Raw genomic sequence first — 60362 nt, forward strand, 5'->3', positions numbered from 1 at the left:
CCGACAGTCGTCTCAAACAGATATTTCCTGAAGTTTTCGTTGTCTCCTTCCGAAAAAACAGAACTCTAAAAGATATCCTTCTTCACAAAAATAAATTACATCCCACCCCAAAATGGTTGTCGTCCATACAATAAAGCCCGTTGCCAAATCTGCAAATTCATAAAAACCACTGACTCATTTTCCGACAAGCACAATCAAAGAAATTTTAAAATATATAAAAAATCACTTGTGAAACAAAACACATCATTTATCTTATACAATGTAAAAAAATGTAATCATCAGTATGTAGGACATACACAAACAACTCTAAGAGAACGTTTTAACGATCATAAATCTTCTATTAACACCGAGTGTTTGGGTGTTTTTTTTTGTAGCAAAACCACATTGGGCTATCTACTGAGTCCACCGAGGGGAATCGGACCGCTTATTTTAGCGTTGTAAATCCGTAAACTTACCACTGTACCAGTGGGGAATATTAACACCGAAAAATATCTTCCTGTCACTCAACACTTCAACCAACACGGTCATTCCATTAACGATGTTACTCTCACTGGCATTGAAACAGGATTCAAAATTAAAGCAGATAGAGAAATAAAAGAAGCTTATTGAATTGCCAAGCTAAACACTCTTCAATCTTTTGGAATTAATCTAGATCCAGGAATAAGTGATCTCCAGTTATTAGTTTCATCTCTGTAAGAAAAATAAAAATAACTTTATTCTTTACTTATTTTTTCATGAAATATCAAAGCTGATTAAAAAAAAAAAGATTAGTATAACATATCTTTTCCAATCACTCGCCAGGAGTTATCTTTATTTTATTTTGCTTAAACACTTCAGCATTTTTTTAAATACGCATACATTTAGCCATTTCAAAATTAAAATACTACTAACACCTTTTCACACACACTCCCGCCATCAGCGACATTGCACCGGAAATGAGACGGTCATAACAATACACCGATAAATATGGAATTTCCGGAAAACCAAATGACCCCCATGATGTCACTAAACATTCCCTGTATCAGGGGTGGACAACCTCATGGCCACATGTGGCCAGTCGATAGCACAATTGTAGTCAGCTCGAGTTCAGGAATCAATTTTTTCCATCATTTATTTTCTTTATCGCAAACATGGTAATCAGCAACTGCACTGCCTCACGTCATCGCTAATTTTGCGCTCTTTATCACTGCCCCAGACTTTTCCCATTTTGTAACGTCAGTCTGGTTTAGATGTTTATTATCGACTGCGCGTTGTTTTACATGCGCTTGCAAACATTTTTATTGTGAAACTTTCAAGTGTTCAAATATATTTTGTTTTTAATCCCATAATATCGATAAGTGGTTAATTCGAAAATGAAAGAATGTAGATAATGGTGAACACTCAGAAAATAAAGACAATTTAATTGATTCTGACGTTACTGCCGAAAATAGAATGGTGCGTGACTGGAAAAACGTGAAACGATAATTTAATGGAATTTGGGAGTTGAAATTTGTAGTGATTGAAGCAAATAATAAGTCATTGTTTATTTTGTATAACAAAGTTTTTAGGAATAATAAAGTATACATTCTTAAGCAACACTTCAGCAATTTTCATAATAAATTTGATATAAAATTTCCAGTTGATAGCAAAAATCGTATGAATGAAATTAGTTGTCTGAAAGCACAACTTTGTGAACAAAAGGGAGGCCTAAAAATATTTTTATCATCGATAGAACTAGTTACGTTAGCTATCTATAAAGTAGCTTGAATTCTAGCTAAAAAAAAAAAAATCATTTTCTGATGCTGAACTAGTAAAAGAAATATTGATTGTGATCATTGAAACTCTGTTGGAGAATTATAATTCAAAAATAAAAGATGATGTTCTTCAAAAGGTAAATAATTTGCAATTAAGTCGGATAACAATTGTCCGCAGAATGCTAAAATTAGCGAAAGACAGAAAATCAGTTGTTTGAACAACCAAAAGACTGTTTGCATTTTTCTTTAGTACTAGATGAGTCAACATATGTTAGTGACACTGCACAGTTGATATTTTGAGTTCAATACGTAACTTCAGATATTCAAGTGAGGGAAGAAATGTTTGGCCTTTGTAGATTACGAGGTCGAACATGTGGAAAAAACATCTTTGAAAAATTTCTTGAAATGTCAAAATAATTCAATCTGGATTAAAGAAAAACTGGTTTCTGTCACAACAGACGGTGCTTCCGTCATGACTGGAGTGAAATTAGTATTTGTTTCTCTTTTGAAGCAGCATTTAACTGAAAATAATGTTAAGTCCACGCTGCCATCTTTCTATTGTAATTTGCATTAGGAAAATTTATGTGCTCAGATGTCTAAATGTGATGAACTGAAAAGTTTGATGGGCATTGTTGTAAAAATTGTGAATTATATTAGAAGCGGAAGCTCTCTCATCCATCGATAGTTTGTTGAGTTTTTGAAGAAAAGCAGTGGCTGTACTTTTGATGATTTTACTGATTTTGCAAATGTAAGATGGTTAAGTAGAGAAATAGTCTTGGAACGATTTACTTCCTTATTTCCTCAAATAAAAGAGTATCTTTTTGAGAAGGTAACATTGAAAATTTCCCTGAAATTGAAACTTTGTCATGCAGTGTGATTTGCAAACCTGTGAGACATGATGGCTCACTTGAATAATTTGAATACGAAGATTCAGGGAAGAGGTAAAATAATAAATGAGCAATCACAATTTATTAATGAATTTCAATTAAAGCTAAACCTCCTTGCATAATAACTATAAATGAATGATTTGACACATTTTGCAAAGTTGAATAGTTTTCTAGAAAATAATGACTATGATTTCTCTGATGCTACAGATGATCTCTATGTAAATTGGATCAAAAATCTATCTCAAAAATTTGAATCACGTTACTGCGAATTTAAAAGAATTTGAAATTGATATTTGAGTTTTTGCATGATCCATTTCAATTTCAGTAAGGAAATTACATCTTTTTTGTCTTTGAATAAGTGTGGATTTGCAGACGAAATGCTTACCCTGCAAAGTGTAGAACACACGAAAGGTAAACAATAATGTTTTATCAGAGATGTGGCTCACTATTCTAATAGACGAGTCTTCAAAATTTAAAGATAGCAATTTCAAAATTATTTTTCATGTTTGGATCCACATGAGTGTGTGAGTCAACATTTTCAACGCTAGATTTTCTCAAGTCTAGATACAGATCTCGGCTTACTAACATAAATTTAGAGGCAGGGCTAAGATGGTCATTGAGTATAGATATTAAACCAAATATTACGAAACTTGTTGATGAAAACCCCATCAACTTTCACACTGAAGGCTAGTTGAAATGCAATTATTTTGATTAAACTGACGTCTTTCAATTTTTTTTTAATAGTGTGGCCAACGTTGTTTTCATTAGCCACAGTTGTGGCCACTATGAAAAATAAATTGCCCGCCCCTGCTCTACATATATCACTGGTTCAACCACACTACCACTCTCAGAGTGCCCCTGAAGAAAAAGGTCCACCTTTTGAAAGCTCTCACGTTATAGGGTTTCTATTTCATTTTTATCAAGCCTTCTTGAACCTACGTGTTTTCAGAACATAATGAATTAACTTCCATACCATAGCGTTCTTACAAAGTTAGGCCCAAAGACGTGTTAACTTCTTTCGTCACAAGCCTACGTTCTTTACTCTTCCTTCTAGAATTTACTGTAACGTTCTGTACATTTATTTTAGGCCTTCTCCTAATCTCGTTTCCAGAAAAGTTTGAAGTGTAAAATGTTACGTCATAACAAACTACCACAAAACACGTATCGGACAACATATACAAGAATAAACGGAATAGTAAAATGCAACTCATACAGTAAGAAATATTTTAATGATAATAGTATAATTATGTCTGCGTAACAGTAGATTTTTTCTATTGAAAAGGACGCAAAACCATAAGTTATACTTTGCGTATTAATCTCATTTTAATTTAAGTATTTGCTATTTTTCTTATTTCATTACACCAAAGAATAATGAGTAATAAGTACACAAAGAATTCGTTGCACGAAAATTTTCTAAATATTTGAAGAAGTGTGATTCATTATGATCTGATGAAAGAAATGTTTGTGCCAGAAATATCAGTAACGAAGCTATATGTTGCTTGCAAGAAAACTGTTTCATACTTTTCTTATTTTTAATTACATGTAACTATATATGACATTAAATGTATCATTGCTAGTTGTTTTTTATTCATTCGTATGATGATTAATTATCTCCCTAAAGCCTTTGTTCTTTCATGTAAAACTTTTGATACAAAAGATAAGCAAACCGTGGCCGTTTAGAGTGAGGAACTTTCAGTAACGTCTAAATTTAGAACGTTTGAGATATATAACGCGTTCGAAGACTAACTAGTCACAAATACATGTGTTACAGAGGGAAGACGACAGATATTTTTTACACGCGTACATGGCTTCGGGGGGTAAGGAAAGTCCTCCTCTAACTCGAACAATTCGGACATCTTTTACAAAGGTAAGATTAATCCTGTAATGAGATAATCTTTTGATGTGAACTATAATATTTGTTCATGTCTTTCCTTATAGCCTTGTAGCTTCTCCTATTATTCATGAAGGTATATATAAAAAAACGAAATTATAAAATACATTTAATTTTAATGCAAGTTGTTGTCAATTAATGTTTAGAATTTTACTGCTGTTTTATAGCACTCATGTTTGAAATAAAAATGCTTCATGACAATAAATGTTTGAAGCACGAACTTGTAATAGGAAATTTATAAAGCTGAATTTTCTTCACATTTGTTATCGAGTAAATTTTAATAATCAACTGGTTATTTTTATTGTTGACAACTAAAGTGACTTGAAGTTAATAAATAGCTTTAAAATGTGTTAAGAAATAGCTTAAAAGATAATCTCGCACTAGTCATATATATAACGGAAAAAACATATTATGAAAATATAAACATGTATGCGTTTTTATTCATGTTTAGATAAAATAATATGAAGATAAATATATAAATTTGGCATGGCACCATAGAAACCGCTATTAGCTCTGGTGTTAACTATAGTGAACATTATTTCAGTTATTATGTATAGCAAACTTGTTTAATATACAAAAAAACAACTGATTATCCACTGTAATAATTAAAATATTTTATATGAACTGGAATAGAAGTGGCCTCAACTTGTTTAAAATAATGTGATTTTCAGGATCGAAAATTAGATTGCATATAGAAACATGCAATTATTACTCCAAATTAGAATTTCATGACATTTGATCTTTAATATAAATGTCTGAATGAATGATATATATATATATTAGAAAAGGATCGCATTTATACTTGCATTCGAAGTATTACTTTCTGAGCCATAATTCAGAAAACACTTATCAAACTGACGGTTACATTAGAAGATCCTCAAATACAAATATACTTGTTCTCCAGATGGGGGTTAGACCCCATCTAATTTCATATTGATATGATTCTTGAAAAGAGTATGTTGTTCTTTTCAGTACTGTCATATTTATGTATTTTTACTGCACGTTTAATATTTATTATGTATAAAAAATAAAAGCACAGTTTTCTATCCCTTGTTACAAGCGAGTTTCTTTTTCACCCCTTCAACGGACGGGCACTCCAGTTGGTATACAATAAAATAAAATAAAAAATATAATTTTAAGTGATTGCTTCATGCACAAATTAATGAAATTTGAATTTCTGTGGAATTACTTTTACAAACATAATATGATTGTAATAAATTTATTAACAAAATAAACTGTATACAGTGTTAATGTTTTTTTTATTTCACCGTGTTGTTCATCACAAGTTTTATTTTATGTTGCTTGAAGGGTGATCTGTGATTTCATGAACGTATATTATTTGTCATCTCTGTCACACTGATCTTGCTAGAAGCTACGATGTGACGCCTTTGCACGATATCATAGCTTTACGGATAAAAAAAATGCTTGATAAAAACATCAAATTAAAAATGTAATGTATTATTCATAGTTAAGTACTCTTGTTATGTCAACTTATCTTGTTACAGTTTGTTATTAAATTTGACTACATAGTGAAGGATTTAACGAACTGAATTAATTCGCAAAGCCTATGTTGGATTTTCTTTACAAAAGTTTAGAATCAAACATTGAACTCTAATAATGGGAAAGAATAATATCAGCGTTAAAATAAATTGGTTGTTTTTTACTAATCTCGATAATTGAGGTCATGCTTGTAACCTTTTTTAAATAATTTTGAAATACGGCTGGTACTAATTTAAATATAAATACCTCTAAGAATTTATAATTTGATAAGAAAGATGAAACACAAAAGCAAAACACTAACATTTTAATACTGATTGATCTATTCTTAGAAAATAACTACAACGCATGAAAGTTAAAAAGTTAAAATTAGATGCAATTTAAAGGGAAAAAATAAAAATTTATTCTTTCTACAGAGAATTAAAACGGTTCGGGGTTATTATTTAAAAACGTTTGACTTGTTCCTCGAAATTTTATTTGCATGAGCAAATTTACCTCATGAATAATTTCCTTAGTTTCAAGTATTGTGTGTAGTTACTAAGGTTATGGAAACCCACATATACACAATTATAAACCCTCTATTTATGGATTTTTAAATGGCTAGATTATTAATAAATTCCGATATATATACTTCTTATACTAAAAACCCGCTGGTGGTATTTTGAATAAATTAATTTCACGTTTCTTATAATTGTGTGAACAACATTTCAAACCTTTGATAGTTCACAGTGTGATAAAATGAATTCCAAATTTCGTAAGAGAAAGACTTTGCACGTGGTACGCAAGATTTTTTAATATAGGTATTTTAATATAGTGCTTAATTTTGTTCTTTGGGTGACCTCGTGTTATAATATTTCATTTGTTTGACGATAGCATCTTGGTAGGGGTTTCAGCTGAGACAATGTAGATCAAAGTAAAGATCTATTCGTTCATTCGTTTGTTCATGTTGTGTGTGCTACATTCATGAATAACGCCGCTGAGTTTTATAAATTAATCATTCACGAAATGCACAGTTCAGCATGTTTATCTTTTTGTTGTTGTTACTGTTGGTGATTAATGATGTTCGGAAGCAATAAAACAATTTTAAAAATTTCAACAAGCCAGACAAGAGATCACAGATAATACTCCATACAGGAAGCAGTTTTGTGTATTAGTGTATATGTACGTGTCTGCGTCTACTTGCAAATGTCTGAGCTACCGTCGTTTTGACCATCCACTTCCCTAGCTTCCTTACGATATATTCAGGCGCCTCTTCCCGACTGGTTACAGAAAATAGACGTCGAAGTAAGTCTACTGCATGATGTCTAAATGATGGAATCCGAAAAAAGATAGCAACGCCCACTAATGATGTCAACGAAACATATATAATTAAAAAAGTTTCAAATTACAAGTTTTAAATTATAACTTATATAAACGCTAGTTTATGTCACGTCACGCTTGATTTCTCAAAAAAGGATGAGTCACAAAAGCCCACACGATTTTTCAATAAAAATTCTATAAATACGTCACAAATTAATTTAATAAATTATTTTAATTTTGCTTGGCTCACAAAGGAATTTACCGACGTTTAACTGTATCGACTGCACTTTTCTGCCTCTTTGTTGGTTGCTTTTGATTATTTATTTCAATTATCGGTGAATGTGAGGTTAGGGTATGCTGTGGGATGGGGGTGTACTTTCTCTGTTATTTTTGATCGCTATACAGTAGTAATCACATAAAAATAAGAATGAAAATCTACATTGTGTTAAAACGACAATAAATTATTTCAATAACAGTATTAGTTCTATAATAGCTATAGAAAGACTAATTATTATGCTGGTATACTTAACCCTAATGTCAATTTTTTTTTTTGCGTTTTAACTTTTGTTGGAGATAATATTCGTCTTGTGACAAGTCATGGTGTGATCAGGAAATTAAAGAGAACCTTCGGCAATGATTTAACAACACGTTATAAAAATATATTTTAAAATTTAAAAAGTACACTTTTAAATAAAATAGCAGTGATTCCCAACCAGTGGAGTATGTGACGAGCAGTTATGGACTGTAAAGGGCTGGATCAACTGCCATTCCCATAAACTAACGAATCAAAAACTATATAGGTGGAATTCTGCTATTATGCAAAATAAGTAAGCTGGCCTTGAGGTGCTGAAAGTTGAGACACAAGGTCAAGTATATTACACACAATTTTGAGATAAACTTATAATTTCTGCGTCGCATTGAATTTGGAAAGGTAGGAAAATGCAATTCTTAATTACAAGAAAAGAACATTTTCAAAAAAGGATGCCAATGTATGAATGGCTAATACCAATCCTTCAAAAACAATACAAAGATAGTATGGATGACATTTGTATCACCCGTACCTAATAGCACAGACACATGGTGTAGTAGAATGTTAACATAGAAGAATAGGATAAATTACATTCACTTGTGATTGAATAGTTATATACATTGCATATATTAAATATTTCCTGTGCTATTATGTAGAAATGATGCAAATGTCATCCCTACAATCTTGTTTGCATTGTTTTTGAAGGATTGGTAATACTCCCCCCCTACCATTACACCCTCTTTTCCTTGTTATTTTAATACAGCGTTTCAATGGACATAGGAAGGTTACATGTACAACCAAGTTTTAAATACAGTAAGGTTCCAACTGTAATATTTATTGCTTATCTACTTTTGGCTAGTAATTCATGTTACACCTTGTAATTATGCTTTCTAAAAAAACACAAAATGTCTGTGAGAAAGCTACTTTCAAAGGGTAATAATAGCATCGTTTACACTACAATTATATTTGTTTGTTTTCTAATTATCACTAATTATTAATAATACATATAAAAGCTGATACTCCGTTTGAAACTATGTCACCTCAGTAAAATTGTCTGACACTATTATTGTGGTTATAAGTTTCACGTAATAAAAAAGAAACAGAAGACAGAACAACAAGAAATTAAAACTTTTTGCTATAATATTTACATACATTCTTAAAAGGGTGACTCAAATATTACATCGATATTGTTGTAAAAGAAAACAACTGCATAGTACTGTGAAGTTCTGATGACCTGTTTAAAGCTAAATTTAAAATACTATTTCGATTTAATAGTCCTAACCATCTGTGTTACTGTCAACCTTATGTATTGTATGCGCTTTTATGTGTTGTATTTACATAAAATACGGACAAGATAAACATTACAGACGCCCATAATATGAATAAATAATGCAATAAATGGTTTGGTTTGTTCAGAATTTCGTGCAAAGCTACACGAGGGCTATCTTCGCTAGCCGTCCCTAATTTAGCAGTATCAGACTAGAGGGAAGGCAGCTAGTCATAACCACTACCACCAACTCTTGGGTTACTCTTTTGCCAACAAATAGTGGGATTGACTGTAACAATATAACGCCCCCACGACTGAAATGGCGAGCATGTTTAGTCTGACTGGGATTCGAACCCGCGACCCATGGATTACGACTGGAGTACCTTAACCACCTGGCCATACTGGGCCCAGCAATAAACGACACTCAAGTGCTGCAATACAGCATTGCTGTCGTTGAACCTGAAGAAAATTAGACAAATATGAAACTTGAAAGCGAATACAGACTTGCAAAATAATACTTGTAAATTATCGTGCTTCAGATAGTTAGGTTTGTTGTTTTTGTGTCAGATCAGGGTTTTCTGGAGATAAAACAAAAGTGATATCTTAAAGTTAATTAAAAATATTGACACAACAATTAAAGAAAATTGGTTAGACTATTAATAAGTGAAGTCAAGAAAGCTGAAAGAAATTGCTGTAAATCCAAGTTTTCACACTCTCGGAAATCATCAATGACAAAAAACAATCACAACAGAAGAAATCGAAAGGGGTGTGTGTTTTTTTATAACAAAACCACATTGGGCTATCTACTGAGCCCAGTGCGAGGAATCGAACCGCTGATTTTAGCGTTGTAAATCCAGAGACTTACCGCTTTACTAGCGAAAGGAAAAAAGCGAATTAAGTGTTTGTTAATTGAATGAAGAGATAAAGTTAAACTTAATTTAGAGGTAAAAGTTTTTAAAGTCTATTTATAAAACTTAGGTACATATATAAAGTCAAATTAAAAATGAACGATTTCAATTCTTACAAGACTGATGTTGATACTATGTATTCTTAGAATTTGAACGCAGAATTTGATTGGCTATAACGAATGATGGAAGGCACGTAGCAGTTTGTAAGTTAGATTAAATAAAATTTACAAGTCTTCTAAGATATTTTATTTTGAATTTTGTTATCTCAAATAAAAATTTTATTCCATTTTTTTATATATGAACTTTGTGATCAATTAGAAAAATATAATGGGAAATCATAATTAAGACATATCATTCACCTACTTGTTTTTTGTTTTGATTTGTTTGTTTGTTTTATTTTTGAACTTGGGTCTGGCACGGCCTAGCGCGTTAAGGCGTGCACTTCGTAATCTGAGGGTCGCGCCAAACATGCTCGCCCTCCCAACCGTGGGGGCGTTATTATGTTCAGTCAATCCCCTAGTTGGGAGTAGCCCATTAGTTGGCGGTGGGTGGTGAAATTCAAAATTTGTTTGTTTTGGAATTTCGCACAAAGCTACTCGAGGGCTATCCGTGCTAGCCGTCCCTAATTTAGCAGTGTAAGACTAGAGAGAAGGCAACTAGTCATCACCACCCACCGTCAACTCTTGGGCTACTCTTTTACTAATGAATAGTGAGATTTACCGTCACATTATAACGCCCCCACAGCTGAAAGGATGAGCATGTTTTTTCGACGGGGATGCAAACCCGCGACCCTCAGATTACGAGTCGCACGCCTTAACCCACTTGGCCATGCCGGGCCTATTCACCTAAAAGGTATTTTGCCATTATAATGGATTTACTGTTACACATTTATTTTAATACCTACGTTTGTTTTAGTGTAATATTTTGTTGCACGTGATGTATATTGTTGGATATGTATTATATAAATTTGTAGATGATTCTCGAGAGCAAGAATCAACAATATGTGGTTTACGAAAATACTGGCGTGTCTTTGAACATTGTTGAACATTCGAGAATAACGCGTGATTGAAATAAAGCTAGCCGAGAATAGTGATAGATTGTTATACTATAAGCCTCGGAAGTTATAATTGTGATTAACAGAAAACTACAGAACTGGACCAGGTAGATTTCAAACATTATAAACCGTTCAATTTCAGAAAATTAATTTCGGATGTTAGTATGTTTGTGAGAACATAAGATACATATTTTCCCCTGTGAAGAGTAAACTTGTAAACTGGTTTAGGCCAAATAAGAATATAGCTAGCTAGCGTTCCCGTCAAGTGAAGTATATCTGTCTATCAACATAAAAGTAATTCGTGCCTCGTGGACCTGGACTGTCGATAAAATATTAAGTTCCAGACTAGATAGAAGACTGAATATTGTTTGTGAGTTTGTAAATTTTTTGTATATAAATAATTATCGCTATTAACTATTTGTAATCGTTATTATATATAACGTACATAACATAGTAAATCGGAGACTAGTCCTAGATAAATTAAAATAACTAACACCATCTAAACCTTAAAATCAGTAAATTTATTAATTATGGACCTGTTCAAATCAGTTGTTTCTGCATTGATAACATTGCCAATGTATTGAGTCGGCTCTGTGGCATTGTGTTTCGAGTAATTTTTTGATTCAACTGAGTGGCGAGAAACTTTTTTATTCGTCTGTGGTCATAAGCGCAGTTATTTAACATACTCTGAGAATATGTCCTTTAAATTATTTTTATAAACAGCTTAATGCTGTAGCATCACGGATTGAATAAAATTCTGGCTTCCCATAAATAAAGAGTTCAGAATGTTTGAAAGAGAAAGTATTTTATTTTTTTAATAGATCAACTTGCAGTAGCTTGGTACTCACGGGATGTTTTGAAAAGTGTTCATTTACATGAACGATAATTACGTCATACACTTCTTGCACCATTCTTTAATTCCTTTTCATTTCAGCTCTTCTTCACCTGAGCACGTAAGTCTCAGGATTTAGCTTTGAGCTTGGAGCATCAGTAATAATGGTGCAGATGAACTCAGTCGTCACTCTGTCAACAGCATTCACATTCTTGTTTTCGTAGTTGGTTGTATAACACTTCAACGATGTTCGTGATCAATACTAATTGTGTGAATTATTAACATTCTATCACGTTGCTGTCCCTCTTAGAAGTAGCCTAATCACCATGGCTTTGAAAACTTCAGTTATTTTTCGAAATGCTGGGAAGCCAAACAAGTTGCTCTTCAGAAATATGAGATATAATTTGCTCCATTATTTGATTCAGTTGGGGCGAACAGCAGTGAGTGTAATCTGTATTTGGATCTCAGTACTTGACTTTCCCTTGCACCTCACCTGTTTTATTGTGCATCTCAATGACGTCATCATAACTTTGAGCATTCAATTTTGCTTTGACATACTGTTCTGGGAAATATGATAATCATTTCAACAACTTTTCCGCCTTTCAATATAATGACATACTAATACAAGCTGACACCTTATTAATATGTCTGTGGATATCATCAGCTTGTATTTTCACATATTGAATGCCTTTTAACCACTGGATAATGATTTTCCTTGTCACCTCAAACATATGGTCCTGTAGTCCATTTTGTATTTTTTTGATGTGGTCTTGAATACAGAAGATGCTTCCACATGCCTCTTTATCACACTAGCTGCAGAATAAACAAAATCATCTAGTCATAAAAATTCACCGGGATTCAAAGTTTATTCTATTTCATTATAACCACCTAATACAAATTTAAAACTTTAAAAGTGCGATACATAAAGTAAATTATTTTTCAAAGGATGTATTAATTCTTGTCAATATCAGCATTATATTTCTTAGTCGCGTATAACCCGTCAAAAATGAAGGTGGTTGTACTACCCCTTTCTGCCTTTTTGTAGATGAAAGTTGATTTCACAAAGTTTGTTTATTTAATTTAGGCATGAAATGTGAGGTCGAGACAGTCAAACGTCGGTAAATTCCTTTGTGAGCCAATCAAAATTAAGTTCATTCGTGAAATGAATTCGAGCTGTATTCATACACTAATTATTAGTAAAAATTAGATTAAGAACTTCTAATATACAGAGTCCCGGCATGGCCAGGTGGGTTAAGGCGTGCGACTCGTAATCTGAGTGTCGCGGGTTCGCATCTCCCTCGCACCAAACATGCTCGCCTTTTAGCTGTGGGGACGTTATAATGTAGCAGTCAATCTCACTATTCGTTGGTAAAAGAGTAGCCCAAGAGTTGGCGGTGGGTGGTGATGACTAGCTGTCTTCCCTCTAGTCTTACACTGCTAAATTAGGGACGGCTAGCGCAGATAGCCCCCGAGTAGCTTTGCGCGAAATTAAAAAAACAAAACAAACAAAACAATCTAATATACAGAAAAGCCAATGCGTTTAGTAATATTACGTTCCAACAATGACTTTTATGTCATGCCACTCAGCGATAAAACTATAATCTGATATTTATCACAACGGCATGTCTGCGAAATCGCATCGCTTGAAATCTGTTTTCGATACCCATGGTCGGAAGAGCACAGACAGGCCATTGTATATAGCTTTGTGTTGTGTGCGGACAACAAAATAGGAAAAAAAATATTTGTTGATTTCTTAATTTAATCTCTGTTGATTAAAGAGGTTTGTTTTTATTAAAAATGTTGGGGATATAACAGAAAATAGCTTAGTTGAGAAACGATTTAAACTTTAAATTTAATCGATGTTTTTATTTTTATGTTAAATTTTATGCACTTGGCTCTAAGCTTGGTAATTCCACACTGCGTCTTTACTCTAGGGTTATTATACCAACATTTATTGCACTTATAAGTTTCACGATGCATACATACAATTTCAAGGCTTCCTTGGACACCGTCATTAAAATCTATTCGGTAAATGCATTTTGTTTTTTATGACTCCTTCTATTTGAAAAATCAGGCTTTATATGGGTTAGATTCATACAGCATTCATCTAATTGTGCAGTGGTATCTTTAAAGCACCGCAGTTTTATTCCTTTTTTTTTTTCTGGAAGGGGCATTAAATCAGTTAAACCTTTTTTGTTTTGTTTCTTTGTCTAGGACACTTTACTTTTAAATAACAAATATTGAGAACAAAACGTGACTTTATTTTTTTAAGCTGCTACAAAGTCTTTTATTCTTTTCATGTCATGTTCTTACAAACTTTTGGGTATATTTCTTTCCATTGTATTTTGAGGATTACTTAAGTATTAAGTCAGCCTGATAAAATCCAAAATTGCTTACATCAAATTTCTCTAAGTAACTAATTTAATTACAAGAACGGTTTCATGAACACCTGATCAACAGTATTTGTCTTGATAAGTAGTTAAATGAGCTAAATGGAGGATAAGACATTGTTAGTTCGTGTATCTGGGAATTTCATTGGCTACTTCTGTCAGACTACTCTTGGGTAGATATGTAAACCACAACAGATCTTATTGTTTATTGGTGCTAAACATCTGTGTCAGAAAACTATGAAACTAACTGTGCATATGCTTGAAGATTAGTGGAAATAACTTCTCAACTGTACAATACATTTTAGCACTGCAACTGCTTCATTTTCATGTGTGGTATAATTAGCTCTTTCTAGCAAGCAAGTAACTGGGTCTGTATCGAACAGGGGCCTGGCATGGCCTAGCGCGTTAAGGCGTGCACTTCGTAATCTGAGGTCACGGGTTCGCGCCCGAGTCGCGCCAAACATGCTCGCCCTCCAAGCCGTGGGGGCATTATAATGTGACGGTCAATCCCACTTTTCGTTGGTAAAAGAGTAGCCCAAGGGTTGGTGGTGGGTGGTGATGACTAGCTGCCTTCCCTCTAGTCTTACACTGCTAAATTAGGAACGGCTAGCACAGATAGCCCTCGAGTAGCTTTGTGCGAAATTCCAAAACAAACAAACAAACTGTATCGAACAATAATAATAATTTTATTCAGATGGTTGGAATCCCCAAACCCACCATGTATGACTTGTTAATGGTTTTGGAGCTCTCTTTAGTGACTGTAACCTTCACTTTACAGATAAGGTTATTCTTTTTTTTTGGCTTAGAGTATAGTTTTGAAGTCCATTGCTGTCCTACATGTGCTAATGCATGAGGTTTTCCACTTTTATTACAGTACTGAAGGTTTTTTTTGTCCTTTAGTCTTGCATTATTTAATAATCCCTTCAAACAATTTTCCTTCCTTGGAAAGGATAGTTGTGATATTTCATATATACAAGGTAATTTTTTCTCTCTTAAGTTACCAAAGTTTTAAATAAAATGTGCACTTAAGCATGCAAGTAATTAGTCATGAAATGAGTTGGCCTTATTCTTGTGCCAGTTAAATATTGCTTGAGAACATTGGGATTGCTAAGTACTTTCTTAGCTGGCATTCCTAAAAAATTACATTATATGTGTGCTAATGAATTTTATAGTTTTATCACTCATATGATAACGTAAATTACTTAAGCCTGTACTCTCTCTTTTGTTTTTAATCAGAGTGCTTAGTAACATGGGTAACAATGCATTATGAGAGAATTATCATTCTAAATGTTGTGCAAATAACAAGCTATATGAGCTGTCAATCTTGTAATAAATAGCTAGGGAGGCTGTCCAGCATCTCTTCAACTGCATTAGTACAGTGTTAGTTTTCATGTTTCATTTTTGTACAACTAAAGTATATTGCTTCCATATCATACTTTGTCCAATCTTTTTCTATAATCCAGCCAATCTGAATTCAAATACAATCAATAAACATGTTTATTAAACCCTTTACTGTGTTGTTTTAACCAAGTTATTGCATTCCATAGGGTAGACTAGTAAGAGGGAAATGTTGGTGCCATGGCCACAGGTTTTATTAACACAGATTTTCTGAATTTATCATTTATATTTTCTTTTGTTTCCTGCTACATTTGCTGGGTCCAAGATAAAACTTTGCAAAAAATTTTGAGTGGTATATTCTATGCAAATAACTTATGAGTCCAAGTAGAATTTGGTATCTAAAAGGAAATTATGATCCAGAATGTCTAAAGGTCTGGGGAAATCATTTGGAGAACAGCTTTTTTTCAACACATGCAAAGCACAAAATCTAATCTCTGCATGGCATCAGGCTCAGGAAGAAGTAGAACCACATCTCAGACATCCCAGGAACAACTAAAAATTTAGACCTCGCTTGAGACCAACTCATCATACAGTAAGGTGAAGTATAAGTTGCAAGTTGAGAAACACAATATTGATGCATGTTACCTGTGGCACATGTGTGAGTAACTATGATTGTCAAATTATATGCTATATTGTTGGTATAAACCACAGAATAGTGGTTCTTGTGCTATGTTGCAAATAGTGGTATTTCAAAACATTAAGACAGAAGATGGTTTGGACTTTACATGATGCCAGAATCACTGGTAACCAGGATATTTCAGGTACTTGTACCATCAGTAAAAAAATGTTTTATGAGGAACTGTGGAGAGAGGGGCCAAACAATGTTCAGTATGTGCTGCCTAGAGGGGGGAATAGGATAAATTCAATTAAGAATGTGAAGTTCTTATTTGCACATAATAACTCTGTACCTTTCCCAAAATATTATGAAGGTAATCAGTATGTGTTGGTTGTTAATTATGTCATCAAACAGCTATAACTTATCCAGAGGTAAGCATAAATTGGAAAACCTGAAGAAATTCACACGAATCAAGCAACTAGTTTGAAGAATCATTTTAATCATATTAGCTACTTTGCTTATCAGACTACTCTTAAGTGGATATGTATGTACTTTAAATTAAGTTCCTGTGCTAGTTAATTGTTTTTGTGCCATTGTACTTGTTTATTGTATATCACAGGGTATGTTAGTAAGGGAGGAAATTTGATTCCATGACCACACAGCTATGAAATGCATAGTAACAGAGCAATAGTGGACTTGTTGTTCATCAAACTTGTTGATATTTTAAAAAAAATACAGATTAATGGAGATGCAATGTATGACACACTTCCTAGATGTTTCACATTGCCTACAATAATATGTGGAATGGTTGAAAAAATGAACTTCTTACTCATGAAGTTTTGAATTAACATTTAGATAAAACCATAATAAAACAAAAAAAGATGTTACAACAAGACAGTGAATGAACATTATCTAAGCTTAGAGACTGGGTGTGGCTTTAATACACACTACTAGAGTGGAAGCATCTCCATTCTGGTTGAACTTGTGCTCATCTGGCAGAACTATATCTGTCAAACTAAGTTACAGCAATTACATGTGACTTACAGTAAATGAGCCAAGTTTGAGCTTAGAAAGTGGGTGTGGAAGCATCACCATTCTGATTGACTAGTGCTCGCCTGAGAGAACTGTATCTAACAAACTAAGTTACAGCAATTACATGGCATTCAAAAACATTTTGAGCATGTGAATAAACAACAGCTATATTTTGCTGGTGAAGCTCTCTAGCAAAACCAAAGGTTAAGCAGGTTGATTTATCAGAGAGCAATGAGGACACTGTGTTGTGAAAATTTGACTCAGCTAATAAGAGCAAGATACAGACAGTACATATCTGACCTTCTATCAGATGTTAGATGAGAAAACTCCTGTAGAGAAGTAGCTTGGTTACTCTTAGGCCAGCCAAGACACCAAGTCTTATTCTTTACCATTATTATGTGGATTAGCTACTTGGAAAGCAGTTAGGATGGTTGATTGATTAAGGAGTCAATGATTGAAAGGAAATGGAACTCCTTTTCTAAAATATATAAAGTGGTGGTTCATGATAAGGTGCCAACTTGACACCATGTGATATCCATCAGACTGTACTGCAGTCAGAATAATTGGTGACATCAATGGGTGAAATGACATTGTAGCCTTTAATTTTCAATCTGTCTAGTAGATTTGGTGTGATGTGATTAATCCTTGATTTTTCTAATAACCTATGGTGTCATTTCTATAGTGCGTTCAATGTTATACTCAATGGAAGAACTTAGTCTGGGATAGCTGATGTTATCAGATTTATGGAGTAGGACATAACAGTGCAAGTGATATGAAATGCTTGCTAGAAATTATAATACGTTTGTAAGCTGAAAGGGTATTGCAATCCTTGTTTTCTAACAGTGAATATCAACAGAGGTTGGTGTGAGAAACTATCTGAAGAATCTTGTGTATATGCTAATATAATTTTATGTTGTATTTACACAAAATAACATATATTTTGGAATAAAGAGTCTCTACATGACTTATAAATGTGCAGTGAAGGAGTTGTGCTCTTAAACAGTCCAAGTGGTTGTGGGAAATTCCTTTTTTAACTGGTTCTTCCCTGTATTTGTTTTTTTCTGAAATGTCATTTGATAATTTCACCCTTCATAAATACTTCAACTCAATCCATTTAAAATATCTTTTGCATTACCTTCAACTAGAGACAACAGGCAAAACTGCATTCCTAGAAATAGCAGGTAAAACTATATTCTCTAAAACCCCAAAATCTTTACTGCCTTTGGTCATAGCATGAACATCATTATTACATTACATTTTCCATTAGACACAGTATATTTTCCAATTATTATGCTAGGTCAGTTACTACAACTCATTTCAAGATCAAATCCTCTCATGTACCATTTTTTCAAAACTATTATCCCATTATTTATTGGCATGATTTTTCTGTAATTGATTCCCTAAATTGTAAAAGATTCATGGTATCACCATCGTGCATTTAATAATAGAGGTTTATAGTGTTATATACATTTACTGTCATTACACTTATTAAATGCTCTAATAGTTCATAACATCTCACCTCTGAACATTTTGGTAACTCTTGGATTACCTTCTGAAACTATATGTAGTAGCAATGGTAATATAATCTTATGTTCATAAGATTATATACTCATTTTTATTTGTGAATTTACAAAATAGATACTCAATCTCAAAATTAAACTGATTTAAGACTTTTTAACTAAAAATTTGTTTAGTGAGCATTAAATCTCAAGTTGTTACTGGCACAGCTCATACTTTACTCATATTACTTGAAAAGCCAAATAAATTTTGGGACTGCTGATTGTGAACAACATTCAACAAACTGAAGATTGAGTTGTTTACTACTTCTGGATTGGCATACTCAACCAACTTTGGAAGATAACCTCATTTTGAACACACATGCCACTGATTTTGCAGTGAGCAATTTTGTCCCAAGTGCAACACAGAAAATATCATATGATTTCTTATTATATAAAGGTAATAAAAGCTGCAGAAAAACAGATATTGTACAGTTTTCCATGAGGTTGCTTTATGTAATTTCCAGTATTAGCTATATAGGCAAATGTTTACACTTCAGAGAGATCATGCCACATTGAAATGGCTAGCAAATTTTAACGAAGACCACATGTTTCTAAATAATGTTAACTTTAAGAAAAGGGAAGCACAAAGTAGGAAAGACAACCCACAAAAAATACACCAGAATGTAAAATCAAGGTGTGACATACACAAGTGATTATGAAGAACTACTGTGGTCTAACATTCAGTTGAAAGATGCTCAGGCAAAATATATAAGTTGAAAAACCAATTACTTAAATGATCAAGAATAGTGTAGAAAGATGCCCATGATAAACAGTTGGACTTTATAGCTTGAAGACAAAGATGTATTGGGCAGTGAGATTTATTATAACTTGTTATATCAGAAATGAGAAGACACTAGTGAACAAAAGGAGTGACAACTGTTGGTACTTCCACATTTTCTTCACTCTGAAGTATTCTGTCATCTCCAGAACCTTCCAATGACTGGACACTGAACAATGGAGTAACTGGAATGAATAAAAAAATGCTTATATTTAGTTTGGCACCAGAGATCTGTAGAAAATTTGTGTAAATTATGTGGACTATGCTGGAGCATACAAGTGCAAAACAAAAACAACACAGAAAAATACAGTAGTATTGTGTTGGGGAACCACATAAAAAACTTGTTGTCAATAAGCTTGATCCTCTACTACAGAGTAACAGTGAAAACAAATACACCATGATTATGATGGACTGTTTTACCAAATAGCCAGAAGCAGATACTGTTCCTAACCAGAAAGCAGAAACTGTATAAAGGCAATTCGTTGATGAATTTGTTTCAAGACTTAAGATACACATGGAACTTCATTCAGATCAGGGACAGAATTTTGAGTCACCATGTTTAAAGAAAAGTATCAGATTATTGGAATAAAGAATACAAGAATAACAGTCCTTCATTCATCTTCTGTCCACATGGTAGAAAGATATAACTGCACACTGCTAATTACATGGATGACCATAAGAAAACATGAATTCAAGATCTTCTATTATTACTAACGAGTTAGTGTACAACAGTGCATGAAGTTATAGGCAACACATCATCATCTTTGATGTTTGGAAGAGAATTTCACATGCTATTGGACTTCTGTTCTCACCTCTGAAAGATAGTTGCTAATAAGAATATTACTCAAAATATACAGATAGACTAAGAGAAACTATTTAGATCATACATGACTTTAACTGGAAAAGACTTAAACCAGCTAGTGTTAACATAAGTTATTATGCTAATGCTGATAAAACTGGATTTTTTTAATGTGATGTCATGTGGTTGTACAATCTCAGCCACAAAAAAGAATGAAGTTCAAAGTTAAGCAGGTGTTGGGAAGAGCTATCTGGTGCACTGAAGAGAATAAATGAATTTGATGAATAATTGGAAGCATGTCAGTGAGACAAAGCCAACTGAGTGATTATAGAATTTGTTAGTGGAAAGTAAACCTATGAGAAGTCCAGGGTTCCTGTCAAGACAACTTTCAAAGGAATAACAAAGGATATTAGTACAAGTGGATTTATGGACCACCTACATAGGAAGACCTTACCAGCAATAGGATGACTAGTGATGACAAAAGACAAGAGACCATCCAATTTATTTAACACAAGAGATAACCACTGAGAAAACTTGGTGAATAGACAGTATAGTGTTTTATTTTTATATTGGGATTTTCAAGGGGCAGTGGAAACTATATTTTTAATATTTTAAGTATTAATGGACGAATAATGTTATGATGAAAGAAAGTACATAAAAGTAGACTTGAAATATCTCAATGGCATCTAAAAAATCCAGTAAGTTCGACAAATATCTACATACGAAATTTTCGTTTAAATACGAGAATCAGCAAATATTGAATCAGTTAGTCATGAAATAAAAAAATTAAGTTTATTCTTTTAACTTTGGTCGTAGTATCATCAGTGAGGTTTCTATTTGAAAGTCATTTGTAAAGCTGAGCCTACGAGATATGGCTCGGCATGGCCAAGCGTGTTAAGGCGTTTGACTCGTAATCTGAGGGTCACGAGTTTGAATCCCGGTCGCACCAAACATGCTCGCCCTTTCAGCCGTAGGGGTGTTACAAAGTCTCGGTCAATCCAACTATTCGTTGGTAAAAGAGTAGCCCAAGAGTTGGCGATGGGTGGTGATGACTAGCTGCCTTCCCTCTAATCTTACACTGCAAAATTAGGGACGGCTAGCGCAGATAGCCCTCGAGTAGCTTTGCGCGAAATTCAAAACAAACAAACCTACGAGATACAACAGTGAAGGCAGTTTGTACAAATGTTAAGGAAAAAATAAACTTATTTTTGTTATGTGGACATACTTCAAATTATTTTCACAAAATAATATTACACAACCAGCCCAAGAAAAGAACATTACAACGGCACATAAGAGAAAGATTAAAGGATTTGAAACTAAATCCATAAACTAAGCAAGTTGCGCAAAATTACTGAAAAAAAATATTTATTTTAAATATATTGTGTATAATAATATTTAATGAAACAAAGCATAAAACTTGTTTGTTCGTTCAGATATTCGAAGAAGCTAAATAAGGGCTAGCTGCCACAGCTATTCCTATCATTTTGAACTTGTAGACTAAGAGAAAGGAAGCCAGACAACACCTTTTTCGAACTCTTGGATTACTCTAATCTAATAGTGGGATTTCACCTTCATACTTTAGCACTCACAATCTCAATGTGCATAATACGATTTTGCAGCAACTGTGTTAGAAGTTATTTATTAGTATTATTAATTATGGTTGTTTTGTTCACGTAAGCGGAAACTTGGAGTCCATGTTTAAGCGTCATATGTTGAAGATGCATACATAAATCATTTTTCCGTGTTTATCTTCACAATTATCATTTTGTAAAGAGAGTGATTGTCTGATATGCAGAATGAATTGGCCTTTAATATTTAATTGTTATTGTTTTCTCTCAGATATCCCATGAGTCTGTGCGGAATGTGGCTTCTCCAGAGCGATCGTTCTCGAATATGGCAGCAGACAACAAGAATGTTGAACGGATGGGTGGCATGTCAAAAAATATTTCGAGTTTCAGTTTTGAAGCATCCGAACGGCCAGAAAATGTGTCACGCTTGAATGATAGGCTAGTTGGGATGTTAGATCATATAGAAAAAAGAGTTGAACTTTTAAGAGAACATGCAACAGCAATGGAGCAAGAACGTGAAGCCTTGCTTACAATGATCTCAACTGTAAAGACAAATAAAGATTTACAACTGATTAGTGAAGGCAAGTGCAAATGTTTTTAAATCTAAGATAAACCGCAGACATCGATAAGTGTTTATAAATTACAACTTAACATAACCCCTGCTTTTGTTTGTTTGATTATAACGTACAGTGTTACAGTGATTTTTGCATAATATTTACTTATTTCATGCTTATTAATTATTATTAGTAGCATGCATTTGATTTTGAGCTTAGGAAAATATAATTCATACCATGAAGGATTCAGGCTCCAAGAGAGCAAGTGCAGTTTGATAAAGAAAAGACATTTGTTAATGGGTAATGTCTAACATATTGGAATAATTTCATTCCTATTAAAATTATAGTTATCTGAACTATAGTGTTTGCAGATGTACGTAATAACAAAATATGTCCATTATGGCCAAATAAGTTATCTATAAAAATAAACGTATAATATGAGTCAAAATACAAAGCCAATGAATTTCATACTACTGGCTTTTTGTGTAATTAACATGTTACACATACTCCAGAAATGCTTGTGTTCCATTTTTTGTTCTTAATGCTATTTTTAAGTTCTACTTAGTGGATAACTTTTTGTATATGAATTTTATTTCAACATGACAAATTGTAACATAGAGTATCATAACATCTTACGTTATTTCATAATAATTTTGTAATTTCTGTCTCTTTGCTTGCTTTCTTTAGTTTCTTAAAAGTGTTTTTTCTTAATTATAAAGCTGCATTGGTATATCTTGTTATTCTTTTATATTCCCCTTTTTACCAAGAGATTTTGCAGATTGAAATGAGTTCTATATATTGTTCTGTTCTAAACCCTTTCAGAATAAACTATTTTTAAGTCCTGTTGTTTGCTGTATATGTTAGTAGTATAACACATCTAGCTCATATTCAGGATTTTTAGTCTTTTTCAATAATGGTAATGAAAACTTTAGATAATTAAAAACAAGAGGGAATCCTCAATAACTGCAGCTGTTATTAATCTCAAATTAGTCAAGAGATGGAGCTACAAGGTGAAAGTTTATACTTCAAGAAACAAATTTAAAGCCATTTAATGAGCTTCTATGCTATGGCTAAAAAAACATTAATGTGGTAACCAGGCTTCTTAAATTATATCTTGATTACATGTTTGTTAGTTACTAGTTCACATGTAAATTGATGTAAAACTTCACTTAAAGACTTCTTTGTTACAGCTCAGAATATTGAAAAAATAACAAAACTGTTATGCCATTTATTTTTTATCACTGTTCTGATGGTTGTTGTAATATTTTTTCTTCAATAAACAGAAATATTAATGTTAAACTAGGTGGTATGCCTGCTTAGCAGTAATGAAAGTTTAGAAATTTAATAACCATGAAACCATGTAAAGGACTACAGGACTGGTGTGTTATTATTTTCCTGTTGTTTCTCATACAATGTCTTCTCCTCTGCTTTTTTTGCCACACAACACACCTTTCTGCCATCTCTTTCTTATTATTGACCCTGTAGAAATATAAAAATATATAAGTAGTAGCAACTTGATCATATGACTTGTTTGTTTGGCCTGTGCATAAAGCATCTCAAGCCTTGCCAAGCAAATTTCTGTATATTAGTATATGAGCAGTGAGAATAATTTACTTAGTTTGGTCAAAATGTAAGTCACGAACAAAATAAACAGTTACTTTAAATATGTTTTCCTTGAAATAAGTATGTTGTGAAAGATATTTAAAGATAATAAAACAATTTATATATTGCATTGCTCATTCTTAGAAATGCTTTTGTCTTGCTATTGATTAAAAACAAAAGAAAAAAAACACCTTTGCCTTTCATATTACTATTTTCAACCTGCTGATTTGATCTTGGAAGCAAGTCAGTACTCCAGATATTTTTTGTTTTTCTTTATGGGTTTTGAATGTGCACTTAGAATGAATGTTACTAGGAGTTTGAAAAATTTACTTGGTTATCTTTAATGTTTTTGCTAGCATCAAATGGATAAATCTGGTAGCTTAGTAGCAATGGGCTTTTCCTAAATCCTTATTGGAGACCTCTTACATTTTCCAAAGCTTCTAGCCTTTTTATATTGTGCGCTATGTGTTTTACAAAGTTACCAGAGATTAACCTTGGAAAGTTATGTTGTATGAGTTTGTAATATGAAATGTTTTGATACGTTGTAAATATAGTGTTAAAAAAAAAGATACATTGCATGTATGTATATATATATATATACACACACACACACAATAAAGTTTCAGCTAGGAAACTACACATTGTATTTTTTTTCTCTTGTTATTATTCTGTGTTTTTATTTATTAGGAGAACGGGAAGAAATTCAAGTAACAGCTGAGAGACTATTAGGTCGTGCTTTAACTGTGGAAGTAAATGTTAAAACTCTAAGAAATGAGGCCCAGAATAAAGCTCTTGATAAAGTGAATAAATATATTGAAGATTTATTTGATAAAATACGAATAGACTTAAGCAGTGGAAGGCGAATGTGTGAGGCATATCTGAATGCTTGCCTGCCAGAACCACGAGGGCCTATTGACCAAAGATTCCAGACTGTAACAATAGAATGTACTGCTGATGACCAAAAGAAGACACGTAGAAGGCTTGAATCACTCCTTTCATCAGTTATTGAAGCAGAAGAAAGTTTGCATCACTAACTAGGTATTAATATGTACTTATACAAAAATTCTATATAGAAGAAAATTAGAATAAACAATTCAGTTTATGTATTAAAAAGAAACATGAAATATTATCAGAAGTTGATTTAAAAAAGCTTTTAACATCTTGCTACTTAACTATCATAATTTTTAACAATTATATTTTGATTTAAAAGTAACTTGTAGGTACACAGTCTGACTAATTATTTTTTTATAACCACAACTTAAAATATTCTTGCCATATTTTATCATTTTTTAAGTATTTTTCTCATGGTTTAAATGAAAAGAAATTGATAAAATGTTTGATTAGTGTGGTTCTAAAACTGAACTGTGAGTATACACAGTAAATTCAAAATAAAAATAAATTGTTGATATAGTAAAAACACCTATATTCTGTATATGTATTTTTTTAAAGATATGTTTGAGATGAATATCAGAAGAGACATCACTAGTGTGTGATGTTGAACTAGAATAGACTTTCTGTATTTGATGAAGACTTGTATCAAGTTTGAATCACCAAATTTGTTTTGTTGGCTTCAGTACTAATCATCTAATTAATATAAAATTCACCTAGGAAGTGCTTCTCAATTAAGTCACCAAATTGAATGCATTTTTTTCAGCAGTGCAGTTTGCAAGAAGTTTACAATTTATTTTTAATTTAAAATATTTTGCCTGAGACATATTTAGCAATGCTATGGTATAATTTTTTTTTTTAATTAAAGATCAGTACATATGTAAATTAAGAAGAAAAATTGATTATATGGCTATAGTTCTCTGTTTATTAGGGAAAAAAGCTTTATTTGGTGGGTTGTAATGGCATACAAGTGTACTCTTAGAATTGAATACAAATTTTTGTGGGTGGAGGAATTAATCATGAATTTATGACTTGTGATTACTGCTATTAGAATAAATACATGCAGTAAAATACAAGATACTTACCATCACAGTATTACTGTACATGTACATCAGAGCTGTTATTACTGTTTGTGTCCATTTTGAAACTTGAAATCTGAAAAGTATACATATATATTTGTGCAAGATTTGTATCTTTTCATTAAGCTTATAGAAAGAAAAAATAATAATAACAATAAGGTAAATAAGTATATTTTGTGCATTTGTAAAATGTACTAAATTGGTCTAACCATATGCAATCAGTTTTATTTTTAAATAAAAATAAATTTGTTAAATTAGTAAAAATGCTTATATTCTCCCTAATTCAGAGGATTAATGAATAGATTGTTTTTATCTTTCTTACTGCTTGAACAAGCATTCCTAATTCAAGCTTGTCATCTTCAATCAATTTTCTAATGTTATTGAGCCAAGATATGCTTACCTCTCCATTTCCTTCCTTTTATCATTCAAAACCTATGCTAACCTTTCTTCAGATCTGTATACTCAAAGTAATGTAATTTCTACATCTTACATGTTAGTCTTTATATGCTATACCAAAGTTGTTATACAGAAGACCATTTTTATCACAATTCTTCCAATTATGTAAATTGCTTTCAAATTCAAGGGCTTTTTTAAAACATGTTTCTCAAGCCTTGTTGAATTATTATGGCTGTTTTGATAAATGTGTACAACAAATAATAATAAAAAAGTAGCAATGCATTATAAATAATTAGAGCTGAACCACAGAGAATTAAGGAGGTTGGGAATTAGGTTATTAGATATGGAACAGTTAGAAGTATCTGAAATACATACTATTACTAGGGCTTTGCTTTAAATTCCATAATGTCAGACATATTTCATCACTAGGAAAATGTTCACACATAAGTTAAAAAATATATAATTTTCACCTTTCATAAAATTATCTTAAAGTTGATGGGAAAAATTCATTATTTCTCTTTGTGGACATTATTATTTGATTTAAGATCAGAGATCATTTATAAAGATCAGTGTCTAAGATGCCTGATAAAAATAACAGTGTGAAACATTTTTACCAACAAATCATAAACACTTTTTTTTTAATGGGAAGAAATACCATATTTTCCGACTAATAAGCCAAATTTCTGGACCTGATTTTTGTGGGTCGGCTTATTGGCCGATCACTCCTTTCGGAAATTTCTTTTTCTTAGGAAATGTTTTTCTTTTGAAAATTACCATAGGCGGTAATTTTGTCCCATCAGCAAAGCACGTTAAGACTACAGTGAAACGTTGTTTCTGGAATTTCATTGGTTACCTAATTACAATGAGTGGAGCCAATAACGAATGACATATTGATTCCATCTCTGTCTCAATACGACACGTTCTGCTTTACTACAGAATGCCAATGATCACACACAACATGCATGCTGACGCTGAAACGAGACTAAGAAATCATTTTGAAGAAACTTGTCACTTCTTAAAAATGGCTTCGGCTTATTGGACGGTAATAAGCAAAAACCCTCATTTTCAGAGCTGAAAATTGGCCTTGGCTTATTCGGTGATTCGGCTTATTAACCGGAAAATATGGTAGTTGTAATATTTTCCACCTTACTTTACTACTGAGTCTTATTATCATGAATTTGCTTCATGAACTTGCATGTCCTCATAAACATTTCTAAATATATCACTGGACTTTTCTTTATTAATAATAGTTTCAGATTCCAATTTAGTTTTATCTTCTGTGTTGTTGTTTTCTTTTTTTAAAAAAAAGAAATGATTCCCTAATTTGATTCATTCATTTATAAGGGTAAGATTAGAGAAAATGCATTTGACCAGCTAATTTTACAGAAAGTTATACCTTGTAAGTTATGAGAAGTTCATATTTTACTGTTTCTTAACATTATTTTCCATTCAGAAATGCTTTGAAATAGTGTATGCAAAGCTAATAAAGATTATTTGGGACATTTTGGAAAATGCTTTAAGATTTTCTTTTGTAGTTCATGCCTACCTGTTGTTTTAAAGGTGAGTATGACATGAAAAAAGTGGTAAAGTTGTGGATCACTTCAGTAGGCTTGTGATTTTGAATTTGTTGATTATCTGTTATACAGTCTCATTAAATGGATATAAAAAGGAATATGTTGTGTTTACCCTATTTGTACTGTTACCATATCTGCACATCATACTGCTACAAATTATCTGTCCTTTGTATGCTTATAATAAATGCAGTGGAGCGCCATTAAGCCACGGACCAGTAAACCGCGAAAATCGCTTAAGCTGCTGTAGCAAGTCTTGTGAGCAAGGATTATCGTGGCTCACCGCTAATTTAAGAACGTGTAAAAACGCGGCTTATGAATTTAATCCTGGCTTTATAACTTCAAGGGGATATTTAAAAAGGATTTGCTTTAATTTGGGAAATAAATAAAATATATTACAATAGAAATCGACCGTTAATCTACGTTATCCGCTCTCTATGTCAGCTTTATAGAGGCCACCATTGTTACCGAATCACACCTCTCCATACATTAAAGTTAAACTGCGGTAAATCCGTGAAAAAAGTGATCAATAATTAAAGTATTATTTTTAATTTGATAATCCGATAAAATGATCACTCAATGGCCCGGATGAGGCTCCTCGGCGGAGCTGTTGGCGACTTCGGCTTTTCAGTCACAAAGGTTTAAGCCGCGGTTAAGCAGGTTGACCCCCCAAATACCGCAGCTTAACGGCACTCCACTGTACCTCAGGCTAGGGGTCATCAGTACAGAAAATAATGGAGAACATTAAAAATACAATTTTGCCATGACAAAATGCATCTCCCACCTATCATTTTAAACATAAAGTACTTTTATTTTCTCTCATGCAGTTTAAAATTATATTTTGTGAGTACTGTCTTCCATGGTTGCAGTTGGAAATTTATCACAAAGTCATTTACATTTCCTTCCTATTAAAGAGCATTGATTCAAACAACATGAAGTACCTATGCCTAACATACCATACAAGGTATCAATATCTCAAGTTCCTCAATAGTTTCTGTTTCACTAACTAGCAAGCAAGTGGTGCTAAGTTTGTGTTATCTGAAGCACTGCAAGCTGTCACCGACATGATACAGAAAGAAAGTTAATTAAGGAAATGGGAAATTCCAGACCTTGAACCAGTGTTTTGAAGGCATTAGCAAATTATTATTATTATTAGTTGCTTTTTTTCCCTCTAGCAAATACACAACTTTATACAACATTAACATTATTTAGCTGTAAAATTAATTACTGCATGTAGTAAATGTTAATAAATACACATGTAGATATGTATTCCACATATATGTATAAATATCCTATGTCTGTATTCTTGCCAAAATTTGTAACTGCATGTAAAAAGTGTCATTTCAGCTATTTCATAAAAGTTACAAGATGCTTGATATGGTCAGAAAATGGTGTAGTTATGCCATGAGTTTGTAGATCAAAGTTCATAGCATTGTTGTTGACAACCACTCTAATTTATCATCAAAAGTTGTAGTTTAACACTTATGATCTCCTGTTGGTCGCATATGAGTGACATTGGTTTACAGCAATGTATCGTGTTACTTGTGAATGGTATGTAATATGTTGCTAAATCCATGTCAAGTAAATGTGATTCATAGTAAAAGGCTTTTTCAGTTTGGTTTGTAATGCTTATTCTTAAGTTTTTGTTATGGTTTTAAAATAATGCATAGGCAGAAAAACACATATCGCAATACAAAAAGTGATTGTGTGTGTGTGTGTGTGTGTGTGTGTGTATATATATATATATATATATATATATATATATAAAACAAACATTTGCAAGTGACGTGGTTCTGCAGGTAAATGTACTTTCATAAAAGTCCATGTCACTCATTTTTTTAAATTAACAAAACATTTATACCTAATAACCCTAAATCTGGTATTAAAAAGTGAAGTTGGGCATAAACAAAATTTTACAAGTATGACCTTGGGAGCAAATGTGTTAAATACTGAAAGCTATAAGCATTTAGCAGTATTGAGCATAACAGTTGTGTTAATTGTGGACAAATTAAGAGGAGTATGAAAAAAAAAACCATCAGTATTTGGCATTATTTCTTTATTATTACGTCCACTGAACATGAGCATATACTGCTTGCAAAATTGTACAGTAGAGACTTGATTCAAATATAGACAGCTTACATGATTGCAAAATCACCTTGGAACCTGCAAGTAAAAGTCTTGCTAATCACAATTATAATAATATTCTGTATTTAGTCTTGCAGTAGAAATGACTTATTAAATGAAGTTTATGTGACCCTTTGGGAATAGAAAGTTATAAGCAAAAGATTAATACTATTTCTTCTGTTGCATTTAAACATACACATACAGGGTGGATTATAACTTTTATTGGTCCAAAGGACATTTATCAATCCAAACAATAACTTGATCTGATATAAGTTGACAGTGGTTGGACACACTCAGCATGTTAATGCTAGGGAAGAAGGTCTAGGGGCACAAACCCAGAAATTTTGAAAAAAAGGATTATAGATTTTAATGATCAACAGTGCAATGACAAGTTACGGCAATGAAATGATAATGTTTTTGTACGTTATATACCTATTTGATATACTTTCAATCTAAGTAGTATTTAGTATATATTTATCACCATAAAATTGAGTAGCAGCCTACTACAGCGTATAATAAAATAAGGCACATAACTTTACAAATTTAAGACAATTATGTCATTATTCTCTTTTCTGTTCTTAAGCCATACATCCCATTCTTCTAGGGATAGTGTTTCTGCATCTTCCACTAGTGCTGAACTAGAAGATTCAACAATATAAACACTGATTTCATGTGGACAGTACCCTTTTCATGAAAACTGGTTTGTTCTTTTTGTGGTCTCACAATCCTTCTACAAAAGTTCAACAGCTGGCTGAGGAATAAAGTTGTTCAGTGGAGGCCCTTTCACTTTTATTTCTAGAGGATCTTTGTGTTTCAACTTGCAAGTTAGTTCTCTTCTCAGTTTGATGGTTTTAAGGGTAGATAAAATCCCTTCCATAATATCATTGAAATATAACTTTTTATAACTTTCTTTTTGTAGGACCAAATATTTGTGCAAATAGTGTACTACTTCCTTTGTCTCATAAAACTAGAAGGCCAAAATCTTGCTTTTCTAATTGTTCATTTTAGCAAGATGAGATGTATACTATTGCAAAAAGATATCTGCCAATATAGAATCTTCATATTGTTCCTCAGTATCAGTCACTAATCTCAATTACAAAAGTACTTGCACTTCTGGTTTTACCTTTTCAAACCAACTATGAGTATCAGTTTAGACAAGTGTTGATCTTAATATCCTGATATCAACATTCAAGTCTGTTTTGTATCTTTTGGTAAAGTTTTCTTAGGTCAGGTAAAGCTTCATTATGGCATGGCTGCAAGGTGCTTCTGTTGTATGATTACAAGAATGCACCATTAGCACCTTTACTTGTAACTTTACTGATTACAAGTTTGACTGTTGGTCATTCTTTAGGGCTACTCCTACTCTCAGCCAGTTTTTTTAAATGCTTGACTGATCTCACAGTACGTTGAAGGGCCATGACAATATCAAGATTTTCTTTTTGCACATTTAACTTAAGGAGTGAAGGGGATTTAAGTTCATCTACATATAGAGCACAACCACTTAGCACATTTTTATGCTTCCATTTGCATAGATAATTTTTAAGGTGAGCTCTGTTTGCACTATCGATGGATCTATCAGTTGAAAGCAAAATGTGATAGTTTATGTATGTACTAAACCATCTACTACTTGATGTATAGCTTTGCACTTGTGTATAGTTCATCTAGTTCCTTGAGACCTAATTAGTATGTCTCCACCTTTGGTAAATTCAAATATCTCCTTCAGGTCAGCAATAAAATTCACTTAGCTTATTAGGATTTTTTGAATAAAGAGAATAGAGCTGAAGCAGCATTTACTATACATTTTTAAACAGACTACTTGAAAGGATTATACCAGATCCAAACCAACCAAGAGAGCTCTTTTTGTAATTTTTCATCCTAGTCTGTTCCCCAGTGTTTACAGAATCACCATTTGTACCTACATCTATAAGAACTGTTCACCAACTGTGTCTGAAACATACTTTTATTAGGGATATCTTGAAGCATTACTCAAAAGAAATCTATTGAACCATTAGCATCAGCTTTTGAGGCACTTCTACTGTAAAAAGTCTGGCATATGATTTCAGTTCTTCAGTTTTGTAATCTTTATAGCAGTGCAAAAGCTCAGTTATCTCATCTTCATTATTCCCAGTACCTGTGGAATTGCCCATCAAAAAACTGAAAAATCAAGCATTATCCAAACTAAACATAAGATCTTGATGTTGTTGTTTTGCAATTTAACTTGTAAATAATCTTGCTGAGTCCTTAGTTTTATAAGAACTTCTAAGTCTCACCCCATACTGTTCTTCCAACTTTCACAGAGCTGGATAATCTTTAAAATGTCATATCTTCCTTAACCATAAGATAACACATATTAAACTTTTCCCCCTATTCTTTTAAAAGTAGATTTACCCCTGTGTAGCTAGCTATAGGCAATCAGAGAGCACACAGTAACAGGAATACTTGCTTACTTTGCCTTCTTGGTCCAGTAGTGAGCTGCAGCAGCTTTGTGCTGTTTGCATGTTGATGTTTGTTTGGTTAGTGGAGCCAGCAGTCCATACACATGAAAAATTCTTCATGCCTTCAATTGAACTTTAAAACTATTTGCAAGCAATGTTTCAGACTGTTTCAACAAGTGATGAATCAGTATAACATAGAAGCCACAAGATAATAGAAAGCTTTCTTTCATATCCATTTGCTACTTCTTGAAAGTTGTAACACTTGCCCCACATTTTGCTTTCTCTTTTTTTCTGCTTCACACATAAAAATTACACATGCATGAGACACCCACTTCTTGTAATTGAGGTGAAAATGCTAGTAGCACCTTACATGTGCATGTACTTTATTATTCTTCAATTTAACTTTTTTTTTTAATATAAAGTAGTATTATAACTAAACATGTAGTTAGCAGGTAATATTATAGTAAAAATTTTATATTACATGACTGGATGTTGTATGTCTGCCTGAAAGTTATATGGGTTGTTAAAGTTCCTGTTTGATCTCCAAATGTCACTATAACTGTCTATATATACATACTACTTTCTCAGATAATATCAGAATAAGATATGAGAAATATAACACAACATAAGAAATAAATGTATTGGTAAAGAAACCAAGAGGCTGTGTTAATTTTAAGAATGGATGAACAACCTAACTGGTGTACCCCAAGCTGAATACAGATTTAAGGTTGCATAGTTCTATATGCTTATAATGACAGTGTTTAAATATAGAGTTCTGTGAATGAACCTGTGCAGACTTGAATATGTGTCTGTGAAAAGGCTCAAACTTGAATAATTGAAGTAACATAATTTTAAAACCCATGTTTCATTTATGAATTTTACCACTATATTTTGATACTAATATGCTTTTAAGTTTTAATATTCTTTGTAAAAATGTTTGCTAAAATTTTTTCAAAAAATTTAAGTCATGTAAGAAACAGGTTGTTTTGTATAATAATGTGCAAATGGTCCTGTAAAGTATGACAGTAGTATCTGTGAAAATTTTTTTTACCAAATACATGAAGAAATTCTTTAATTTCTTATGAAATTCAAGTGTTTAAGAAGTTTGTCTGTCGGAAGTAAAATATTTTATGTAGGTTTTTTTATGGTTTACAGTAGTAAAAACATAATTTATTTTACATTTGAATACCTTTATAAAGCGTACAAAGAATGACTGGGTCATGTTTCATTAGATGTAAAGAGAAATTAAAGTTCTGAGGATATTTATTATGTGGCACAAAATATTGTGTTGCTTTGTTATTTGACGTGTATATTTGTTGCCTGGTTACTGTTTATCTATAACTGTTATATGTGTACTTATAGGTTTTTTGTAAACCTGCATATAACACACTTTTAAACAAAAAATATTTATTGTATAATTTATAAGACATCAGTTTTTAGTTTATAGAATTTAAGTCATATTTATATTATTTTTGTCTGGCCAGAGATCTCATCTTAATTTATTAAAACTATTAATTTGCAAATTGTGCACAATATTATTAGTACAAAATTCATGATTGGAACGTGGAAGTCACATATTGCCAGTGGTGTAACTACAGAAGATGCCCTCTTCCCATATTATTTTCCTATACTTGCACTGCTACTCACTGCAGTGTCAAAGAAAGTTTATTTGCACCTCTGAATGTTTTGTAAGGTGTGGCTTAAAATATACTGGATCGACTTGACATTAATTATATAAACTCTTCAGGAATGCATTTGAAATGGTGATATAAGCAAACCCATAAATAAAATGTGTTTTACACAAAAGTTTGGATACTTGAGCCAATTAAACTATTAGGGAAAATGTTGTCTGAAGTTGAGAACAGTTAGTTTTCTTGATATAAGTATTTTCTTCACTTAACTTCTTTTATTAATTTACTATTGTGATATTCTCTTGGTCATTTTTAAATATTCAAAGTGGTGCATCTAAATGATTTGTTTAAAACTGTATCAGTTGTATGTAATGCAGTTATTGGCATTTTTACCTTGTTTTTTTTTATTCCCCCTATTTTTTCATGAAAGTAACAATTATGGATATCAATACTAACACAATAATGATTTATGAAACTTTTTTTGTACTCTCCTTTATCTTTAAAAATACTTTATAATTAACTTTACAATTCAGTTTTATTTAATTAATTCTGTTTAATTGATTACAAAGGGGCTGTATAAATATTTTTGCAATAATAGCATTCAGTACATTATTGTATCACGTTCAAAAGTTTCATGCTTCCTATGCTACGTTTTTATTTTTACACTCTATGTGAAGTAATAACAAGCCTCTGGACACTCAAAGAAGGGTGATAGTATGAAGTGTAGTCTTGTGAATAAAAACTATTTCGAGCAAATGGTTTTCAGTAATATTTATTCTTTTCTCAGGATATAATTTGCAGAAATATTAATTTCATTTGCCAGTTATTTTTTTGCCAATCATATATTTTCCACATTTACAACTGTTAAGTATTGACCTTACAATAGATTGACAAATCTTGTATCTATTTGTATATTAAAAATATAACAAAAAGCATCAATGTTTTGTGCATAAACTTAAAAAAATTTATCTTGCCTTTAAACAAATGAAAATTGCAAACTTTTCAAGCTTGTTAACACAAGTGCTGGAAGATTGGGGGTCATATGTAATAAAAGGAAAAGGATAATATAATTATCTATATTAGTTGTAAGTAACAACACTACAAAAACGTAGATTTTATAACTGTTAAAAGGTCATTTTGTTATAGAGCTTATATTTGTACCCTTGAGACAGTTGTTAATGAATCTCTACAAAAGATTTGCATTTTTACTGCTCCACCTGCCTCTGACAAATGTTTCCCAAATCCTTTATGTGTAAGAGCCTACAAGGATGATTTTGTGAAACATAACATATTCAGTAATCTTCTCAAATCTTTTGAGCACAATATTTTTCATTATATGGTCATCACACACTACCAGAATAAACCCTAGATTATTTTTTGTAATGGCAACACTTATTATCCTGTTCAAAGATCATATCCTGAAGCAGCTGCAATTAAACAACAGATATCATTTTAACAAATACCACCTTCTCTTTCCATTTTGTTGCCTTCATTATAATAACCTGTATTTATTTGAACACTAAATAATATCACCAATTGATCCTTAAACCAAACTACATCTACAGCCTAAAGTAATGGACTTCCAAACAAAATTGTATATATGTGAAGTAACTACTAACTCAAAAAGTTAAAGAAATTGTAATGGGAAGATCTTCCAATGATTGGTTTTAATTACATTGCAGAGAAAATTTATGATGATGTGAACAAGCTAAACTAAATTTGTAAAAGTAAGAATAATACTATTCATGTGCATTAAAGATATAGAAACCAAACAAGCTGATAAGGGAAATATAGTATTATGAATAAAGGTAGCTTGTTAAACATGTGAGACAGTAAAATAATACTTAACACCTTTCAACAGCATTACTGTAATTTACAATCATGCAGAACTCAAGTAACCTTGTACAAACAGATAAGATTCCAATGTAGATGGCCATAAACAGGCCAGTACTTTCTGTCTAAAAAAAAAAAAGACTTATAGGGAGGAGAACCAGCCCCCATTTTTAAGGTGTCGCCTTAACCAACCGCAAATACAATCTGTGTCTCATGTATTCATGATCATAAAAACTATTGTTTAAACAAACAGAAATGCCCTAGTTGCTTGTTATAGAAATTTCATGCAGCTACACAAGAACTAGTTTTGAAATGATGGACTAGAAGAAAGACAGCTAATAACCAACTCTTGTACAAACAAAAACTGAAATTTGATCACCCTTATAGTACACTCATGGCCTCAAAGTGCAGGACATGAACACTGAACCCTTAGCTACACAGTACAGCATGCTAACCAGTAGAATATGTTCAGCATTCAAGTGATTTTCCTGACCTCACTTGTATGTCAGTAGTTTTTTTTACTTGTATACATATAGTTTTGCCCATATTTTTTTTTTCAAAGAAGAATTAACAGCACATTGCAGAGCACATATTCAATTATTCACCAGTTTTTTTTTTTAGTATTTATTGTATTAATTGTACTGCATCTTTATGACCTTTAGAAACTGATTTATATGTCTCAAAGACAGGTGAAACATTAAATATATATATATCCTTAAAATAAACATAGTTTTAGACTGTGAACTTTAACAGTTAGAACATTTCATTATATTTTAACACTGTGGATAGGTCACAAGTTTACTCATGTTTGTGCAGTGTCAAAATGATCAGTTTAAAAGGAGTCAAATTTTGGTTTTTTAATATTATAGACGGTTATTATTTTTCTGATTTTTACATACAATACCCATATTTTTAAAAAGGGCTTCTCACAGAAAATTTAATGTGTTTAGAGTGAAGATGAGATAATTACTGAACTATATGATAATAATTTGCCAGATCTTCCAAGTGAAGGTGAAGATGTGTTTGTGGATCATTCTGAAAGTGACTGCAGCTACAGTGACTTTGTTAGAGCTACAAAGATATGTAAAGTTGTTGTGCTTGCAACTGATTCTGCATAAGAAAATGGTGGTGATTCTACTGATGTTCCTGTTATGATAATGCTAATTGGTCAGATATAGATATTCTACCAGACTTGGAAATGTTTGAAAGAAATCCAGGAGTCACTATAACTCCATCCAAACCAGAAAGTATTGCTGCCATGACAAGGCTGATGTTTGGTGATGACTTGGAAAAATTTACCATAATCAAACTGCAAAGAAATATAAAATGTCACCTAAAGGACCTGATTGGTTTGAAGTTATACCTACAGACATGAGCCAAAACAGATTTGGACATTTTGGGATTTCAATGATAATCAGAAAATGGATGAGTCTTCAGGCAGGCTCTTCAAAATTCAACCGATACTGGACTATTTCCTCAATAAACTCAGGATACCATACAAACCAAATCAACAGTTGTCATTGTATGAGGGCATGATTCCTTGGAGAGAATGTCTGAGATTTCAAGCATACAACCGTGCAAAAATTGTAAAATTTGGCCTGCTGGTGAGAATGGTGCATGAGAGTGACACAGGTTAGAGTGGTGAGAGTAAAAAATTGGAGGAAACTATTCTTTCAGTTCTTGCTCCCAGTCTTGGATTGTGATATTGCATATACCAGAGCAATTATTATAATAGTATTTCCATGATAAACCTGTTCCTAGAACTACAACAAGAATCTGTGGAACAATCATAATTAATATAGGGTTGCTGTCAAGCCTGAAGTTTCAACAATGATAAAAGGTAAAACATATTTCCATAGTCAAGATGATGATTTCATTTTCATATGGAAAGACCAGAGAGAAGTGAGAATGGTTTCATCCATCCATAAATCATCTGTTTCTACCACGGGAAAGAAAAATAGAATAACTGGAGAAGAAATAAAAAACAACAACATGTTCTCCAGTATAATATCCACATGAAAGATGTTAACCATGCAAATCAGTATCTCTCATACTACACCACTTTCAGAAAAACAGTGAAATGAAGAGAAAAGGTAGTAGTTTAATCTAATTACAGCTTTTTAAATTCATATGTAACCTACATAGCCCTGAATCAGCAGAAAAAAATAAAATATAAACAGTTCCTCCTCTCTGTGGTAAGAGAATGGATTACTGATGAAGAGAGAAAGAAGACTTAGTGGAACTAGAGAGGAATGAACCCAGTCCATCACTTGAAGGTACAAGGAGAGTCTCCACATAAGAATTCCTCAGGAAGACTGTCTGGTGACATGAAGCAGCATATTCCTGTGTTCATTTCATCTACAGAAAAAAGAAATTTCTTACCAGAACCCCGCAGAGTTTGTATTACCAATAGGAAAAGAAGTGACACAAGATACATTTGCAAGTTTTGTGCAGTCCCACTCCATAAAGTAAAATGTTCTACAAGATACAATACTTCAAAATTTACTATATGTTTTCATGTATGTATTCTGTAAGTTTTAAATAAATAATAAAAAATTGTGTTATGAAGAAAATGAAACACATCTGCCTCCTTTCAAACTCAACAATTAAATAAATGGCACCTAAGGATGTTCTGCACAAACCACAAGTAAACTGTAGTATGTTAATATCTGTTCTGCAAAGAAAGCATGTACCAGTATTATGTAATATACCTTTTCTCAAGTTGCAGAATTTTAGTCCTACTTCTGAAACATAAATTCATCATAAATAAAAAAAACTGATATCCTTCCCATGGTTAATTCAAAACACTTTCTATAAGAAAAGAAATCTGAACATGATAAAATTTTATCTTTATATGCATTGCATGTATAATTTATGCTGCTCCACAAAATGTGAAAACTGTGCATTAAAATAAATGCTCATTGAACTGGCAACCATACAAAAAAAGGGAAGTAAAATGTTAATAGTTGTAAGGCATCACAAGGTTATAATACATTTAACATGAAAAATGTGTTGGACAAAAACCTAGACTTGTTAACCAGATAACTGAAAATACAGAATAATTTACATATAAAAAATTTTATTTTCCAAGAATCAAAGATATAAATTTTTATACATGAATTATTATGTTAAACTCGTACAAGGAAACTACAAAAAAGGAAGTGTGTAGTGCTTTTAATTCACATAGCATAAAGTTACCCTTTATTTCAATTTAAAATACAAGATAAAAAATACATTAGAGTTTAGGAACAGAAAAAGGTATTATAAGACTAGCAATTAACTGCAATGGTAGTAAATCTGGAGAAATAAAGGCTGCTCCCATTATTCATACTCTGAACAATTTTCAGTATTATTCTGTAAAAGTACACCAACACATTGGTCATTCCATGCCAACTCACCCAGAAATAAAGAACTTTTCCCACTTCATGTCATTGATTTTCTTTTAAAAAATTCAAGCAAAAACTTCATTTTGATTTATTCAGCCTTGGAAAATCTTAAAGCTGTACTAAAGTTTTTGCATACATTTTTTTCAAGGAAATCTGTCTCATGAACTGCAAAGCCCTAGGTGAGTCGGCATAGAATGACCCATATGTAAAATCTCCAAATTAACAGATGACACTTGAAGTATATATGAATTCAGCAATCTAACACACTTCAGTGTTTTTGTATCACTCATTTTGCAGTCCTTAATCAGCAATCCTTTAATTATAGCACTTTTTTCAGCTGAAATTGCATATGTAGTTAGCACTGTGTTGTCAACTAGTCCTTTAGCTGAGGACATGTTTTTTGAAATTATAATTTACTTTTGCATAGAGGCAGAGTTGAAATCATTTGAGCCAACTCTTACCACAAAAGTTATTGTCTCCTGAGTTTTTTATATACCCAGATTCAATGAGAATAGTCTCAGTACTGTTTTTGACCATTAGGCAGCAGCATTATTTTGCCGACAAACTGAAAAATGCCTTGTGAATTAAGCACAACTGTTAATTTTATAGCTATTGCCACCAAAGTACAAGAACCTGCAAGTGTGGCAGTTCTACAAGGCAAGAGAAAAAGAACTATTAGAAGATTGAGAAAAGCTGGCTGAAAGAGCCTTTAAAGATGTTAGCATCAATGACAGACTCTTTAACTGTCATTTTATATACCATATTATATTCAGCATGTTGCACCAAATAGCAAAAAAATCTGATGAAAATCATAATTATTGAGAGGAAAGATTTATCAATGATTGGCTAGAACAAGGCAGATTGAATAGGATTGTTCCAAGTTGTTGAGATCTTGTTCAGCACGAGCATACTTCTGGATGTGTTGCATGTTGAGCAGACAGTCATAATGCAATCCTGGAAAATAGAGGAAGTATTTTTAGACACTCCTAACTTTCAAAACAACCAACATTTTGTGTGCATGTTAGGAAGTTTTTGTGAGTTACGTTCAAAATGTAATTAAATTACTTTGTTATCATAGTATATAAATAAATTTGACAGAAAATGTAGCAAATAATCCAGATGTTAATATTATTTAAGTTTTTAACCTTATAATACAGTATTAAAAAAACATTAATTCCCCTTATGTGAGAATTGTGACATCTGCTCTCTTGGTATCCCCATTTCTCTAATTTATTTACCACCCCTCCAAGAAGTAAGACGTTCAATGTAAATTACCTATTATAATGTTATCATCACTCAAGCAAAGCATAATTTTTTTAGTCTTCAATCTTATTTGATTACAGAGCCATCAAATAGAAAATCAGATACCACTTGCTATGACAATCTGTCATATCCTCTCTTTTAGAAATTGCAAGTAGATGTGTCTGATGTTTTATACTATAAAATGACGTATTATATTAAGCATTTTCTGTATTGAGAATTGTCTATTTTACTTCTAGTTCAAACTTTAATCCTAAGGAAAACACACCAACAAGCTTAGCTGAATTCATAGACTTCTGATGCATAGTTAGAAAGCCAGATAAAGTGGAATAGTTATAGAACATTGTCACTTTCCTGCACAATAGTATTCTCTGTTTTTTGATGCATTATTTAATTCAATGAGAATTTATTTAGTGCAGTAGTACTATTAGTATAAAGAAGTAAGGTTAAGTGCCATCAACAATCAACAGCAAAAAGAGAAAAAAAGACAACCGATGTAAGTACTTTATTTCTTGTTTTACATGTGTATTGCTCATTCGTTATTATAAGAGTAACTACAATGTAAAAATTAAAAACTCGTAGGTTAGATAAGTTTAAGTAATGAATAATAATAATAATACAATTTTCACAAGGTACACTAGCAAACAGTCAATGCATTATGTAATTTGATACGGTAACATAAGCTCCAGGTTTGCCATTCGATTTTTGCATTTTATGGTGGGAAAATTAATTTACACAAGACTCATAGGGCAATAAATAATAAAATTTCAGTATAAACAGATATACATTGTTACAAGTTTAAAGCTATTTCAGATAAACATAGTAATTTCATGTTATAATTTGAAGTAATTCTAGAATGAAAAAAGGATAATTTAGACATTTAATTTTTTTTTTGGTGGTTACAAGATCAATAAATTAACCAATCATATATAAAGTTATGGTAGAGAAATAACAAAATATAAAGTTTTATGGAAAAATAATGTTTTATAGTTTACATAAATGAAGTTTGAAGATTTTCAGATGAATACATTTTTAATCTTACCATGAAATTCACTTTGCACTCAGTCTTGTAAAGAAAACTACTCAATATATTTGTGGACAAATCTTTATTTAAAAAATTTAATTTTTGGTGTAAAATTGTATTGTGAAATTTACTGAAAGCCTGCCAGATTTTGTGAAGATACACTGACTGTATTAAAAGTTATGGTATGGAAACTGAACAAGTACAAACTGGTTACATACTCTGTAGATTCAACCAATCACATGTGGAAAAAGCTAATTATTACAGCAGTTAGTCAAGCTGGTTATTTTATTCAAATATTTTGCTTATAATTTTAATGAAACAATGCGTGAGGATAAAATAATTTGTTTATTGATATAATCTACAAGTAAACAGTGCTTTATGAAGTCACATGCAAGAATATTACTGAGCAACTAACTTCATTGCATTTGTTTATTAATTATAACAAATGTTATAAAAGTAATGCGAAATGAGTTTGAAAGGTAAAGCCACAATGTCTTTCAAACAGGACACATGCTTGCTTGTACAATACATAACATTCATGATGACAAGAAACCAACTTGAAGTAAAAATGTATCTTAAGATGGCTGGTATGGGTATTGAAACTTTATTTAGTTGAGATATATCAATACACAACATTTATCTAAATATGTCTATCATTTATAATCTAGGATCACAAAATTTTTTTACAACTAGTATCCTCTTAAAGTTTTTACTTTTAACACTTACCCCAAATGTAGTTTCCAAGTTTTAGGACATACACTACAAAGGCTTCCTGCTGTAACATGTCTAATATAAGTAAAGGAGACTACACAGAGAAATGATTACATTTTAAACATGTATGTTATGTTTTAAAAATGAAAAGTAAGCTCAAACCATTATATTATGTCTATACCAATCCTAATTTAGCTTTCTCATCCATTATATAATTTTTTAAACCTTATAAATACATTAAAATAAACATTCTCTCAAAATACTTATCTATGGATAATCAAGTAGCTTATTTGCTAACCATTTGCATCTTTTTCTTTATTTATGAGTTATATAATTATCTGAATTCAAGTTTTTAAAGGATATATTTCAGAAATAATTATTTTACCTCTACTCAGACAGGTAACTAAAATTCCCAAACTGGAAAGGAATAATGATTCACAGCAGCCAACCAATGAACATGACTAACACAAGGTCACAACCAAACACTAGAATGGATACAAGATGAAAGCCTCTTAAATCCACTGGGGTGGTAAGGAATTGGATGTAGGTGATTTACATCTCAGATGAAGAAGAAGAGTATAGATTACAAAAGACTCTGACTATGGTTTCTTCATTTGGTAGAAGTTTACATTTAAAAATACACAGTGTATGTCTCCTTGGAAAACCCCATAGTCTAGTATGAGATAAAAGCTATAGCCATTTTATTCCTACAATGATCTTGTGACAAACCAGTAATGTATGTATGTGGCTTAGTAGCCTTAATGAGCCAGAAATACGTTCAGAAACTGATAGAAAAGGAAGCCACAGGAAGCAAATGAAACCAATAAATGTTAGATAAAGCAGTTAAATGGAGCTAGAAAACAAAAATGAAAAAAACATTGTAAGAATAAAGCTCATACTAGTTCAAACCATATCCCCTAAAGGACAACAAGCGACACTTGCAAGAAGCATAGTTAACTGCCAAATGTGATGGTAGCAGGGTGGATACTAGAAGCAAAATCAATTATGGAGAAAAAATGCATTAAGACACTTTAATGAAAGAGTTAAGAGTTAAAAAAAGTGAAAAATAAAAAAACATAACAGTGAAACGTATAGTTCTGAATAAGATTAAGCACCATGAACCAACTATTATGGGTTTAGATTTATCACACTAAAATATAGCAAGTCTAAAAAGTAAGGGAGTGTTTTGAAGTATCCAGAAATGGAAATGTAGATTAAGAAATAAGTACCCTAAACATAAGATACCCCTTGGCAACTAATGGAAAATTAGTTACTGTTGGAGATTTTAAATCATGATAAGTAACTAGTACAAACATTATATACAACCCCTAACTCCAGTAAATTGGAGTATATAACCTAAACTCATTCTGGCAATCCACAATTGAACAAAAAGGCTTAAAGAAGTATCTGTAAATAAGTTTACATGTGGAAGATTGAGAGATTTATCAATAGTGGTATTTAATTTGTTGAATTACCACTTGAAAATCAATAGTGGTAAGTTGAATTACCACTCAAAAGAAGTACCTAAGGACATTATCTGGAAAAGAACTCAACCAACAGGAAGAACAGATTTGATGGCTAAAAGCATCTTACAAAGAACAATACTTACAGTGGAAACCATTTAATAAAACTGTAACCTCTTATTTGACTGCTGTTATGTCAAAACACATTATAAAATGAAATCAGCATTGACAAGTTTATGTATTTTAATTTTTTTAAAAATTATTTAAACAGTAATTTGTAAATTGTTTACAACAGGCTTTCCATAAAATTCTGAAAAAAAAAAAGTCAGGCCACCTAACACCACACATTTTTTTAACATCAGTACTACGAATAAACTTTTTCTTGAAGTGGCTGATATCATATTTTCTTGTAGTAAACTAGTAAATATTATCCAGTGTCAAAAGGTACAATATTAACATCTTTAAAAAGGTACATTTGCTCTCATATATCTCAACAGCATTAACTATCAAGAAATATCCAATATAAAACAAACAATACAAATCAACACTAATGGCAAATCCACCATAATTCAATCCAAGGAGTAGTGACACACACCCCATCTTCATGCTCTTATGCAAGAAAAATAATATAAGCAATACGATAAAGAAGGGTCTTGTTGAATCCAGTCTACCTAACCAGCAAAATACTTGAGTGTGGACACAAATAAAAAAATATATATGTATTGAAAAGAACACAAACAAATAAACAATAAAATAAGTTGGTCCAAAATGTATCTTGGAAAATTCTTAGTTCAATGACGACAAATTCATTGTTGTCAGACCACAATTAACTTTAAGGTAACTTCTTGGAATTATGCATATCAAGACACACAGCAGCATGTTGTGCAGCCAAGACAACCGGCAGGTCACATTGTGCTTTTTTAATGTTTTCCCAATAGTATAGAAATCTTCCACTTTCTTTACCTCAAACAGTGGTAACCCAAACTATAATGTATTTTCAGTGGCTGTGCTCTGCCAGATCCTTACTTAATGTACCATATTTCAAGATAATCCATTAAGAAATACATAAGAGACAAAAATCTCTACTTTTGATTAAATTTCCTTTCTTTTTTTCTTTGCATCAAAATCACAGATGCTTTATTTGATAGAAAGACATACTTGTCTTTTATGAATTCTTTTAAAGTTTAGTACACTGACAGATCTTTACCACTTTTAATTAGGTGTCAGTGTTGGTCTAAATACAAGCAACAAACACAAAGTTGTTCAATAAAAACTGCTTAATTTATATTTTGTGCATGTCTACATAAAAAGTCACATGAGCCATCAGTAACATTTTTACTACAGCTTCATCTAAGATCATTTTGGTTTTATCTCATTTGGATAAAGATAGCTGATTTAGAGCAATAAAACTATAGGATATAAGCATGTGCAGGTACAAAGATACTAGATTAGCAGTTTCTAGCCCAAGCTTTCAAAAGGATTTTATGGGTGGATTATTATTATTCATTGCCAACTTTTAAGCACAAAATTGATAAATTATATAAAATTCTCCTAATTAAAAATAGTTAAACAATTGGTGTAAATAATAATACTTGTTATGGCTGTATTAAGTGCATGTTGGTGATGACAAGAAACTGTTAATCTAGGTTCAATGTCATCACGATAAAGGGTTTTGGCTTGTTTGAATTTTGTGCAAAGCCGTCCCTAATTTAGCAGTGTAAGACTAGAGGGAAGGCAACTAGTCATCACCACCCACCTCCAACTCTTGAGCTACTCTTTCACTAATGAATAGTGGGATTGACCATCACATTATAATGTCCCATGGCTGAAAGGGCAACCATGTTTGGTGTGATGGGGATTCAAACCTGTGACCCTGAAATTACGAGTCAAGTGCCTTAACCACTTGGCCATGCTGGGCCTCACTATAAAGGGAGTTACTAAAACTGTTTTAGAGAGAAAAAAGATTCTTTAAAATACATGGTGGGTCTGTAAAGTATAGGTTTGTTCCAAATAATAGGGTTATGATCCTAAAATTAATGTTGGTTACTATTGAGTTTCACTCTCTTACCTGCTGTGGTTTGTTGGTGTGTATTGAGAAGAAGTCATGACATTTAATCAAAAATACCTTGGGTGTAAAAAACGTTGCCCATAAAAAGATTGAGCATGTGAATTAAAGGAATAAAATCAAAGTTGGCAGTCAAACTGGAAGCTACACTCATAACATTGACACAAATTTTACAGCAGATATTTAATCATTAGTTAGCCTGATCACATTTTTTGTTCAACTTGAGGTATGATGATGGGGGAAACAAACTAGGACACCTCAACTAATCAATGAATATATCCTGTAAAATTATTTAAATGCTATTCATGTAGGTACCAGTTTGGCCACCAATTTTGATTTCATTCCTTTAAGTTTCACACTCAATCTTTTTTTTTTGACTGCATCTTTTTTTTCACTTGTAATGTGTTTAGATTCATAGATAACAGGACTGTTAAATGATGAAATGTTCCATAACTGAACAGTAAGTCAGTTAATCTGTATACCTGTTTACAACTTTCAACTTAGTGACATGTGCAATTCAAATAACTGACAAAACATCCCTATTAAAGAGTAATGGGACATTTTAAATTTTCAATTGCTCTGTTACATGCATTCTTTGGCAAAATCCTCAAACAATAAGGTAATACACAATGCAATACCAACAAGGATCCACATGGCGTACAATCTTAAGAACATCTTTGGAAATGTTTATGTATTTAAAACTGGCTGGAATGGGTAGAGAAGGCACAAATAAAGGAGCAAACAACGTTTCGACCTTCTTCAGTCATCGTCAGGTTCATCACGGATTTGCAAAAATCATCAGTAAATACTCAGTGTGTATTAGCTCTGTTCATAGGGTGTGTAATCAACTGTTTGTTAATGTATGGTCTGTAAAGAAATGGGTGTGCTTCATGATATGCAGAGCATTGCTTTTTTAACCTTTTTTCTCATTCAGTGTATCAACTTATGTAAATAAATAAGAAACAAAAGAATATTGACTTAAGTGAAGGTATTTTATTATACTGTTTCATGTCAAAAGAAAGTACATGGTCATGATTGTAAGCATACTTACATCAAATGATGTGAATAAATTGGTCTGGATCATGTTATTTTTAATTTCTCAGCACCTAATTTTCTGTGATAGAGAAATTTGACATATTCTATCAATTCCAATTGCTGCCCTATTATCAGTATAACACTGCATAATATAAAATAATAGCTTTAAATGACCACAATATAATGATTTAAAAACATAAATAATAATGAAAATTTCATGATTGTCTCTCCAATACATTTCCATACCTATTTCATTACTTAATTTCACCAGACATTGCAAGAAAGGCTGACCATGGGCTGCTATAATCCCTGTGGTTAAGGAGGATCTACCTTGCTTTTCTAACCTCTTTGATCTGTTGCTATCTATATCAGACAGCTCTGCTGAGGCAGAGAGAGGATTCAGCAAAGATGAAGACCAGTTTGAGATTTTATCTGGGAGCTGAAAAGGTCACTGAAGAGATCCTAGTCATGCTCTACTCATCTTCAAAGTGTGACTTTAATCCCATAACAGCTAACCATATGTTTTTTCTAATAGGAACATTTTGCTTATTACAAATTCAAGCACAACTGATTAACAGTTGTTTTAGAATATAAAAGAACTATAAATTTACTGGTAGTATAATCTGTACAATTTTTCCACTCTCCATCAAACATATTTGAACATTTATTGAAAAATATGTATGAGCTACATGGTAACTGGTTATACTGGAACAAGAATAGACTACAGTGACAATGATGTAAAGATTTTCATTCATTATTTTGATTGTTAAAGGACACTACTTTAAAGACTAACAAAAGGTTACTGTTTTATGATACTTCTGAGAGAAATTAAAGATTATATATGAAATCACCTGAAATACTGCCTGTAGGGTGGCTGTTCAGTTATGATCATGACAAGCTTAACAGTGTTTTATGTCATGCAACTGCTCTTGACTTCTAACTGCATCTTGGCAAGCAATTTGATGTGTTTTTGTATTTTGGGTTTGTTCCTTGATGAGCAAGCCTCTCCCTTTCTGTAACTTCCAACCTAATGTTTCATTTTCTTTCTCAAAGTTTCACACCTTCTCTGTTACAAGTCACTTTTCCATTTGGTAGTTTTGGCATTGGGATTTTCAATGGTTTTGATCACCTTATACTCATACTGAAGTAAGAAAAATATTTGTGTAACTTACAAAAATTGAGTTATTACAAATTTCCATCAAATTTGTATGGGACAAAATCCGCATGACGAAAACCCACTTGTAGAGAAAAAATATACAGGGTGTTTGGAAAGTCACTGTGCAGTTTTTAATCATATTTTATTCAGTCTATTTCAAACCAGCAACTGATAGCAGTGTTTAGAAACAAAATAAGAAGGATCCAGGCCTGTATTGATGCCAACAAGGGTCACTTTCAACATTGTTTATAATTGTCATTCATATTTACCTCCTGTATTCTATATTGAAACATGTCTGTTAATAAATATATATGTGCACAGTGACTTTCTGAACACCCTGTATATGTAAAAATGGTTGGTATAGGTAGAAAATGCTTTTATTCTGAAATATCACAATTATTCTCTAATAGGAATACTCATAAATTCTGCATCAAACTGGATTTACCATAAAACTTCAGAAGTTTTATTGATAATAATAAATGTATAAAATTAATGTACATTATTCAAATTAAAAGTACCATTTCTCCATTAAGAAGGTGAGTTAGGGAAGAAAAGTTATAAAATAAGGTTGTTGTTCTTTTATTTTACTGAAAGTCTGTAACATAAAGCTATTATACACTATTTCTTAAAAAAGTGGGCATATGCACTAAATAAACTTTTTTATAATGGACTCAATAGGAAATAAATTTTCAGTATAGGAAAAGTATCATGATAAAGTACATTATCTCCACTCCAATAATTAGCTAGAACCCCACATTGAATTGGTGAAGGGACCAGTGAGAGGGAAGAATAGAAGCATGTTTCAAAAACATCCAAAGGACACACTTGAGACTTGAAGGTTAGGTTTGATGATCTGATGTAGGAGACTGCACTGCATCTTAACCAGTTATTCTCTTCACCCATCTGAGAAAAGTGGTGTATATATTGGTAGAAAAACAGAGGAGCACATCCAATTAGTGTTGGGAAAAAAACAGTGGAAGTGCCCCTAAGTGTAGAGTAGCTAGGGTACAATGGACCATACTCAGTATGTCGACTACATCTAAAACCCCTACCATTGGGAACATATTTACGTGGGAATAGGATAAGGATCATCTTCACCTCAACTTTAAGAGACTGAAGGGAATCCCCCCCTCCCCCAGGAACCTGATATCTAGAATTTAAAAGATGTCTGATGTGACAAAATGTAAAAGAACAATCACCCTACTGTACAACTTAAGTGTGAGGAAGAAAAATCTAGTGTGGATAGAGTAGGTAAGTAAGTACAATAAAAAAAGAGTGCATGAAGTGGAATAAAGATATGAAAAAAAGCAACCATAAATGAGGAGAATAAGACACTGACTTCAGGAAAACATGGAATAATGAACTTGAAGTCAATTGAAGAGCATGTAAAACCACATCATAGTTACAGTCAGGCATAGCAATAGGATGAGAGGGTTGATAAAGAGGGCAGGAGAAAAAAAACAGCAATGGGAAAGGAAAAATGTAAGGGATAAATCTGCCCAGAAACTAACAATAGAGGAAACAAGCAATTCATGGTCAAACCACATAAAAAAAGGACAAAAAGATGGTCTGATGTAAAGGAAAGGTATATGGACCAACAGTGAAAAACCTGACATTACAATTGATGGAGAAACAGAGTTGAAGAACAACATCAATGGGATAAAAAAAGGTTACATGATAGAAGAGTACAGCCTTACAGGTAGATGACTGGATGAATCCTACACATAGATAGGATGGAACAACATTCCTGGTAGAGAGAGAGAGATTTGGTAAGAGCAAGGTAGTGGAAATGAGGCAGAAGAAGAAGGGTTGTGATCATCAAATGATGGTTGTGCTGGCCAAAGAGGAGCCATCAATATGGTCCGATAAATACCAGCAAGGATTGGTTGATTGTTTAGCATTTATTGGTGCAAAGTAACTAGGCTATCTGCACCAAACAACCAGTAAAAAATAAAAAATAAAAGTGAAATTATTAAAATATTTTAAAAGGAATCATGTTAAAAGAAAACCATGTCACATTTTCAAATTAAAAACTTAAATAGAGTTAAAATAGAGTGTCACCTTTATCAATGACACTGTCCAATGTCAAAGGTGAACCCATGGTAAAAAATGTGTCTAAAACGGTGCCATTACTCAAAGTTATAACAACAACATGACAGTAAAATGTAGGCCATTGTAACTTGAGTGTCACACATACTACACATTTTTGCATCAGTCCCAGGTGAAAGAAAACAATGAGTTAAAAAACTATGACCAATGTGTTGCTCAGCAAGGACAACTTCCTACCTCCGATCCTTATGAAAGCAAGACGGCCAAAGAGCATTAGAAGGTTTAATCTGGAAAAGTTTGTTGTCACATTGCTAACTCCAGGCCGACTGACAACAAGTGCAGACCTGAGCCTTAAATACAGGATTGTAGTCTATGTACGAAACAGACATGTCTGTGATAACATCAGAGCAGACAGACTTAACTGCAGTGTCGATGAGCTCATTACCATGAATACCAGAGTGGCCTGATATCCAGAAGAACTGGATAGAAATAGATAATAGAGAAATGGGCCAGTTGGTTTTGAATATTGACAAGAATAGGGTGAGAATTAATGTGAAACAAATCCAGGGCCAGTTGAGAGCTAAGTGAATCAATATAAATACTAACATGAAAATGATTATGCAACAAGCTCCCATGAATAAGAGTGTGACATGATTCTTACCATAATTAGCACCCTTTCTAATCTTGCAGTTGTTAATCACTTTGAGACTGGTCATCAAACCACAATGGAAGTGGGGAGGATGGGTGAATAAATATGAGAGGAGGTAGGTATCTATTGGAATTACATTTTCAGTTTAAGAAAATGTTAACTTCTGATATCATATCTTACCTTCTCTCACTAAAAGCTAGAATGCCACATTGAACAGGTGGAAGGCCAGTGAGATATATGATGATCCCCTTGAAAAAAGCATGTAAAAAAAACCAAAAAACACTGGGGTGTGAGAAGGAAATAAAAGCAACATACCCAAGGTAAATTACAGCACATTTGAGCCAGATATACCCTAATCTCATCAGCAATGCATCACTAAAAATAAATAAACAAAGAAGTGGCCCCAGGTTACTAAAATAATGGGGCTTCGCAGAGTTCTACAGAGTGGCTAAGGTGAGAAAGACCATTAAACGAAGTTCAACCACAAAACAAAACTTTGTGGCAACTGGAATTTTACATCAGTTTTGCAATAGGAAGAAGGTCCTCCACCTTTCACCTCATGAACAGGTACCAGCAGGAAAGAGGAATTTCCATACTAAGCAAATGCCTCCACAGGCACACACCCTCAACACCAGCTCCATCAGAAACCAACAACTGGCAGAGAATAGGAGGTTGGAGGGCCTAGGTAGGTTTTCACCCCCTGTCCAAAATCTGGCAGCATTGTGAATGTTTCATCCAGACCACAGTAAGAGAACAGAAAATAATCTTATACCTGCAGGAGTTCATGTGTCTTCACCAGCTACAATCAAACTAGATCTACTGGGAACAGACATCTAGCTTATGATAAGAAGAGGAAATGCAATTTGGAGTTGCATCTCCAGTATAAAACCTGGAACTATTGGGAATTTATTGTACAGTATATGGTAGAAGGGGAGTACCTTCCAAACATAGGCCTAATGTTGCTGGTCCAACTCCAACCAACATCCAATCCCCAGGAACCAACATCCAGCAGATACTAGGAAGGAAGGTGCTTCAGTTAGAAGGAAAACTGCAATATATACATATGGCAGACTGCAGAATCTGGAATTGAATATCAGGGATGCAGTAAAAAGAGCATAATGCCATCTACCCTGGCAGAATGCCACTGCTCTACTTTCAACTGAGTGCTATTTTACCTTAATGACAAGAAACCCATTTAAAATAAAAACATATCTCAGAACAGCTGGTATGGGTATTAACACTTTTATTGATAAGGAGAGAACAACGTTTCGACCTTCCTAGGTCATCTTCAGGTTAAGAAAGAAAGAGTGAGAATGTGACTGTTGACAGACACACGTCTTAGGGGCAAGAGTATAAACGGGTACAGGATTGTAGGGGATATTGCAGGTGGATGCTAGGTTATTAATTAGTATAGGTATATAGGTGTTCCTTTATACTGGTTTAATTTTGGTTTTACTTGTTGTATAAGTAGGGCTTCTTTGATTTTGCATCTGTTTCCATACTTAATATCTGGATTTTATGGTTATGTTGTGTTTATTTGATTTGCAGTGTTCAAAAATGTGAGAAGTTGTTTTGTTTTTTGTTCTTTTAATTTAGTTTCCATTTTTCTGCTTGTTTCTCGAATATAGAAGTTGTAGCAGTTGTCACATTGTATTGTATAAAATATGTTGGTGTTGTGTTTGTCAGTGTAGTTTTTACATAGACAGGATTTTAGTTTTGTACCTGATTTTTGAATAAATTTGGTGTTTACTGGAATGCTGCTGTTTTATTATAAGTGTTTTCCAAATGTCAGTTATTTTTTTGCTGATGTCAGGAACATATGGTATGCAGCAGTATAAGGTTTTGTAGTTTATACTCTCGTCCCTAAGATATATGTATGTCAATGGCCACATTCAAACTCTCTCTTTTTTAACCTGAAGATGACCTAGGAAGGTCAAAACGTTGTTCTCTCCTTAATAATAAAAGTATTAATACCCATACCATCTGTTCTGAGTGCTATTTTGCACACATAGGATGCCAGGCATCCATGGCCTACAAACCCAGCTGCTAGAAACTGCTAAGTGGCAAGGACTCCCATACTTTTCAAGATAGATGGAAATAATATAATGGAAGGTCCAGAGGATTGCAATACTAAAGAAAGTGCAACAGATGATTGTGATATCCTATTTTGAAAAGCAGAACAATCATGTTGACAGATTACATTATCCAATTTCTGGCAGTGTCTGGAATTGTACACATCAGGTCCATGGTATGACAAGTATCAATTGCCATAGATCATCAGAGATGGACAGTGATCCTTCTCTGCTTTACTCATATTAGTCTATGAGTGTAGAGTCTAAAATTAACATTTTTATCAAGCAAAAAAATATTAGATATACCTATAAGTGGTTCCATGGAACACTTCATCTCAACAATGGGTGTAATTTGACCTGAATATACATCACAACACTGTATTTTGAAAGCACAGAGAATATGTTGACAGAGTCAATCAACCAACACTTTGCAATATTTAGAATTGTACATTAGATACTCAATAAGAAGAACCTCAATGTCACAGTCATCTTGCATGGTATATGTATCACAAGTCATATAGTGCAGATTTAAGACTAAGTAAACAGTGCCACCATACAGCCCACAAGATAAGCAACTGAACAATCTCATTCAAAACGACCTTATATGAGGAATAGTAGGATGGGAAGATGATAACCTTTTAAATAGCAGTAACTAATGTTGGTAAACTGCCACAAAGGAAGAATCAACATGTTAGGAAACAAAGGAAGCTACACACAAAAGTCCAACCCTTCAGATGAAAGGCCAGACAAAATCACATGTAAAGATGGATGAGTTTCAGAGATAGAGAAAGATAAAGTGACACCAAAAATTGGCACTGCAGCAAAAATCATGTGAACCAAGTAATATGGAGTCACCACCAACAGAACACTAAATGGAGTGGCTTGAAGTATGGCAAGGACACATGGAAGAAGAACAGGAAGATATGCATATAAGTACCAAACCAACCAATCCTGACTGAGAGTATCAACTGTTCCTTCTAGAAGATGAAGAGCAGGAAACCAAAATCTGAGAGCTGGTGTATCAATAAGGGTAGCAAAAGCATCCAAATCTAGAATACCCTATGAAACATACAAAACTAAAAAAACACAAGGTTCTGAAGACCACTTCACAAGAAGAATTTTGTGTCAGGACAAGATAACCAATCTCAGTCTAGATTCAGGGCACCTAAATGATGACAGGCCAATAAAGTGCTGGGATGGTAGTGGACCCAATACAGAAGATCCAATGTTTTGAAACAGGTTTGTTAATTGAATGCCTCTTGCCTGATGATGTACAAGACTACAGCAGAAATGTTAGAGTAGACCATCCCCAAAGAGCCCACAAAAAGTGAAGAAAAGCCTGACAAAGAGCAAAGGTTCCTACAGAAGGACATGAAGAGTGCTTGGAAATAGACCACTGCCCCAAAACCTCTGGTCCCAAATATCTGATATGAGTTCCACGAAATTAATATGAAAGGTCATTTCTTCTGGAGACCATTGACCCAAAATCTCCCAAGAATTGAGAAAGCAATCTACGTCTTAAAGGAAGCATCTGTAAAAACATGAAGACCTAGATGAGAGGAATGACAAGGAACCTTAAGAGGGGTTTCATTGATGGTTCAGAGTTCTCTGCAAAGAAAAAAAACACATGTGAGCATGACTCAAAGAAAAAAATAATTTTATAGAAGCTCAAGTCCTCAAAAGAAAGAACCTCCCATTGTAGGAAGTGAAGAAGAGGATAGAGAATTCGAAACCAATTGCTTCATGACTTTTAGATGAGATGGAAAAGGCTGAGCCCTGCCAAATTGTGAATTGAAGAATAAACCCAAATGAACTACATATCTAGTGGGTGTGAGTCGAAACTTCTCTAACTTGACCAACTAATCAAAACAAAACACCTCTTAAAGAAGAAAGAAGAGTACAATCATAGGAGGCCTGTTAGAATGGAGCTAAAAGAATCCCATTGTCCATATAATGCCAGAACTGCAAAATCAAACCATAACTTTGATGGGCAAAACCATGCACTACTCAATAGAAAATGTATTGATCTCATAAAGACCAAAAGAGAGGTAAGGAAACTGATAAACCCAACTTCAATGAACAAACCAAAGGTAAAACGTCTGAATGCAGGGGAAATGGGAATGTGAAGATAAGCATCTGCCTTGGTCATCCGAAGCCCCAGAGCAGAACAATGGAGAATGACAAAATTATTCATAGTAAACTGAGGAAAGTTGAGAAATCAATTGAGTTGCAAAAGATCTATAACTGGATGTTAATCTCTAGTTTTCTTAGAAATGACAAATGGTCCTGGAGAAGTAAAAGTGTTTGATAGCATCCTTATCCAACAGGTTTGACAATGCACTTGAAAAACAGTGAAAAACAAGATCCTCTGGAACAAGGAAAGGAACAGGAGGAGAGGAAAAACAAAAGGTATGATAGAACTTGCAGCATTCAACTGTCAATAATAAACAGAAACCAAAATCAGTAAACCAAACTAAATGGGCTCCTACCTTCTCCAACATAGTAAAAGTTCAGCTTGCACTCATGAGCACCTTGTTGTATAATTCTTACCAATGGTATAAGTGTAGCTTCCAGTTTGAATGCCAATTTTGGTTTCATTCCTTTAAGTTGCAAACTCAATCCTTTTTTGGCCTAAAGTTTTTCACATCCAAGGCGTTTTTGATTAGATATCATGATTTTTTTTCTCAATATGCACCAACAAACCACAGCAAGTAAGAAACAGAAACTCATTAGTAACAAACATCAGATTTAGGGTTGCAATCCTATTATCAGGAAAAGACTTGTACATTACAGAACCAACCATTTTTTAAAATATATGGTATGATACTAGTTTTCTTCTCCAAAATATGCTCAATAGCTTCCTTTATTGTAATGCCATGGTATTTAGATTATGTTTATTGTCATCACCCTCATGCAATTGGTAGAGCCATATCATATATCATTATGATATATAATGTGACACAAAAGTACTCTTTAATTATGAAAATTTAATAAATTTGTGCCGAAACGTCGGCAATGAATAATCAATAATAACTATCCACTCATATGGCCTTGGGCTAGAAAGAGCTAACCTAGCTTGTATAGCTATTGTATCTTTATGTCCTTTCACCTCATAATTTTGCTGATCTAAATCAGTCATCCTTAACCCACCAGAAACATCAGAGTTTTACGTTTAGGTAAATATGTATTAAAAACGTTAGACTGACATCTCACATGGCGTTTTATATAATCGTGTGCAATTATTTTTTTAAAGTTAACATTTTACCAAATGAAAATGTATTTTTAATAGGTATTTCCCATCTTTCACAAGGTTAGCTTTCCTCCTTTCCGAGGGTCGCGGGTTCGCGCCCGCGTCGCGCTACTAATGCCCTTAGGGACGGCTAGCTAAAACAAACAAACAAACAAATCCTCCTTTAGTAATGCCCTCTATTTACAACATTTTTAATGCATGTCACAAGCTTTCAATCCTTCCTCTACTGGAATTCAAAGTTCTAACATGTATCTCATGTAAATCACTATACGTCACTCTTATGCAGCTAGAACATTACTGTCATACGAAGTATGTAATTTTATTCTCCCTCACCAAACTATACTATCACTTCGAAGTTTGGCATAATATGCAAGTACGAAAAATGTGTGGGCAGGAAATGTGGGAATTGTAAGAGGAGTAAATGAAAATGAATTTTCATCTAGGAAAATTATAATTTTCCATACGGTACTCTTCTTCCATTTACAAGAATAGAAACAATTCTCCACGACATACTGTTGTGTTTTTTTGTTTGTTTTTTCGGAATTTCGCACAATATCGGTACTCTTCATCCACCCACCGCCAACTTTACTCTTTACCAACGAATAGAAACTGTCATTCTCCACGACTTACTGTTGTGAACAGGGATTTTCAGCAATAACAAATATGAAAGACTAGGAAGGAGATAGGCTTATTTGTTTTGATGAGGGGATGAGAGTTTGTTTGTCTCAAATTAGACTTAATACAAATAAGATTACCGCACAAAAACAACCTCACACTTCTCATTGAATTTGTATATTTTACGAATGAATCATGTTTTTTATGTAGTTGCATTGTTTTATACTTTCTGGATGTCTCATAATCATGTTATAATATACAGGGTGGCCCGTAAGCTCCTACCCATCCATATATCTTATGTATCTGTGTGCTGTCCCTCATTCTCGCTGCATAATATTATGCGACGCCATGTTCTGTGAGACATTTTCCTCAACATAGCAGGGTTTATTGTTCCAAATGCCGCGGTAACAGCTGCCTTCAACTCATTAATAGTATTAGTAAGTTGTTTATAATAATATATGGGTGGGTAGGTTCTTACGGGCCACCCCGTAGTTAAGTTCTATGTTATGAAGTAGGACCGCTAGGAGTTGATTTTACGTTGTGGCGCTAGCAAATTTTCATTCCGAAATTGTGGTCCAGATAAAAAATTGGGGAACCACCGCATTATATCATTGCTGTCAATTTTCCGCTAAGAAGAATGAAAAGCACGTTTATAAAATATATTCAAAACGTACAATGTGGGATAGCAAATTCTACTATTAGTTTATTGAACTAAAAAAAAAAAAAATTGAAAGTTATAAATATAAATATTCTCCTTAATTTCTCCATGGCCAGGTGGTTAAGGCGTTTGACTCGTAATCTAATGGTGGTGGGTGCGAATCGTCGTCGCACAAAACATGCTCGTCCTTTCAGTCGTGGGGGCGTTATAATGTAACATTCAATCCCACTATTCGTGGGTAAAACACCAGCCCAAACGTTACCAGTAGGTGGTGATAACTACCTGCTTTCCTTCTAGTCATACACTGCTGCCCCTTCACTAGTGTAGCGGAAAGTCTACGGATTTACAACGCTAAAATTAAGAGTTCGATTCCCCTTGGGGGGCTCAGCAGATAGCCCAATGTGGCTTTGCTTTAAGAAAACATATACACACCCTACACTGCAAAGTTGGGGACGGCTAGCGCAGATAACCCTCTTGTAGCTTTGCGCGAACTTCAAAAATAAACAAACTAATTTCTCCACATCTCTGATTTAGAAACTGAAATAAACAAATTATATTTTATATGTAGAATAAAATATGTAGTGTACATGATTTTTATTACATAATGCTAGACATCATAGTTGCTAATGTTCATTTTAAGCGTTTACAAAAAATGTTAGCAACAAAGCATAACTGCCAGTTAAGCTTACACGGAATAATAACACGTCTCATGTTACAAACCAAATATTAAGAGTAAAAAAAAAAAAAAAGAAAAAAAGTTAAATTCTAAAAGCTGTCAATTAATGCATACAATGTTGTTTCATTCCAAAACATACACACTTTACTTTATTGGTCATAATTTATTTTCTAACAACGTAATCTACACATAGTGTATAAATTCACCACAAGATGGTGTATTATGGCCCGGCATGGCCAAGTGAGTTAAGGCGTTCGACTCGTAATCTGATGGTGGTGGGTTCGAATCCCCGTCGCACAAAACATGCCCGTCCTTTCAGCCGTGGTGGCGTTATAAAGTAACGTTCAATCTCACTATTCGTTGGTAAAAGAGTAGGTCAAAAGTTGGCGGCGAGTGGTGATGACTAGCTGCCTTCCCTCTAATCTTACACTGCTAAATTAGGGACGGCTAGCGCAGATAGCCCTCGTGTAGCTTTGCGTGAAATTAAAAACAAAATCTTGTATATATATATATATATTTCAGGTTGTAAACTACAACATACAAAGAGCGTATAAATGGAATGTAACTGTGGTTGTTTTAAATTTTAAATTAGAATGGTAAAAACAGGTATGAAACAGTCAGTGCTGTTAACTATTGCAGAAAAAAATATATTTTTATAGTTAAAAGGAGAATCAATACATGTACAAAGTGTTTGATATATTTTGAAAGTAAATTGTATTTTAATTTATAACACTGCAGTTGTTACGTGATTTATTAATAAACTATGTTTCAACGTTTTCTCACAGTTGTTCGAATAACAATACTGCTAGATATATTTCGGTACAGTGTCGCGACTTTAACACTGAGATATAATCACGTATATCAAACAAAATTTAAGTTCAAATTACAAATACATCTAATCAAATAATTGTATTTATGAGTATACTAGTTCCAAGTGATTTTTTAAAATATATAATGGATTTATTATTATATATTTATTTTAATATGAACGTTTGTTTCTGTTAAATATATATTTTGAAATGCTTGCAACTTGCACTGTTAAATGTTTATTGCGAAATTTCCGTCTATTCACTAAACTTGGAGAAGATTAACGAAACCTCTAGCGTATCGTTGGGCCAACTGAAATTTCGAGAACCTCTCCTAACGTTTATAAACCGACGAGTCAAGAAACTATGTATTAATGTTTTGCTACAGTTGGTACAATATAAACCTCGGTAGTTATAACTGTGATTAATACTTATTAATAGGGGAACTACAGATATTTGACCAGGAATATTTATAGGTTTCGTATATTACAAATCGTTTAACTTTGGACGTTACTACTTTTAAGAAAGCATTATATAACTTCATCTGTAAAAACCTCACGTGTGATTACTGAAGAGCGAGCTAACTACCTGTTGAGTGAATTATACCGATACCAACTCAAAATTAATTCGCTCACTGTGAACTCTCGACAAAATACTCATTTCCATACCAGATACATTGTTTGTAAAACTTTTGCAGGTAAATTATTATCTGTAATAACAACCATAAATTGTATTATCCTTTATATATTAAAATATATTTGTATTAAGAAAAATGTATTAACTTTGTTGGCAAATATAAATTGTACACATCTCTATATTTAATTAAATTGTAATTTAAATTTAGACGTTAATTCAGTTTCAGGCCGATTGAGATCGTAATACATAACATTATAAATAGGAGACTCGGCACAAATAAACTAAAATACGAAACATGTAATTAACCTCAAATATAATGGCGCTCCTAAAGCCGCGAGAACACGCTAGTTATACATTTTAACACTTGTCTTACAAACGAATTGGGTGACATCTTTTACTAGGTCTAGGATTACTCAAAAACGATCTTCAAATTCGACTGCGGAAACGATACTAAACGAATATACTAATGATTAGTATATCACAAATGCTTTAAAGAATAAAATGTGAAGATATGGTTTACTTAAAGATCGATGTATCAACGAATATAAAGTATATGTTAATACGTTACATGTCTAGCACTACAAGTGTAAGGAGCCTCACTCGGAATGCTTGTATTTACATAACACTGTATCAAGATAAAATACAGGTATACTTTAAGGTTCTCGTACGATTTTATAAAAACGGAAAACATCATCATTTTGAAGGTGAAACTTTGTAGAATGGACGTCATTTTGTAACGAAGCACACAGTAGAGCTAATAA

General features: G+C 32.8%; 1 protein-coding gene across 6 annotated transcripts; it reads left to right on the forward strand.

Annotated features, from left to right (window-relative positions):
• The first annotated feature begins 4351 nt into the window (after nt 1-4351).
• LOC143255723 (BAG family molecular chaperone regulator 2) lies at nt 4352-44324 on the forward strand. 6 transcript variants are annotated; one of them, XM_076511845.1, is made up of 4 exons: nt 4352-4487; nt 22249-22558; nt 24821-25171; nt 42867-44324. In XM_076511845.1, exons 1-3 carry the CDS (start codon nt 4425-4427, stop codon nt 25165-25167), a joined length of 720 nt encoding a protein of 239 aa, XP_076367960.1. In that variant the 5' UTR covers nt 4352-4424; the 3' UTR covers nt 25168-25171; nt 42867-44324. The 6 variants fall into 6 exon arrangements, with proteins under 6 accessions (XP_076367960.1, XP_076367964.1, XP_076367962.1 ...); XM_076511849.1 differs by having other exon boundaries at nt 42871-44324; XM_076511847.1 differs by lacking the exon at nt 42867-44324 and adding an exon at nt 37087-38663.
• Nucleotides 44325-60362: the final 16038 nt, after the last annotated feature.

Source organism: Tachypleus tridentatus, chromosome 7 (genome assembly GCF_004210375.1).
Source record: "Tachypleus tridentatus isolate NWPU-2018 chromosome 7, ASM421037v1, whole genome shotgun sequence".
Classification (NCBI taxonomy): Eukaryota; Metazoa; Arthropoda; class Merostomata; order Xiphosura; family Limulidae; genus Tachypleus; species Tachypleus tridentatus.

Excerpts from the sequence above, each read along its gene's own strand:
- LOC143255723 (XM_076511845.1), top strand. The coding sequence starts at position 4,425 with ATGGCTTCGGGGGGTAAGGAAAGTCCTCCTCTAACTCGAACAATTCGG. Across the intron at positions 4,488-22,248 it reads TTCGGACATCTTTTACAAAG|ATATCCCATGAGTCTGTGCG; the intron begins GTAAGATTAATC and ends GTTTTCTCTCAG. Across the intron at positions 22,559-24,820 it reads TTTACAACTGATTAGTGAAG|GAGAACGGGAAGAAATTCAA; the intron begins GCAAGTGCAAAT and ends TTTATTTATTAG.